Source organism: Triticum aestivum, chromosome 4A, assembly GCF_018294505.1.
Source record: "Triticum aestivum cultivar Chinese Spring chromosome 4A, IWGSC CS RefSeq v2.1, whole genome shotgun sequence".
In the NCBI taxonomy this organism is placed as follows: Eukaryota; Viridiplantae; Streptophyta; class Magnoliopsida; order Poales; family Poaceae; genus Triticum; species Triticum aestivum.
Window position 1 is genome coordinate 507,526,679 of NC_057803.1, and position 72,089 is coordinate 507,598,767.

A 72,089-nucleotide genomic window follows, 5' to 3' on the forward strand; every position below is an offset into this window, starting at 1 on the left:
CAAGTCAGGATGAGACTCCGGACGAAAAAATGAAAAATAAATAAAAAAAGAGAAAGGCCAAAAAAAGAGAAGGCCCAAAAAAATGAGAGAAAAAGAGAGAAGGGGCAATGTTACTATCCTTTTACCACACTTGTGCTTCAAAGTAGCACCATGTTCTTCATATAGAGTGTCTCTTGAGTTATCACTTTCATATACTAGTGGGAATTTTCATTATAGAACTTGGCTTGTATATTCCAACGATGGGCTTCCTCAAATGCCCTAGGTCTTCATGAGCAAGCAAGTTGGATGCACACCCACTTAGTTTCAGTTTGAGATTTCATATACTTATAGCTCTAATGCATCCGTTGCATGGCAATCCCTACTCCTCACATTGACATCAATTGATGGGCATCTCCATAGCCCGTTGATTAGCCGCGTCGATGTGAGACTTTATCCTTTTTTGTCTCCTCCGCACAACCTCCACCATCATATTCTATTCCACCTATAGTGTTATGTCCATGGCTCACGCTCATGTATTGCGTGAAAGTTGAAAAGGTTTGAGAAACATCAAAAGTATGAAACAATTGCTTGGCTTGTCATCGGGGTTGTGCATGATGTGAATATTTTGTGTGGTGAAGATGGAGCATAGCCAAACTATATGATTTTTTAGGGATGAGCTTTCTTTGGCTATGTTATTTCAATAAGACATAATTGCTTGGTTGGTATGCTTGAAGTATTATTGTTTTTATGTCAAAGGATAGACTATTGCTTTGAATCACTCGTGTCTTAATATTCATTCCACATCAAAAATTATATTTTTTATCATTTACCTACTTGAGGACGAGCAGGAATTAAGCTTGGGGATGCTGATACGTCTTCGCCGTATCTATAATTTTTGATTGTTCCATGCCAAATATTATACAACTTCCACATACTTTTGGTAACTTTTTATACTATTTTTGGGACTAACATATTGATCCAGTGCCCAGTGCCAGTTCCTGTTTGTTGCATGTTTTTTGTTTCACAGAAAACCCATACCTAACAGAGTCCAAACGGAATAAAAACTGACGGAGATTTATTTTGGAATATTTATGAATTTTGGGAAGTGGAATCATCGCGAGAAAATGCCCGAGGGGGGCACGAGGCAGGGGGCGCGCCCCAGGGTGTCAGGCGCGCCCCTGACCCTTGTGGCCACCCCGTAAGGTGGTTGGTTCCCTTCTTTCGCCGCAAGAAAGATAATTTCTGGATAGAGATCGTGTCCAAAATTCAGCCCAATCGGAGTTACGAATCTCCGGGTATAAAAGAAACGGTGAAAGGCCAGATATGAGAACGCAGAAACAGAGAGAGACATAGAGACGAATCCAATCTTGGAGGGCTCTCACCCCTCCCACGCCATGGAGGCCATGTACCAGAGGGGAAACCCTTCTCCCATCTAGGGAGAAGGTCAAGGAAGAAGAAGAAGGAGGGGGCTCTCTCCCCCTTGCTTCCGGTGGCGCCGGAGTGCCACCGAGGGCCATCATCATCACCGCGATCTACACCAACACCTCCGCCATCTTCACTAACATCTCCATCACCTTCCCCCCTCTATCTACAGAGGTCCACTCTCCCGCAACCCTCTGTACCCTCTACTTGAACATGGTGCTTTATGATTCATATTATTATCCAATGATGTGTTGCCATCCTATGATGCCTGAGTAGATTTTCGTTGTCCTATCGATGGTTGATGAATTGCTATGATTGATTTAATATGCTTGTGGTTATGTTGTTGTCCTTTGGTGCCCATCATATGAGCACGCATGTGGATCACACCATAGGGTTAGTTGTATGTTGATAGGACTATGTATTGGAGGGCAAGGGTGACAGAAGCTTCAGCCTAGCATAGAAATTGATGCATACGGGATTGAAGGGGGACCAATATATCTTAATGCTATGGTTGGGTTTTACCTTAATGAATGTTAGTAGTTGCGGACGCTTGCTAATAGTTCCTATCATAAGTGCATAGAATTTCAAGTAAGGGATGACATGCTAGCAGTGGCCTCTCCCACATGAAACTTGCTATCGGTCTAGTAAAGTAGTCAATTGCTTAAGGGACAATTTCGCAACTCCTACCACCACTTTTCCACACTAGCTATATTTACTTTAGTTGCTTCTTTACTTACAACTACCCCTAGCTTTTATTTATGCTCTCTTTATTTTCTTGCAAGCCTATCCAAAGACACCTACAAAGTACTTCTAGTTTCATACTTGTTTCCGGTAAAGCGAACGTCAAGTGTGCGTAGAGTTGTATTGGTGGTCGATAGAACTTGAGGGAATATTTGTTCTACCTTTAGCTCCTCGTCGGGTTTGACACTCTTACTTATCGAAAGAGGCTACAATTGATCCCCTATACTTGTGGGTTATCAACGCATTCTTGGATTTGCCAAAGAATGTCTCCGAGGCGGCGCAGTTTTATCAAGCGCAAGAAGGACATGCAACGGAGAAGTTTTTCTGGTCGTAATTTGCTACCTCTTGAGATTGAGTTGGTTTTCCCTTGAAGAGGAAAGGGTGATGCAGCAAAGTAGCGTAAGTATTTCCCTCAGTTTTTGAGAACCAAGGTATCAATACAATAGGAGACTACACATAAGTCGCCTCGTACCTACACAAACAAATAAGAACCTTGCAACCAACGCGATAAAGGGGCTGTCAATCCCTTCAGGGCCACTTGCAAAAGTGAGATCTGGTAGAGATAATAAGATAAATATTTTTGGTATTTTTATGATATAGATTGAAATTAAATATTGCAAAGTAAAAATAGATTGGAAACTCATATGATAGAAAATAGACCCGGGGGCCATAGGTTTGACTAGTGGCTTCTCTCAAGATAGCATAAGTATTATGGTGGGTGAACAAATTACTATCGAGCAATTGATAGAAAAGTGCATAGTTCTGAGAATATCTAGGCATGATCATGTATATAGGCATCACGTCCGCGACAAGTAGACCGAAACAATTCTGCATCTACTACTATTACTCCACACATCAACAACTATCCAGCATGCATCTAGAGTATTAAGTTCATAAGAACAAAGTAACACATTAGGCAAGATGACATGCTGTAGAGGGATAAACTCAAGCAATATGATATAAACCCCATCTTTTTATCCTCGATGGCAACAATACAATATGTGCCTTGCTGCCCCTACTGTCACTTGGAAAGGACACCGCAAGATTGAACCCAAAGCTAAACAGAACTGCCCCATTGCAAGAAAGATCAACCTAGTAGGCCAAACAGAACTGATAATTTGAAGAGACTTGCAAAGATAACAAATCATACATAAAAGAATTCAGAGAAGATTCAAATATTGTTCATAGATAATCTTGATCATAAACCCACAATTCATCGGATCTCGACAAACACACCGCAAAAAGAATTACATCAAATAGTTCTCCAAGAAGATCGAGGAGAACTTTATATTGAGATCCAAAGAGAGAGAAGCCATCTAGCTAATAACAATGGACCTGAAGGTCTGTGGTAAACTACTCACATATCATCGGAGAGGCTATGGAACTGATGTAGAAGCCCTCCGTGATCGATTCCCCCTCCGGCGGAGCACCGGAAAAGGCCCCAAGATGGGATCTCACGGGTACAGAAGGTTGCAGCGGTGGAAATTGGGTTTCGTGGTGCTCCTCGATGTTTTTGGGGTATATGGGTATATATATGAGGAGCTGCGAGGGGCCTACGAGGGTGGGAGCGCGCCTCCCTACCTCGTGGCCTCCTTGCTTATTTCTTGACGTCCACTCCAAGTCTCCTGGATCACGTTCATTCTGAAAATCATGTTCCCGAAGCTTTCATTCCGTTTGGACTCCGTTTGATATTCTTTTTCTGCGAAACTCTGAAATAGGCAAAAAACAGGAATTCTGTGCTGGGCCTCCGGTTAATAGGTTAGTCCCAAAAATAGTATAAAAGTGTATAATAAAGCCCATTAATGTCCAAACAGAATATAATATAGCATGGAACAATAAAAAATTATAGATACGTTGGAGACGTATCAAGCATCCCAAGCTTAATTCTTGCTAGTCCTCGAGTAGGTAAATGATAAAAACAAAATTTTTGATGTGGAATGCTACCTAACATAATTTTCTAAGTAATTCTCTTATTGTGGCATGAATGTTCAGATCCGAGAGATTCAAGATAAAAGTTTAATATTGACATAAAAATAATAATACTTCAAGCATACTAACTAAGCAATTATGTCTTCTCAAAATAACATGGCCAAAGAAAGTTCATCCCTACAAAATCATATAGTTTGGTCATGCTCCATTTTCATCACACAAGAATGCTCTCATCATGCACAACCCCGATGACAAGCCAATCAATTGTTTCATACTTTAGTAATCTCAAACTTTTTTCAACTTTCACGCAATACATGAGCGTGAGCCATGGATATAGCACTATGGGTGGAATAGAGTATGATGATGGGGGTTATGTGGAGAAGACAAAAAAGGAGAAAGTCTCACATTGACGCGGCTAATCAACGGGCTAGGGAGATGCCCATCAATTGATGTCAATGCAAGGAGTAGGGATTGCCATGCAACATATGCACTAGAGCTATAAATATATGAAAGCTCAACAAAAGAACTAAGTGGGTGTGCATCCAACTTGCTTGCTCATGAAGACCTAGGGCATTTGAGGAAGCCCATTGTTATAATATACAAGCCAAGTTCTATAATGAAAAATTCCCACTAGTATATGAAAGTGACAAAACAAGAGACTCTCTATCATAAAGATCATGGTGCTACTTTGAAGCACAAGTGTGGAAAAAAAGGATAGTAGCATTGTCCCTTTTTATTTCTTTTTTGGCCTTTCTTATCCTTTTTTGGGACAATGCCCTATTAATGATGATCAGCACACTTCTATTTATTTACAACTCAATGATTACAACTCAATACTAGAACAAAATATGAATCTGTCTAAATGCCTCCGGTGGTGTACCGGGATGGGCAATGAATCAAGAGTGACATGTATGATAAATTATGCATGGTGGCTTTGCCACAAATACGATGTCAACTACATGATCATGAAAGGCAATATGACAATGATGAAGCATGTCATAATAAATGAAATGGTGGAAAGTTGCACGCCAATATATCTCAGAATGGCTATGGAAATGCCATAATAGGTAGGTATGGTGGCTGTTTTGAGGAAGATATAAGGAGGTTTATGTGTGATAGAGCGTATCATATCACGGAGTTTGGATGCACCGGTGAAGTTTGCACCAACTCTCAAGGTGAGAAAGGACAATGCACGATACCGAAGAGGATAGCAATGATGGAAAGGTGAGAGTGCGTATAATCCATGGGCTCAACATTAGTCATAAAGAACATACTTATTGCAAAAATCTACAAGTCATCAAAAACCAAGCATTACACGCATGATCCTAGGGGGATAGATTGGTAGGAAAAGACCATCGCTCGTCCCCGACCGCCGCTCATAAGGATGACAATCAAAGAACACCTCATGCTTCAAATTTGTTACACGACGTTTACCATACGTGCATGCTATGGGACTTGCAAACTTCAACACAAGTATTTCTCAAATTCACAACTACTCAACTAGCACGACTCTAATATTACCATCTTCATATCTCAAAACAATCATCAAGTATCAAAGTTCTCATAATATTCAATGTACTTTTTATGAAAGTTTTTATTATACCTACCTTGGATGCCTATCATATTAGGACTAATTTTATAGCCATGTTAAAAAAAACTAATTTTATAGCCAAAGTAAATTACCATGCTGTTATAAAGGACTCTCAAAATGATATAAGTGAAGCATGAGAGATCAATAATTTCTATAAAATAAAACCACCACCGTGCTCTAAAAGATATAAGTGAAGCACTAGAGAAAAATTATCTAGCACAAAAGATATAAGTGAAGCACATAGAGTATTCTAATAAATTCCGATTCATGTGTGTCTCTCCCAAAAGTTGTGTACAGGACGCTCAAAGCAAAACACATATCATCTGGTGAATAAAAATATAGCCTCAAGTAAAGTTACCGATAGACGAAGACGAAAGAGGGGATGCCTTCCGGGGCATCCCCAAGCTTAGGCTCTTGCCACTCCTTATTCCATAATCCATCAAATGTTTACCCAAAACTTGAAAACTTCACAACACAAAACTCAAAAGAAAAATCTCATGAGCTTCGTTAGCGAAAGAAAACAAACCACCACTTCAAGGTACTGTAATTAACTCATTATTTATTTATATTGGTGTTAAACCTACTGTATTCCAACTTCTCTATGGTTTATACCCTCCGATACTAGCCATAGATTCATCAAAATAAGCAAACAACACACGAAAAACAGAATATGTCAAAAACAGAATAGTCTGTAGTAATCTGTATCAATCGTATACTTATGGAACTCCAAAAAATTCTGAAATAAATTTATAGGCGTGAGGAATTTGTCTATTAATTATCTGAGAAAAGAATCAACCTAAAATCACTCTGCAGTAAAAAATGGCAGCTAATCTCGTGAGCGCTAATGTTTTTTCTTTTTTACAGCAAGATCGCAAAGACTTCACCCAAGTCTTCCCAAAGGTTCTACTTGGCACAAACACTAAATAAAACATAAAACCACATCTAAACAGAGTCTAGATGAATTATTTATTACTAAGCAGAACCAAAAAGCAAGAAACTAAAATAAAATTGGGTTGCCTCCCAACAAGCGCTATCGTTTAACGCCCCTAGCTAGGCAAAATGGCAAGGATAGATCTTGGTATTGCCATCTTTGGTATGCAATCCATAAGTGGCTCTCATAATAGATTCATAAGGTAATTTTATTTTATTTCTAGGAAATTTTTCCATGTCTTTCCTTAACGGAAATTGGAATCTAATATTTGCTTCTTTCATATCAATAATTGCATCAATCGTTCTAAGGAAAGGTCTACCAAGAATAATAGGACATGTAGGATTGCAATCCATATCAAGACCAATGAAATCTACAGGCACATAATTTCTATTTGCAACAATAACAACATCATTAATTCTCCCCATAGGTTTCTTAATGGTGGAATCCACAAGGTGCAAATTTAAAGAACAATCATCAAATTCACGAAAACCTAATACATCACACAAAGTTTTTGGAATCGTGGAAACACTAGCACCCAAATCACATAAAGCATAGCATTCATGATCTTTAATTTTAATTTTAATAGTAGGTTCCCACTCATCATAAAGGTTTCTAGGGATAGAAACTTCTAATTCAAGCTTTTCTTCATAAGATTTCATTAAAGCATCAACGATATGTTTGGAAAAGCTTTATTTTGACTATAAGCATGAGGAGAATTTAACACGAATTGCAACAAGGAAATACAATCTATTAAAGAACAGTTATCATAATTAAATTCCTCGAAATCCAAAATAGTGGGTTCATTGCTATGTAAAGTTTTGACCTCTTCAATCCCACTTTTACCAATTTTTGCATCAAGATCTAAAAACTCTGAATCATTGGGATGCCTTTTAACTAAAGTTGACTCATCTCCAGTCCCATCATTATCAAGATTAATATTTAAAAACAAAGATTTAATAGGGGACACCTAAATCACTTTTAGATCTTCATCCCTATTATCATGAAAACTAGAAGATCATGCTTTTACAAAGCAATCTTTCTTAGCACGCATCCTAGCGGTTATTTCTTTGCAATCATCAATGGAAATTCTCATGGCTTTGAGAGACTCATTGATATAATGCTTAGGAGGAATATATCTAAGTTTCAAAGAATCAATATCAAGTGAAATTCTATCCACGTTCCTAGCCAACTCGTCAATCTTAGGCAATTTTTCTTCAAGCACAGCATTGAAATTCTTTTGAGAAATCATAAATTCTTTAACACTAGTCTCAAAATCAGAGGGCATCTTATTAAAATTTCCATAAGACTTGTTGTAGGAATTACCATAATTATTACAGGAATTACTAGGATACGGCCTAGGATTAAAGTTTCCTCTACAAGCGTTGTTACCAAAATTGTTCTTACCAACAAAATTCACATCCATAGATTCATTATTATTCCCAATCAAAATAGACAGAGGCATATCATTTGGATCAATTGGGGCACTGATGTCTACTACACAACCTTCTTCTTGTAGACGTTGTTGGGCCTCCAAGTGCAGAGGCTTGTAGGACAGTAGCAAATTTCCCCCAAGTGGATGACCTAAGGTTTATCAATCCGTGGGAGGCGTAGGATAAAGATGGTCTCTCTCAAGCAACCCTGCAACCAAATAACAAAGAGTCTCTTGTGTTCCCAACACACCCAATACAATGGTAAATTGTATAGGTGCACTAGTTCGGCGAAGACATGGTGATACAAGTGCAATATGGATGGTAGATATAGGTTTTTGTAAACTGAAAATATAAAAACAGCAAGGTACCTTACGGTAAAAGTGAGCGTAAACGGTATTGCAATGATAGGAAACAAGGCCTAGGGTTCATACTTTCACTAGTGCAAGTCCTCTCAACAATAATAACATAACTGGATCATATAACTATCCCTCAACATGCAACAAAGAGTCACTCCAAAGACACTAATAGCGGAGAACAAACAAAGAGATTATGGTAGGGTACGAAACCACCTCAAAGTTATTCTTTCCAATCAATCCATTGGGCTATTCCTATAAGTGTCACAAACAGCCCCAGAGTTCATACTAGAATAACACCTTAAGACACAAATCAACCAAAACCCTAATGTCACCTAGATACTCCAATGTCACCTCAAGTATCCGTGGGTATGATTATACGATATGCATCACACAATCTCAATTCATCTACTCAAACCAATAAATAGAACCTCAAAGAGTGCCCCAAAGTCTCTACTCAAATCTTTAAAGACTCAATCCGATAACATAACTTCAAAGGGGAAACTCAATCCATTACAAGAGAGTAGAGGGGGAAGAAGCAACATAAGATCCAACTATAATAGCAAAGCTCGCGATACATCAAGATCATGTCGAATCAAGAACACGAGAGAGAGAGAGATCAAACACATAACTACTGGTACATACCCTCAGCCCCGAGGGTGAACTACTCCCTCCTCGTCATGGAGAGCGCAGGGATGATGAAGATGGCCACCGATGAGGGTTCCCCCCCTCCGGCAGGGTGCCAGAACAGGGTCCCAAGAGGTTTTTGGTGGCTACAGAGGCCTGCAGCGGCGGAACTCCCGATCTAATCTTTGTTCTAGAAGTTTTAGGGTATGTGAGTACATATGGGTTCAGGAAGTACGTCGGTGGAGCTTCGGGGGCCACACGAGGCAGGGGGCGCGCCCCCACCCTCATGGCCAGCTCCCTCCTTTCCTGACATGGGGTCCAAGTCTATCCTGTAGCTCTCCTTCCAAAAATAACTTCTCCGGTTGATTTCGTTCTGTTTCGACTCCGTTTAATATTCCTTTTCTTTGAAACACTGAAATAGGCAAAAGCAACAAATCTTGGCTGGGCCTCCGGTTAATAGGTTAGTCCCAAAAATAATATAAAAGTGGATAATAAAGCACAATATTACCCAAAACAGTAGATAATATAGCATGGAGCAATCAAAAATTATAGATACGTTGGAGACGTATCAAGCACTCTTATTAGCAAACAACTTCATGAGTTCATCCATCTTTCCACTCAAAATGTTAATCTCTTCTATCGCATGAACCTTTTTACTAGTAGATCTTTCGGTGTGCCATTGAGAATAATTAACCATAATATTATCTAGGAGTTTAGTAGCTTCTCCTAAAGTGATATCCATAAAAGTGCCTCCCGCAGCCGAATCTAAAAGATTTCTAGAAGCAAAATTCAATCCGGCATAAATTTTTTGTATAATCATCCATAAATTTAAACCATGTGTAGGGCGATTACGTATCATCAATTTTATCCTCTCCCAAGATTGTGCAACATGCTCATGATCAAGTTGCTTAAATTTATAATATCGGTTCTAAGAGAGATGATCTTAGCGGGGGGCAAATACTTAGAGATAAAAGCATCTTTGCACTTATTCCAAGAATCAATACTATTTTTAGGCAGAGACGAAAATCAAGTTTTAGCACGATCTCTAGGAGAAAATGGAAATAGCTTCAATTTCACAATATCATTATCCACATATTTCTTCTTTTGCATATCACACAAATCAACAAAGTTGTTTAGATGTGTAGCGGCATCTTCACTAGGAAGGCCAGCGAATTGATCTTTCATGAAAAGATTCAGCAAGGCAGCCGATGACCCACAAGTATAGGGGATCTATCGTAGTTCTTTTGATAAGTAAGAGTGTCGAACCCAACGAGGAGCAGAAGGAAATGGTAAGCGGTTTTCAGCAAGGTATTCTCTACAAGCACTAAAATTATCGGTAACAAATAATTTTGTGATAAGGTAATTTGTAACGGGTAACAAGTAATGAAAGTAAACAAGGTGCAGCAAGATGGCCCAATCCTTTTTGTAGCAAGGGAATTATCGTCAAGCTAGTTTTCACAATGCTCATATGATTCGCGTTTGTTACTTTGATAATTTGGTATGTGGGTGGACCGGTGCTTGGGTGCTGTCCTTTGTTGGACAAGCATCCCACTTATGATTAACCCCTATTGCAAGCATCCGCAACTAAAAAAGAAGTATTAAGGTAAACCTAACCATAGCATGAAACATATGGATCCAAATCAGCCCTTACGAAGCAACTCATAAACTAGGGTTTAAGCTTCTGTCACTCTAGCAACCCATCATCAACTTATTACATCCCAATGCCTTCCTCTAGGCCCAAATAATGGTGAAGTGTCATGTAGTTGACGTTCATATAACATCACTAGAGGAGAGACAACATACATCTTATCAAAATATCGAACGAATACCAAATTCACATGACTACTTATAGCAAGACTTCTCCATGTCCTCAGGAACAAACGTAACTACTCACAAATCATATTCATGTTCATAATCAGAGGTGTATTAATATGCATAATGGATCTGAACATATGATCTTTCACCAAATAAACCAACAAGCATCAACTACAAGGAGTAATCAACACTACTAGCAACCCACAGGTACCAATCTGAGGCTTTGGGACAAAGATTGGATACAAGAGATGAACTAGGGTTTGAGAGGAGATGGTGCTGGTGAAGATGTTGATGGAGATTAACCCCCTCCCGATGAGAGGATCGTTGGTGATGACGATGGCGATGATTTCCCCCTCCCCGGGGAAGTTTCCCCGGCAGAACAACTCTGTCGGAGCCCTAGATTGGTTCCGCCAAGGTTCCGCCTCGTGGCGGCGGAGTTTCTTCCCGAAAGCTTGCTTATGATTTTTTCCAGGGTAAAAGACTTCATATAGCAGAAGATGGGCACCGGAGGCCTGCCAGGTGGCCCACGAGGTAGGGGGCGCGCCCAGGGGTGTAGGGCGCGCCCCCACCCTTGTGGCTAGGGTGTGGGCCCCCTATGGTATTTTCTTCGCTCGGTATTTTTTATTAATAGCAAAAATGACTTCTGTGAAGTTTCAGGACTTTTGGAGCTGTGCAGAATAGGTCTATAATATTTGCTCCTTTTTCAGCCCAGAATTCCAACTGCCGGCATTCTCCCTCTTCATGTAAACCTTGTAAAATAAGAGAGAATAGGCATAAGTATTGTGACATAACGTGTAATAACAGCCCATAATGCAATAAATATCGATATAAAAGCATGATGCAAAATGGATGTATCAACTCCCCAAGCTTAGACCTCGCTTGTCCTCAAGAGGAAGTCGATAATGATTAATTTATCCACATGTTTAGAGATAGAGGTGTCGATAAAATAAAATACAGACATGAGGGCATCATGATCATTCTTATAACAGCAACATATGATTATGTCTCCTTCCTCGGAAGTGGTGGTGATGGGGTTGTTGATGAAGTAGGCTTGTCGTCCATCTTCCAAGGCATAGGCTCATCATCATAGAAGGATGATCGAGTCTCCGAGATCCTTAAATCTGCAGCTAAACTCATCCTCTTGAATCTATATTCATACTCACAGTTTTGGTTTTGCAGGTCATAGATCCGGGCTTGGAGGTGCTCGATTTTCTCGTGAAGCTTGGCCTCCCCAATTTCCTTGGCATCCAGCTTGTGGTTGTTGGTGAACTCTGTGATCATTATGTGATTGGAGTCAAGTCCGCGCTCCACCATCTCCTAACACTTGAAAAGTTGTTGCTCCATTGCCTCAAGCCTTGTCTCCATGCTTCTGGTCCTCCTTGGTCCCTCAACATCGCGGATGTGCAGCAACCCCTCACGCATCTCAATGGTTTGAGGATGTTGCAGCACTTCCGCGAGGTAGGGGTTGATGACCTTCTCGAAGAACTTGTCCTTGGGGGCACTTGGAGACATCATGGTGATCTAGATCTGTCTGGAAAAACAGCTTGAAACAAGAACAGAGGATAATTGCGTGGTACGGTGGTAAAAACCTTCGGGGGATTATACAATGGATTTTTACTGACCAAAAGAAGTATCGTGCAAGAAAACGGAGTCCAGAGAGTGCACAAGGTGCCCACGAGGCAGGGCGCGCGCCCAGGGGGTAGGCACGCCCTCCACCCTCGTGGAAACCTCGTGTCCTTCCCGGACTACTTCTTCTTTTCCTATTTTCTTAAATATTCCAAAATAGGGAAAAATTGCCATTGGAACTGTTTTGGAGTCGGTTTACTTACCGTACCACATACCTATTCCTTTTCGGAGTCTGAAACATTTTGTAAAGTGTCTCTTATGTATTCCTGCGGGGTTACGGTTTCAATAACATTGGTTTCAACATTTATAGGATTACCTGAGATATAATGTTTGATTCTTTGACCGTTCACCACTTTTGGATTTGTGCCTTCGAAATTGTTGATTTTTATGGCACCGGAATGATAGACCTCCTCGATAACGTAAGGACCTTCCCACTCAGAGAGAAGTTTTCCTGCAAAAAATCCTAAACAAGAGTTGAATAGTAACACATAATCACCTACATTAAACTCACGCTTTTGTATCATTTTGTCATGCCATCTTTTAACTTTTCTTTAAACAGTATGGCATTCTCATAGGCCCGAGTTCTCCATTCATCAAGTGAGCTAATGTCAAAAAGCATCTTCTCACCGTCAAGCTTGAAATCATAATTGAGCTCTTTAATGGCCCAATATGCCTTATGTTCTAGTTCGAGAGGTAAGTGACATGCTTTTCCATAAACCATTTTATACGGAGACATACCAATAGGATTTTTGTATGCGGTTCTATATGCCCATAATGCATCATCAAGTTTCTTGGACCAATTTTTTCTAGATCTATTAACAGTCTTTTGCAAAATTAATTTGAGCTCCCTATTACTCAATTCTACTTGACGACTAGACTGTGGGTGATACGAAGATGCAATTCTATGATTAAGATCATACTTAGCAAGCATTTTATGAAAAGCACCATGAATAAAATGTGAACCACCATCAGTCATTAAATATCCAGAGACTCCAAAGTCGGAAAAATAACTTCTTTAAGCATCTCAATAGAGGTGTTATGATCAACACTACTAGTTGGAATAGATTCTACCCACTTAGTAACATAATCAACATCAACTAAAATATGTGTATACCCATTAGAGGAAGGAAACGGTCCCCTATAATCAAATCCCGAGACATCAAATGGTTCAATAACAAGTGAATAATTCATCAGCATTTCTCGACGTCTACTAATATTACAAATTCTTTGACATTCATCACAAGACAAGACAAAGTTACGGGCATCCCTGAAGAGAGTGGGCCAATAAAAACCGGATTGCAAAACCTTATGTGTAGTTCTACCTCCAACATGGTGTCCGCCATAAGCTTCAGAGTGACACTTGCGTAGGATCTATTCCTGTTCATGCTCAGGTATACAATGCCTAATAACACCATCTACTCCTTCTTTATAAAGATGTGGGTCATCCCAGAAGTAATGTGTCAAATCATAGAAAAACTTTTTATTTTGCTGGTATGTGAAACTAGGTGGTATAAATTTAACAACAATGTAATTAGCATAATCAGCATACCATGGAGCCGTACGAAAAGCATTTATGACAGCTAATTGTTCATCAGGAAAACTATCATCAATAGGTAGTGGGTCATCAAGAACATTCTCTAACCTAGACCAGTTGTCTACAACGGGGTTCTGAGCTCCCTTTCTATCAATAATATGCAAATCAAATTTAGCAAGAGAACCCATCTAATAAGTCTAGGTTTAACATCTTTCTTTTCCATAAGATATTTAATAGCATCGTGATCAGTGTGAATAGTTACTTTAGAATCAAGAATATAAGGTCTGAACTTATCACAAGCAAATACAACTGCTAAGAATTCTTTTTCAGTAGTAGCATAATTTTTCTGGGCACTGTCTAGAGTTTTACTAGCATATTGAATAACATTTAATTTTTATCAACTCTTTGTCCTAGAACAGCACCTACAGCATAATCACTAGCATCACACATGATTTCAAATGGTAAATTCCAATCAAGTGGCTGAACAATAGGTGCAGAAATTAATGCTTTCTCAAGTATTTCAAATGCTTCCACACAATCATCATCAAAGACAAAAGGTATATCTTTTTGTAATAGGTTAGTCAGAGGCCGAGAAATTTTTCAGAATTCCTTAATGAACCTCCTATAAAAATTGGCATGACCAAGGAAACTTCTTATACCTTTGATGTCCTTGGGACACGAAATCTTTTTAATGGTATCAACCTTAGCTTTATCAACTTCAATACCTCTTTCCGAAATTTTATGCCCCAAGACAATGCCTTCATTAACCATAAAGTGTAGCGAACCGACCTCAGACGGTCAAGCCTCTGTGCTTCAGTGTCATCCCTGTATTGAGAATGCTGGCACACACAGTACTCGAAGGATTTATAACAGAGTAGCAATCACACACTTATTACATCGATAGTCTCCAAAGAGAACTTATTACAATAAATATGGCTTAAGGCCATCTAAAAACGATAACAGTAGAAGGCTTGGAAGATAAAGTGAGTACATCAACTCCAACGGCATGGCTGAGTGCACGACAACGGCCTAGCGAACCTTACTCTTCGTCTAAAAAGTCTGCAACATGATACATTGCAACCCAAAAACGGGTCAGCACATGGAATATGCTGGCAATATAACAGAGTAGAGAAATGAACAGATAAAGGCTATCACTATATGCATATATGGCTGGTGGAGGCAGTAAGTTTAATATGTTTTGCGAAAAGCCAGTTTTTCCCTACAACAAAGGAATATACTTTATTTAACTATCATGGTAGTTGAACAACATTGAGAAGGTTCCTCCAACTCAATCCCAATTAAAATTAATTATCAGCCCAACAAAATTAATTTAGAGTGATAAGATTCATATGATAATCCAAGAGCCAGATACTCGAGATATCCATAACCGGGGACACGGCTAACCATGATTAGTTTATACACTCTGCAGAGGTTTGCGCACTTTTCCCCACAAGACTCGATCTCCTCCGTTGGATTTCTAGCACTACATGGTGTTTGAGAAACAGATGACCAAGACACAGTCTTTCGGAAGCATTAACTCTAACCCTGGGTAGACAGTACCAACCTACATCCCCTACATCTGCTAACCTACCACTGGAAGAGGTCATGCGACATACTCAACTATGCTAGAGCCGATAATAGCTTGTGGCTGCACGCGTAAGTTTCTAGCATGAATAACCTTATGATCCCTTTGAGACTGGGTGGCGGACCGTAGGATGATCACAAGGGTACTCCGGGATATCCTAGGACAACACTGGATTCTCCAGGTGCCCACAAGCAATCCACCCAGATGTGTATTAAAGTAGCCACCTTAAGTTAACCATTAATTAACAATCTCACATCTGTCATGGATTCACTCACCCAAACCATGTCTACGAGCATAGCATAGCAATATAAGCATAACGTAGAAGTAACTCCCAAGGGTTTGATGTAAACAGGGAATAGGTTCTACCTCATCATCTACTTCCCAATACCCACAAGTTAATCACATCGTAATAATGCAATGTTTGAGGATTGGTACTAATACATAAAAACAGGGTATGAAGAGGGTATGATCAATGTGTTACTTGCCTTGCTGATGATCCGCAAAACCTAGTGACTCATAGTAGCATGCTTCGCACTCCGGGAATTCTATCGCAAACAAACAATAACATACATAATCAATCAAGCAAATATGCACGGGTAAAACTCAAACAATAAGATCTAACCAGAAAGTTCAACTGAAGAACTCCGGTTTGCAAAAAGAATCAAATCAAACGGAGCAACGAAACTCAAACTGCAAAAGAAACAAGATCCGATTACTAATCTGGACTAAAGTCAAATTTTACAGTACCAAAATCTTGTTCAAGTTGGTTAAACAGAAATAGAACTTCAAGACAAAGATCTAGGCGCTTGAATCGCCTGATTCCGATAAACGAGCGAAAAGATCAACTAAAACGAAGATCAAGGCAGAAATCGCGATCGAGAATAATCGCGGAAAAGCCCTGGAAAAAGAAAAACTGATGAACAGGCTAACGAACGAACGTTCGCTGTCTGTGACTAACAGATGAACGTCGTTCGTTAAAATGAACGTACGGACAAACGTCCGCTATTTAACCGAACCATAGAAAACCGGAAAAAAACTGATCTACAAAAAAACTAGATCTAGGGTTTTAAAAAACCAAACGGTTTTTCCGAGAAAACCGACGAACGGCGAGGCGGCGGCGGGCGGCTCCGGCGGGCGGCATCGCGGTGAGGTGGCGGGAGGCGGCGGCGGCGCGGCGCGAGGTGGCGCGAGGCACTAGGGTTCGGGCGGCGGGGCTGGCGATTTGGAGCGGGGCCTTGGGCCTCCCGGCTTATAAAGGCCGGCCGGGCTCAGTGTCCAGGTCGGACACGGCCCGGTTAGGTCGGTTGCGTTTTTTTAAATAAAACCAGACACAGAAAAACAAAGAAAAGAAATACTAAACGGACTCCAAAAATCCTGAATTTTTTTCGCAGTCCTCTAATTATATTGCGGACAAAGTGAACATTTATATGGGCCTCTAATGCAATTTTGGAAAACGCATATTTTTCCTAAATCAAATAAAATAACGATAAAACCAAAATTAAAATGTTTATTTGATTTTAATGTTTTTCCTCCAATATTTCATTTATTTTGGAGAAGTCATATTATCTCCTCTATACTTTTTAATATGAAATATTTTCGGAGAGCAAAATAATAAAAACCAAAGTGATACTTGTTTCGATATTTGAGAAAATTCAAATATGAAACCGGTGAAATCCCCAACTCTCTCCGTGGGTCCTTGAGTTTCTTAGAATTTCGAGGATCGCGAAACGAAATGTAATAAAATATGATATGCATGAATGACCTATGTATAACATTCCAAATCGAAAATTTGGGATGTTACAAACTTACCCCCTTGAGATGAATCTCGCCCTCGAGATTCGGGTTGGCTAGAAAATAGGTGTGGGTGGTCTTTCCGTAGATCATTCTCTCTTGCCCAGGTGGCTTCATCCTCGGTATGGTTGCTCCACTAAACTTTGCAAAACTTGATAACCTTGCTGCGAGTAACTCGACTGGCAAACTCGAGACTCTTGACTGGTTTATCCTCATATGTCAAATCACTATCTAACTGAATTGCTTCCAGGGGCACTATATCTCTTAGAGGGATATCGGCCATCTCTGCATGACACTTCTTCAACTGGGAAACGTGAAACACATCATGAACTCTTGATAGTCCTTCAGGAAACTCCAACTTATAGGCAACCTCTACCATGCGTTCCAAAACTCGGTATGGTCCTACAAATCTCGGGGCTAACTTTCCCTTAACTCCGAAACACTTAACTCCACGCAGAGGCAACACTCGCAGATATGCTCTGTCTCCGATTTCATAGACTACCTCCTTGCATTTTGAATCGGCATAACTCTTCTGCCTGGATTGAGCTACCTTCAGTCTATCTCGAATCAGTTTAACCTTCTCTTTAGACTCTTTGATCGAATCCGGTCCAAACAACGGACGGTCTCCAACTTCATCCCACATTATGTTCTGCACCTTCTTCCATATAGGGCTTCGAAAGGTGCCATCTTCAAACTGGCCTGGTAGCTATTGTTGTATGACAACTCCACGTATGGGAAATTATCATCCCAACTAGACCCGTAGTCTAGCGCACAAGCTCTCAACATGTCCTCCAAAATCTAATTGACTCTCTCAGTCTATCCATCTGTCTGTGGATGAAAAGTTGTACTGAACTCTAGCCTGGTACCCAAAGTCTGGTGCAACTGGTGCCAAAATTTTGAAGTAAACAGCGTTCCTATATCTGATACAATGGTCCTCGGAACTCCGTGCAGACATACGATCCTGGTCATGTATATCTTGGCCAACTTCGCACTTGTATATGCAGTTTTCACTGGGATAAAGTGAGCTACCTTGGTCAAGGGATCCACTACTACCCAGATAGAATCATATCCCGATCGGGTCCTGGGTAATCCGGTGATAAAATCCATGCCAAGCTTACCCCACTTCCATTTGGGTATCGGCATAGGCTGCAGTAATCCTGCTGGTTTCTGATGTTCTGCCTTCACTCTCTGACATACGTCACATATAGCTACATACTCAGCAATATCCTTCTTCATACTAGTCCACCAGAAACGTTCCTTCAAATCCAAATACATCTTGGTGTTTCCGGGGTGTATCGAGTATGGCGAGTCCTGAGCTTCTTGGAGTATCAGCTTCCTGATCTCTGCATTATTGGGCACATAAATGCGGTCCTCGAACCACAAGGTGTCATGCTCATCCTCACGAAATCCTTTGGCCTTTCTTTTGCTCGTCCTCTCTTTTGTCTCAGCAATTTCCTTGTCATCCTTCTGAGCTTCACGAATCTTTCCCAACAATGTCGACTGAACTTCCATTGCTGCAACAAAACCTCTAGGAACAATCTCCAAACGAAGTTCCCTGAGATCCTCGGCTAACTCCTTTGGCAATCCTCCATTTACTAGGGTATTGGCATAACCCTTCTGGCTCAAAGCGTCTGCTATGACATTGGCCTTGCCTGGATGATAGTGCAGCTTCATATCATAATCCTTTATAAGTTCCAACCATCTCCTCTGCCTGAGGTTTAGCTTCTTCTGTGTGAATATGTACTTAAAACTCTTATGATCCGTGTACACATCACAATGGCTTCCAATCAGAAAATGTCTCTAGGTCTTGATTGCATGCACTACGGCTGCTAGCTCCAAATCATGAGTGGCATAATTCAACTCATGCGGTCGAAGTTGACGTGAGGCGTATGAAACAACTCTTCCGTCCTGCATAAGCACTCCTCCAAGTCCTAAGCGAGATGCGTCACAATAAACATGGAAATCCTTGCGTATATCCGGCAGAATCAGCGCTGGCTGTAGTCAGACATTTCTTCAACTCCTGGAAACTAGCCTCACATTCTTCTGTCCATTTGAACTTAGTGTCCTTCTTCAGCAACTCCATCATGGGTTTCGCAATTTTAGATAAATTCTCAATAAATCTCCGGTAATATCCTGCTAGTCCAAGAAAACTGCGGATCTCTCCGACTGAGGTGGGTGATAACCAATCAGTGACTGATTTAACCTTGGTGGGGTCTACTGCTATACCTTATCCTGATATAACATGTCCAAGGAATCCAACTTCCTTCAACCAAAACTCACATTTGCTGAACTTGGCATACAACTGATGCTCCCTGAGCTTCTCGAGAACTAAATGCAAATGCTCCTTGTGTTCCTCTTCATTCTTTGAGTATACAAAGATATCATCAATGAACACCACAACAAACTTATCCAAGAACTCCATGAACACCTTGTTCATCATACTCATGAAATAGGCAGGGGCATTATTCAATCCGAATGACATAACCGTATACTCATATAACCCATACCTCATGGTAAAAGCTGTCTTAGGTATATCCTTTTCTCGAATCTTCAGCTGGTGATATCCTGATTGCAGATTGATCTTCGAAAACACTTTAGCTCCTTGCAGCTGGTCAAACAGATCATTGATCATTGGCAGCTTGATCATCGAAAACACTTCATTCAACGCACGATATTCTACAACTATTCTCAGTGATCCATCCTTCTTCTCAACCAAGAGCACTGGGCTCCCCATGGTGATGAACTTCGTCATGTAATCCTTCTCCAATAACTCCTTAATCTGCTTCGATCTCCTCTAGACCATTTGCGGGCATCCAGTAGGGTCTCTTTGATATAGGTCCGGTGCCTGGCAACAGTTCTATCAAGAACTCAATGTCTTGATCTTGCAGCATGCCTGGTAACTCCTCTGAAAAAACATCTGGGTAATCCTTCACAACAGGCACTTCCTCCTGGACAACTCCGGAGAGGGAATTTACTTGAGTCCTCCTAGGCGCATGCCTAGATACATACTTGATCCTTTTTCCCTCCGGGGTAGTGAGCAGAATTGACTTGCTAGCGCAATCAATGTTTCCTCCATACTTCGATAACCAATCCATTCCCAGTATCACATCCAATCCTTGTGACTCTAGAATTATTAGGTCTGAGGGGAAAACATGGCTTCCAATGGTCAAGGGTATCCGATGGGTATAGAGGGGAGAGAGTAGAATAGAAATGAGGTCTAGTGAGAAAGCACTACCCGTAGGCACATGAGACAAACACAATCATATCATATCACTCACTCAATCAATCAAGGGCATACAATCGATCTAACTATCGTTACAGTGCTCAGACTATACTATATACAGGGGGAATACTACTAGTCATGTGGTGGTCATCTAGAAGTATTGATCGGTGGAAGACTCCATGATATCTGATCCGGCTTCGTCTTCATAATCATCATAACTGCTGTCGGGATCAGAGGCAGTGTCGTCGATGATGATGTAGTTCTCCGGACAAGTGGAATTGTCATCTTCTCCTCCTGGCGCGGGGTCTCCCAGGAATACTCCTAGCTTCCTTGTCAGGTCGTCATTCTTCTCCACTAGTATGGTGATTTCCTCCTCGTATCCGTTGCGTGTAGACTTGAGTTCCTCTCCTAGCTCCGTGATCCTGGTCATTGCCTTCTTCAAATTTATCATGCCTGCGCACATCTGGTTCTCGTGGCGTCGAATGTGCTGGTTTAACTCCTAGATGAATGTTGCAATTGACTTGTCCTTCCTAGTGTTGATCATCTCCCATTGCTCATCTCGGCACCCACATATCTGGTAGATAGTGTCTTTTAACTCCTGTTTGTAGACTTCTCCAATATGTCCCATAGCAATGTGGGCTGCCATGCTTTTGCCTAAACTCCAGCTTGGTGCATCAAAGGAAAACTCTATGGGCTCATCGGCTGGCGTTAACGTCCTTCCTGGAACTTGAACTCGAATCATCCAACGCTCCTCTTCTGGTAATGTGGCGGTGTAGGTCCCGGTGAAGCTTGGTATTCCAATGTTCATGTACCTAGTAACTTCCTTCAAGTGTCGTCCAAAAGGTGTGTCTTCATCTGGTTGTGCAAACTTGTTCCTCGAGTCCGCCATCCTAAAGAGTACAAAATGGAGAGGAGTCAGAAATGAGTAGAGAAGAGTGACCTATGGCTCATCTTAGTGGTCGTTGATGTCTACTACACAACCTTCTTCTTGTAGACGTTGTTGGGCCTCCAAGTGTAGAGGTTTCTAGGACAGTAGCAAATTTCCCTCAAGTGGATGACCTAAGGTTTATCAATCCGTAGGAGGCGTAGGATGAAGATGCTCTCTCAAGCAACCCTACAACCAAATAGCAAAGAGTCTCTTGTGTCCCCAACACACCCAATACAATGGTAAATTGTATAGGTGCACTAGTTCGGCGAAGAGATGGTGATACAAGTGCAATATGGATGGTAGATATAGGTTTTTGTAAACTGAAAATATAAAAACAGCAAGGTAGCGAACTATAAAAGTGAGCGTAAACAGTATTGCAATGATAGGAAACAAGGCCTAGGTATCATACTTTCACTAGTGTAAGTCCTCTCAACAATAATAACATACTTGGATCATATAACTATCCCTCAACATGCAACAAAGAGTCACTCCAAAGTCACTAATAGCGGAGAACAAACGAATAGATTATGGTAGGGTACGAAACCACCTCAAAGTTATTCTTTCCAATCAATCCGTTGGGCTATTCCTATAAGTGTCACAAACAGCCCTAGAGTTCGTACTAGAATAACACCTTAAGACACAAATCAACCAAAACCCTAATGTCACCTAGATACTCCAATGTCACCTCAAGTATCCGTGGGCATGATTATACGATATGCATCACACAATCTCAATTCATCTACTCAAACCAACACATAGAACCTCAAAGAGTGCCCCAAAGTATCTACCGGAGAATCACGACGAAAACGTGTGCCAACCCTTATGCATAGGTTCATGGGGGGAACCCGCAAGTTGATCACCAAAACATACATCAAGTGAATCACGTGATATCCCATTGTCACCACAGATACGCACAGCAAGACATACATCAAGTGTTCTCAAATCTTTAAAGACTCAATCCTATAAGATTACTTCAAAGGGAAAACTCAATCCATTACAAGAGAGAAGAGGGGGAGAAGAAACATAAGATTCAACTATAATAGCAAAGCTCGCGATACATCAAGATCATGTCAAATCAAGAACACGAGAGAGAGAGAGAGAGATCAAACACGTAGCTACTTGTACATACCCTCAGCCCCGAGGGTGAACTACTCCCTCCTCGTCATGGAGGCGTCGGGATGATGAAGATGGCCACCAGTGAGGGTTCCCCCCTTCCGACAGGGTGCCGGAACAGGGTCCCGAGAGGTTTTTGGTGGCTATAGAGGCTTGAGGCGGCGGAACTCCCGATCTAATCTCCGTTTTGGAAGTTTTAGGGTACGTAGGTATATATGGGTGAAAGAGGTACGTGAGTGGAGCTTCGGGGGCCCCACGAGGCAGGGCGCGCCCTAGGGGGGTGGGCGCCCCCCTTGTAGCCAGCTCCCATATCTTCTGACGTAGAGTCCAAGTCTATCATGTGGCTTTGCTTCCAAAAATAACTTCTCCAGTTGATTTCGTTCCGTTTCGACTCCGTCTGATATTCCTTTTCTTCGAAACACTGAAATAGGCATAAAACAGCAAATCTGGGCTGGGCCTCCAGTTAATACGTAAGTCCCAAAAATAATATAAAAGTGGATAATAAAGCCCAATATTGCCTAGAATAGTAGATAATATAGCATGGAGCAATCAAAAATTATAGATATGTTGGAGACGTATCAAGCATCCCCAAGCTTAATTCCTGCTCGTCCTCGAGTAGGTAAATGATAAAAAAGAATTTTTTATGCGGAGTTCTACTTGGCATAATTTCAATGTAATTCTTCTTAATTGTGGCATGAATATTCAGATCCGAAAGATTCAAGACAAAAGTTCATATTGACATAAAAATAATAATACTTCAAGCATACTAACAAAGCAATTATGTCTTCTCAAAATAACATGGCCAAAGAAAGTTATCCCTACAAAATCATATAGTCTGGCTATGCTCCACTTCACCACACAAAGTATTTAAATCATGCACAACCCCGATGACAAGCCAAGCAATTGTTTCATACTTTAACATTTTCAAAACTTTTTCGATCTTCACGCAATACATGAGCGTGAGCCGTGGATATAGCACTATATGTGGAATAGAATGGTGGTTGTGGAGAAGACAAAAAGAGGGGAAGATAGTCTCACATCAACTAGGCGTATCAACGGGCTATGGAGATGCCCATTAATAGATATCAATGTGAGTGAGTAGGGATTGCCATGCAACGGATGCACTAGAGCTATAAGTATATGACAGCTCAACAAAATAAACTAAGTGGGTGTGCATCCAACTCGCTTTCTCACGAAGACCTAGGGCAATTTGAGGAAGCCCATCATTGGAATATACAAGCCAATTTCTATAATGAAAAATTCCCACTAGTATATGAAAGTGATATCATAGGAGACTCTCTATCATGAAGATCTTCGTGCTACTTTGAAGCACAAGTGTGGTCAAAGGATAGTAACATTGTCCCTTCTCTCTTTTTCTCTCATTTTTTTGGGCCATCTTTTTTTGGCCTTTCTCTTTTTTTATTGTTTTTTATTCCTCACTTGGGATAATGCTCTAGAAAATGATGATCATCACACTTCTATTTATTTACAACTCAATGATGACAACTCGATACTAGAACAAGGTATGACTCTATATGAATGCCTCCGGCGGTATACCGGGATATGCAATGAATCAAGAGTGACATGTATGAAAGAATTATGAATGGTGGCTTCGCCACAAATACGACGTCAACTACATGATCATGCTAGAAATATGACAATGATGGAGCTTGTCATAATAAACGGAACGGTGGAAAGTTGCATGGCAATATATCTCGGAATGGCTATGGAAATGCCATGATAGTTAGGTATGGTGGCTGTTTTGAGGAAGATATATGGTGGGTGTATGATACCGGCGAAAAGTGCGCGGTATTAGAGAGGCTAGCAATGGTGGAAGGATGGGAAAAAGTTTGTATAATCCATGGACTCAACATTAGTCATAAAGAACTCATATACTTATTGCAAAAATCTAGAAGTTATCAAAGCAAAGTATTATGCGCATGCTCCTAGGGGGATAGATTGGTAGGAAAAGACCATCGCTCGTCCCCGACCGCCACTCATAAGGAAGACAATCAATAAATAAATCATGCTCCGACTTCGTCACATAACGGTTCACCATACGTGCATGCTACGGGAGTCACAAACTTCAATGCAAGTATTCTTTAAATTCACAACTTCTCAACTAGCATGACTCTAGTATTATCACCTCCATATCTCAAAACAATTATCATGCTTCAATATTTTCTTAGTATTCAACACACTCATAAGAATTTTTCTTCTATTAGTCTTGTATGCCTAGCATATTAGAATTAAGCACATTACCATGCTATTAAAGAATCTCAAAATAATCTAAGTGTAGCATGAGAGTTCATCTATTTCTTCAAAATAAAACCACCACCGTGCTCGAAAAGATATAAGTGAAGCACTAGAGCAACAACAAACTACTCCGAATGATATAAGTGAAGATCAATGAGTAGTCGAATAATTATGTAACTATGTGAAGACTCTCTAACATTTAATAATTTCATATCTTGGTACTTTATTCAAACATCTAGCAAAGCTAAAGAAAATAAAATGACGCTCTAAGCAAAACACATATCATGTGGTGAATAAAAATATAGCTCCAAGTAAAGTTACCGATGAACGAAGACGAAAGAGGGGATGCCTTCCGGGGTATCCCCAAGATTAGACGCTTGGTTATCCTTGAATATTACCTTGGGGTGCCTTGGACATCCCCAAGCTTAGCTCTTGCCACTCCTTATTCCATAGTCCATCGAATCTTTACCCAAAACTTGAAAACTTCACAACACAAAACTTAACAGAAAACTCGTGAGCTCCGTTAGTGAAAGAAAACAAAACACCACTTCATGGTACTATAATGAACTCATTATTTATTTATATTGGTGTTAAACATACGGTATTCCAACTTATCTATGGTTTATAAACTCTTTTACTAGCCATAGAGTCATCAAAATAAGCAAACAACACATAGAAAACAGAATCTGTCAAAAACAGAACAGTCTGTAGTAATCTGTAACTAACACAAACTTCTGGAACTCCAAAAATTCTAAAATAAATTGGTGGACCTGAGGAATTTGTCTAGTAATCATCTGCAAAAATAATCAACTAAATAGATCTCTCCAGTAAAAAGTTGAAGCTAATCTCGTGAGCATTAAAGTTTCTGTTTTTACAGCATGATCATAAACACTTCACCCAAGTCTTCCCAAAGGTTCTACTTGGCACAAACACTAATTAAAACATAAAACCACATCTAAACAGAAGATAGATGGATTATTTATTCCTAAACAGAACCAAAAGGCAAGAAACTAAAATAAAATTGGGTTGCCTCCCAACAAGCGCTATCGTTTAATGCCCCTTGCTAGGCATGATGATTTCAATGATGCTCACATAAAAGATAAGAATTGAAACATAAAGAGAGCATCATGAAGAATATGACTAGCACATTTAAGTCTAACCCACTTCCTATGCATAGGGATTTTGTGAGCAAACAACTTATGGGAACAATAATCAACTTGTATAGGAAGGTAAAACAAGCATAACTTCAAAACTTTAAGCACATCGAGAGGAAACTTGATATTATTGCAATTCCTACAAGCATATATTCCTCCCTCATAATAATTTTCAGTAGAATCATGAATTAATTCAACAATATAACCAGCACCTAAAGCATTCTTTTCATAATCTACAAGCATAGAAAATTTACTGCTCTCTACACAAGCAAATTTCTTCCTATGAATAGTAGTCGGAGCAAACTCAACAAAATGACTATCATGTGATTGAAAATTAAGATCAAGATGACAAGATTCATGGTTATCATTATTATTTAAAGCATACGTGTCATAGATAGGAGGCATGCTTTCATCATAGTAAATTTGCTCATCAAAGCTTGGGGAACAAAAAATATCATCTTCATCAAACATAGCTTCCCCAAGCTTGTGGCTTTGCATATCATTAGCATCATGGATATTCAAGGAATTCATACTAACAACATTGCAATCATTCTCATTATTCAAAGATTTAGTGACAAACATTTTAATGCATTCTTCTTCTAACACTTTGGCACAATTTTCCTTCCCATCATACTCACGAAAGATATTAAAAAGATGAAGCGTATGAGACAAACTCAATTCCATTTTTTATTTTCTTTTATAGACTAACTAGTGCTAAAACAAGAAACAAAAAGATTCGATTTCAAGACATAAAGATATACCTTCACTTACCTAGCCTCCCCGGCAATGGCGCCAGAAAAGAGCTTGATGTCTACTACACAACCTTCTTCTTGTAGACGTTGTTGGGCCTCCAAGTGCAGAGGTTTGTAGGACAGTAGCAAATTTCCCTCAAGTGGATGACCTAAGGTTTATCAATCCATAGGAGGCATAGGATGAAGATGGTCTCTCTCAAGCAACCCTGCAACCAAATAGCAAAGAGTCTCTTGTGTCCCCAACACATCCAATACAATGATAAATTGTATAGGTGCACTAGTTCGGCGAAGAGATGGTGATACAAGTGCAATATGGATGGTAGATATAGGTTTTTGTAAACTGAAAATATAAAAAAAGCAAGGTAGCGAACGGTAAAAGTGAGCGTAAACGGTATTGCAATGATAGGAAACAAGGCCTAGGGTTCATACTTTCACTAGTGCAAGTCCTCTCAACAATAATAACATACTTGGATCATATAACTATCCCTCAACATGCAACAAAGAGTCACTCCAAAGTCACTAATAGCGGAGAACAAAGGAAGAGATTATGGTAGGGTACGAAACCACCTCAAAGTTATTCTTTCCAATCAATCCGTTGGGCTATTCCTATAAGTGTCACAAACAGCCCTAGAGTTCATACTAGAATAACACCTTAAGACACAAATCAACCAAAACCCTAATGTCACCTAGATATTCCAATGTCACCTCAAGTATACATGGGCATGATTATACGATATGCATCACACAATCTCAATTCATCTACTCAAACCAACAAATAGAACCTCAAAGAGTGCCCCGAAGTCTCTACCGGAGAATCACGACGAAAACGTGTGCCAACCCCTATGCATAGGTTCATGGGCGGAACCCGCAAGTTGATCACCGAAACACACATCAAGTGAATCACGTGATATCCCATTGTCACCACAAATACGCACGGCAAGACATACATCGAGTGTTCTCAAATCTTTAAAGACTCAATCCGATAATATTACTTCAAAGGGAAAACTCAATCCATTACAAGAGAGAAGAGGGGGAGAAGAAACATAAGATCAAACAATAATAGCAAAGCATGCGATACATCAAGATCGTGTCAAATCAAGAACACGAGAGAGAGAGAGAGAGAGAGAGAGAGAGATCAGACACATAGCTACTGGCACATACCCTCAGCCCCGAGGGCGAACTACTCCCTCCTCGTCATGGAGAGCGCTGGGTGCCGGAATAGGGTCCCGAGAGGTTTTTGGTGGCTACAGAGGCTTGCAGCGGCAGAACTCCCGATCTAATCTCCGTTCTAGAAGTTTTAGGGTACGTAGGTATATATGGGTAAAAGATGTACGTCGGTGGAGCTTCGGGGGCCCCACGAGGTAGGGGGCTGCGCCATAGGGGGGTGGACGCGCCCCCACCCTCGTGGCCAGCTCTCGTATCTTCTGACATAGACTCCATATCTATCCAGTGGCTTTCCTTCGAAAAATAACTTCTCCAGTTGATTTCGTTCCGTTTCGACTCCGTCTGATATTCCTTTTCTTCGAAACACTGGAATAGGCATAAAACAGCAAATCTGGGCCGGGCCTCCAGTTAATAGGTAAGTCCCAAAAATAATATAAAAGTGGATAATAAACCCCAATATTGCCTAAAACAGTAGATAATATATCATGGAGCAATCAAAATTATAGATACGTTGGAGACGTATCAGTCGTGTCCTACATTCAGCATGTGCTCTGATACCATCTTGTAGCGACCCAACCTCAGACGGTCAAGTCTCTGTGCTTCAGTGTCATCCCTGGATCGGTAATGCTGACACACACAGTACTCGAAGGATTTATAACAAAGTAGCAATCACACACTTATTACATCGATAGTCTCCAAAGATAACTTATTACAATAAATATGGCTTAAGGCCATCTAAAAACGATAACAGTGAAAGGCTTGGAAGATAAAGCGAGTCCATCAACTCCAACGGCATGGCTGAGTGCACGACAACGGCCTAGCGAACCTTACTCTTCGTTTGAAAAGTCTGCAACATGATATGTTGCAGCCCAAAAACGGGTCAGCACATGGAATATGTTGGCAATATAACAGAGTAGAGAAATGAACAGATAAAGGCTATCACTATATGCATATATGGCTGGTGGAGGCAGTAAGTTTAATATGTTTTGCAAAAAGCTAGTTTTTTCCTACAACAAAGGAATATATTTTATTTAACTATCATGGTAGTTTAACAACAATGAGAAGGTTCCTCCAACTCAATCCCAATTAAAAGTAATTATCAGCCCAGTGATGAGATCCATATGATAATCCAAGAACCAGATACTCAAGATGTCCATAACGGGGGACACAGCTAACCATGATTAGTTTATACACTCTGCAGAGGTTTGCGCACTTTTCCCCACAAGACTCGATCTCCTCCGTTGGATTTCTCGCACTACATGGTGTTTGAGAAACGGATGACCGAGACACAGTCTTTCAGAAGCATTAACTCCAACCCTGGGTAGACAATACCAACCTGCATCCCCTACATCTGCTAGCCTACCACTGGAAGAGGTCATGCGACATAATTAACTATGCTAGAGCCCATAATAGCTTGTGGTTGCACACGGAAGTTTCTAGCATGAATAACCTTATGATCCCTTTGAGCATGTGTGGCGGACCGTAGGATGATCACACGGGTACTCCGGGATATCCTAGGACAACACTGGATTCTCCCGGTGCCCACAAGCAATCCATCCAGATGTGTATTAAAGTTGCCACCTTAAGTTAACAATTAATTAAAAATCTCAAATCTGTCATGGATTCACTCATCCAAACCATGTCTACGAGCATAGCATAGCAATATAAGCATAACATAGAAGTAACTCCCAAGGTTTTGATGTAAACAGGGCAATAGGTTCTACCTCATCATCTACTTCCCAATACCCACAAGTTAATCACATCCTAATCATGCAATGTTTGAGGATTGGTACTAATGCATAAAAACTGGGTATGAAGAGGGTATGATCAATGTGTTACTTCCCTTGCTGACTATCCGCAAAACCTTGTGACTCGTAGTAGCATGCTTCGCACTCCAGGAATTTTATCGCAAAAAACAATAAGATACATAAGCAATCAAGCAAATATGCACAGGTAAGACTCAAACAAGAAGATCTAACCAGAAAGTTCAACTGAAGAACCCCGGTTTGCAAAAAGAATCAAATCAAACGGAGCAATGAAACTCAAACTGCAAAAGAAACTAGATCCGATTACTAATCTGGACCAAAGTCAAATTTTACAGTACCAAAATCTTGTTCAAGTTATCTAAACAGAAAGAGAACTTCGAGACGAAGATCTAGGCGCTTGAATCGCCTGATTCCGATAAACGAGCAAAAAGATAAACTAAAACGAAGATCATGGCAGAAATCGCGATCGAGAATAATCGCGGAAAAACCCTGGAAAAAGAGAAACTGACGAACAGGCTAATGAACGAATGTTCGCCGTCTGTGACTAACGGATGAATGGTGTTCGTTAAAACGAACGTACGGACGAAGGTCCGCTATTTAACCGAACCATAGAAAACCGAAACAAAACCGATCTATAAAAAAAACTAGATCTAGGGTTTAAAAAAACCGAATGGTTTTTCTGAGGAAACCGACGAACGGCGAGGCGGCAGCGGCTACCTCCGGCGGGGTTCTGGCGGCTGCGCGAGGCGGCGGTGGGTGGCTCCGGCGTCGGGCGGCGGCGCGGCAAGGTGAGGCGGCGGCAGCGCAGCGTGAGGCACTAGGGTTCGGGGGGCGGGGCTGGCGATTTGGAGCGGGGCCTCGGGCCTCCCAGCTTATAAAGGCCGGCCGGGCTCAGTGTCCAGATTGGACACGGCCCGGTTAGGTCGGTTGCGTTTTTTAATAAAACCAGACGCAGAAAAACAAAGAAAGGAAATACTAAACAAACTCTAAAAATCCTGAAATAAATTTTCACGGTCCTCTAATAATATTGCGGACAAAGTGAACATTTATATGGGCCTCTAATGCAATTTTGAAAAACACATATTTTCCCTAATTCAAATAAAATAACAATAAAACCAAAATAAAAATGTTTATTTGATTTTAATATTTTTCCTCCAATATTTTATTTATTTTGGAGAAGTCATATTATCTCCTCTCATACTTTTTAATATGAAATATTTTCAGAGAGAAAAATAATAAAAACCAAAGTGAACCTTGTTTCGATATTTGAGAAAATTCAAATATGAAACCTGTGAAATCCCCAACTCTCTCCATGGGTCCTTGAGTTTCTTAGAATTTTGAGGATCGCAAAACAAAATGCAATAAAATATGATATGCATGAATGACCTGTGTTTAACATTCCAAATTGAAAATTTGGAATGTTACATAAAGTGGCCTTTCTCCCAATCTAGACAAGATTAGTTTCCACACATCTATGCAAAACTCGATCAAGGTTGCTCAAGCAAACATCAAAAGAGGATCCATAAACAGAGAAATCATCCATGAAAACCTCACAAAAGTTAGAGAATATAGCCATCATGCATCTTTGAAAGGTAGCAGGTGCATTACATAAAACAAAAGGCATACGTCTATAAGCAAAGGTACCGAAAGGGCAAGTAAAAGTGGCCTTTTCTTGATCCTCAGCTGACACGGGTATTTGAGAGAAACCAGAGTAACCATCTAGAAAGTAAAAATGTGTATGTTTGGATAATCTTTCTAGCATTTGATCAATGAAAGGCAAAGGGTAATGATCTTTTTAGTAGATTTATTTAGTTTGCGGAAATCAATTACCATCCTATAACCTATAATAATTCTTTGCGGAATCAATTCATCTTTATCATTAGGAACGACAGTAATACCTCCCTTCTTAGGGACACAATGGACATGACTTACCCACTGACTATCAGCAACGGGATAAATTATACCTGCTTCAAGGAGCTTTAATATTTCCTTTCTTACCACTTCTTTCATCTTAGCATTTAGCCGTCGTTGGTGATCAATAACTGGGTTGGCGTCTTTCTCCAAATTTATTTTGTGTTGACATAGAGTGGGACTAATGCCCTTAAGATCATCAAGAGTATATCCAATAGAAGCACGATGCTTCTTCAGAGTTTTCAATAATTTCTCTTCTTCATGCTCTGAAAGGTTAGCACTAATAATAACATGATATATCTTATTTTCATAAAGATAAGCATATTTAAGAGTATCAGGTAACGGTTTAAGCTCAAACACTAGATCACCCTTGGGTGGAGGAGGATCCCCTAGGATTTCAACAGGCAAGTTGTGTTTCATAATAGGTCCCTGTTTAAAGAATACTTCATCTATTTCCCTTCTTTCATTCATGAACATATCATTTTCATGGTCTAGCAAATATTGTTCTAAAGGATCACTAGGAGGCACAACAATAGAAGCAAGACCAATAATTTCATCTTTACTAGGAAATTCCTCATCATGGGTTTGTCTACTAAATTTAGTAAAATTAAACTCATGAGACATATCACCCAAACCAATAGTAACAACATCCTTTTCGCAGTCTATCCTAGCATTAACAGTGTTCAAGAAGGGTCTACCAAATATAATGGGACAAAAGTTATCTTGTGGGGAACCAAGAACAATAAAATCAACAGGGTATTTAACCTTCCCACACAAGACTTCAACGTCTCTAACAATCTGAATTGGTGATATAGTATCTCTATTGGCAAACTTAATGGTAACATCGATATCTTCTATCTCAGCAGGTGCAATATCATGCATAATTTCTTCGTATAAAGAATGAGGTATTGCACTAGCACTAGAACCCATATCACACAAGCCATGATAATAATGATCTCCTATTTTAACAGAAATAACATGCATGCCTACCACAGGTCTATGTTTATCTTTAGCACCAGGTTTAGCAATTCTAGCAGTCTCATCACAGAAGTAAATAACATGCCCATCGATATTATCAGCCAAGAGATCTTTAACCATAGCAATTTTAGGTTCAACTTTAACTTGCTCAGGGGGTTTGTGTGTCCTAATATTACTTTTTTTTACTACAGTTGAAGCTTTAGCATGATCCTTTATTCTAATAGGGAAAGGTGGTTTCTCAATATAAGCAGTGGGAACGACAGGATCATTATAAGTGATAGTCTTTTCTTGAACTTTAATAGGTGCAACTACTTTTACTTCAATGGGAGGATTATATTTAAATGACTTCTCCTTAGGGAGATCAACATGAGTAGCAAAGGATTCACAGAAAGAAGCTACTATCTTAGAGTCATGTCCATATTTGGTGCTAAATTCACGGAAAACATTGGTATCCATAAAAGATTTAACACAGTCATGCTTAGGTGTTATACCTGACTCCTTACCTTCGTCGAGATCCCAATCTTTAGAGTTGCGTTTAATTCTTTCCAATAAATCCCATTTGAATTCAATAGTCTTCATCATAAAAAAGCCAATACAAGAAGTATCGAGCATGGAGCGATTATTGAGAGAAAGCCAAGCATAAATTTTTTGAATAATCATTTCTCTTGAGAGATCATGATTGGGACATGAATATAACATTGACTTAAGCCCCCCCAAGCTTGATCAATCCTTTCTCCTTCACAAGGCCAAAAAATTATATATATATATATATATATATATATATAATTACGATCACGATGAACAAGATGCATAGGATAAAACTTCTGATGAAATTCCAATTTCAATCGTTTGTAGTTCCATGATCCCATATAATCACATAGCCTATACCATGTCAATGCCTCTCCCTTCAAAGATAAAGGGAAGACCTTCTTCTTGATAACATCATCGGGCATACCTGCAAGCTTAAATAATCCACAAACTTCATCCACATATATTAGGTGTAAATCGTGATGCAATGTTCCATCTCCTGCAAAAGGATTAGCTAGCAGTTTCTCTATCATACCCGAAGGAATTTCAAAGTAAACATTTTCAGTAGCTTCAGTAGGTTGAGGAGCAACTCTTTGCTCTACTGGTCGGGGTGAAGATACCCAGAACAAGCCCCTCAAAGGATTACTTTCCATAGTAACAAGTGACAGTAAATTTCAGCACACTATATAAATTTTCCCTTACCAAATTCCACCTACCAAAGGCGCTTCACTCCCCAGCAACGGCGCCAGAAAAGAGTCTTCATGACCCACAAGTATAGGGGATCTATCGTAGTCCTTTCGATAAGTAAGAGTGTCGAACCCAACGAGGAGCAGAAGGAAATGATGCGGTTTTCAGCAAGGTATTCTCTGCAAGCACTGAAATTATCGGTAACAGATAGTTTTGTGATAAGGTAATTTGTAATGGGTATCAAGTAATGAAAGTAAACAAGGTGCAGCAATATGGCCCAATCCTTTTTTTAGCAAAGGACAAGCCTGGACAAACTCTTATATAGAGAAAAGCGCTCCCGAGGACACATGGAAATTATCGTCAAGCTAGTTTTCATCATGCTCATATGATTCGCGTTCGTTACTTTGATAATTTGGTATGTGGGTGGACTGGTGCTTGGGTGTTGTCCTTCCTTGGACAAGCATCCCACTTATGATTAACCCCTATTGCAAGCATCCGCAACTACAAAAGAAGTATTAAGGTAAACCTAACCATAGCATGAAGCATATGGATCGAAATCAGCCCCTTACGAAGCAACTCATAAACTAGGGTTGAAGATTCTGTCACTCTAGCAACCCATCATCTACTTATTACTTCCCAATGCCTTCCTCTAGGCCCAAATAATGGTGAAGTGTCATGTAGTCGACGTTCACATAACACCACTAGAGGAGAGACAACATACATCTTATCAAAATATCGAATGAATACCAAATTCACATGACTACTTATAGCAAGACTTCTCCCATGTCCTCAGGAACAAACGTAACTACTCACAAATCATATTCATGATCATAATCAGAGGGGTATTAATATGCATAATGGATCTGAACATATGATCTTCCACAAAATAAACCAACTACCATCGACTACAAGGAGTAATCAACACTACTAGCAACACACAGGTACCAATCTGAGGCTTTGGGACAAAGATTGGATACAAGAGATGAACTAGGGTTTGGGAGGAGAAGGTGCTGGTGAACATGTTGATGGAGTTCATCCGAAGGACCACGTACCCTTCAACACTTCCTTGGCATGACGCACAGAGGAATGTGGAAGTTATTCTTCCAGACACGAAAACAGTGGCCGGATACCACCAAAGACATCGGCCTTGACTGCAACCATCCGGATACCATGGTAAGCACTCGACTCCCGGACATGGCTTAGTTAAATATCCCGTAATAATAATATACTGAGAAAACAATCTTTGAACAGGGCTGGATAAAGAAGGCAGAATGAATTAGGTGTTCAGCCCCTCTTCCCGAAGACTCAGCTGATCCTGTGTTAACAAGGATGCTGGCTCCAGCGCCATATCAAGTGCCGGCGAAGGAGGACAAGGAGGAGAGAAAGAAGGCCAAAGGTGGCCTCCATTCCAAAGGCACACCTGACACTATGTCCGGGGAGATTGGAACTCCCTCTTCCGAAGACAAAAGAGAAGGAGAAGCTGACATCCCTTCCCCCTATGGGAAAAAAGGATCGCCTCCGAGGATTTGGAGGTAAAGGCTCCTAAGCGAGGGAAAATGTCCCTGTCAGGTGGTTCAGGCTCGGAAGACGTCATTGTCACATAGTTCCTCCGTAAGGACAAGCCCTTAGCCGAATCGTAAGTGAACAAGGGTGTCTAACACATATCGCGTTCCTTTCCAGTTACAAGGGTAACATCTAAAATATATGTTTGCAGTTCGGCATGCAGTCTTCCTCAACAGTCTTCCTCCTCGGGGGATCTTCTGCCGGAGACGGTGGAAAGCAAGACACCCCATAGACCTTCTCGCCCAATAGGGCGGACGACTTCGAGGTGTCATCCCGGAGGATCTCTTCCAATCAACAAGTGGTGCGATGGACGATGAAGACCATGCCCGAAGGTGATACTTTGGTAGTCCAGGGTCCGTGGCGTGCGGCCCCTTCGGGGACCAACAATAAAGGCCCCAGACTATCTGGTTTACAGCCAAAGACGACTCTAGGGTCGAGTGAACATATCCCTTCGAAGGGAGTTCGTACTCCCAGAGCCGCTTCCAGGAATCTGGAGGCGTCGGATACATTGATGGACATGTTGCAACATGCGTCCATCTCAGAGGAACAACGTACCTTAATGGGTACGGTAGTCAGGAGGATTCTATCCGCGAGAAGCGGGTTGAATGAAGCCTTCACAGGCCTGCTAAGAGGCTTCGAGGTATGCAATGTAATATCTTCAATTGCACTGTACGTGCAAAAATGCACCTGTGTATAGATAGTAGCCTTTGAGACTCTGTTTGGCGTCCAAAGGGAGGCGATCAGAGGATCAAAAAAGAGATGTCCAGGAAATAATCTAATTAACTGGAACACAGGTTGTTACATCCATAGCGACTGCCCATGCTACAGAGGTTGCAGGTCTGAAGCAGAAACTTGATGTGGCAGATGTTGACATCACGCTAATTAACAGGTGGCCGACGAGGCGCAAGGTACGTTTTGGGGCAGTCAGTATATGTATGTATAATAACATGAGCACGAAGCTGAGAATTATATACTAAGATATGCATAACTGCAGATAGTGCTACCACGGTTGAGACCCTTCGGGCTGAGCTTGCCCGGGCCAAGGAGCAAGCCAGGATGAGTAGTGCGGCTGCCGAGAAGGCAGCTGTTGAGTTAAAGGCCGAGCAGGCTGCTCGGCGCCAGTGCGAGGAGAGAATAACTACCATGGCGCGCGAGCTAAAGGATGCCACTGTCCGATGTGAATTCCTTGATAAGGATAACAAAGCCAAAACGGCCGATCTCAACAAGGCCTTACAAGAGGCAAGAGAAGCACGGTCCGAGTCTAGAGCGGATCGGGAGGAGATCCGGCAAGCTGGGGAGATAGCGGCTGGTAAGCCCTTCTTATTACAGACTAAATTAGGTGATCCGAAGTATGCCCCACTTAATCAAATGTGGAGTTCTCCAGACGCATGAAACGTCTCCGTCGTATCTATAATTTTTTATTGTTCCATGCCAATATTATACAACTTCCATATACTTTTGGCAACTTTTTATACTATTTTTGGGACTAACATATTGATCCAGTGCCCAGTGCCAGTTTCTGTTTGTTGCATGTTTTTTGTTTCACAGAAAACCCATACCAAACGGAGTCCAAACAGAATAAAAACTTACGGAGATTTATTTTGGAATATTTATGAATTTTGCGAAGTGGAATCATCGCGAGACGATGCCTGAGGGGGGCACGAGGCAGGGGGGCGCCCCCCAGGGTGTCAGGCGCGCCCCTGACTCTCGTGGACACCCCGTAAGGTGGTTGGTGCCCTTCTTTCGCCGCAAGAAAGCTAATTTCCGGATAGAGATCGTGTCCAAAATTCAGCCCAATCGGAGTTACGGATCTCCGGTTATAAAAGAAACCGTGAAAGGCCAGATCTAAGAACACAGAAACAGAGAGAGACAGAGAGACAGATCCAATCTCGGAGGGGCTCTCTCCCTGCCCACGCTATGGAGGCCATGGACCAGAGGGGAAACCCTTCTCCCATCTAGGGAGAAGGCCAAGGAAGAAGAAGAAGGAGGGGGGCTCTCTCCCCTTGCTTCCGGTGGCGCCGGAGTGCCACCGGGGGCCATCATCATCACCGCGATCTACACCAACATCTCCGCCATATTCACCAACATCTCCATCACCTTCCCCCCTCTAGCTACAACGGTCCACTCTCCCGCAACCCGCTGTACCCTCTACTTGAACATGGTGCTTTATGCTTCATATTATTATCCAATGATGTGTTGCCATCCTATGATGTTTGAGTAGATTTTCGTTGTCCTATCGGTGGTTGATGAATTGCTATGATTGATTTAATTTGCTTGTGGTTATGTTGCTGTCCTTTGGTGCCCATCATACGAGCGCGCGCGTGGATCACACCATAGGGTTAGTTGTCTGTTGATAGGACTATGTATTGGAGGGCAAGGGTGACAGAAGCTTCAGCCTAGCATAGAAATTGATGCATACGGGATTGAAGGGGGACCAATATATCTTAATGCTATGGTTGGGTTTTACCTTAATGAACGTTAGTATTTGCGGACGCTTGCTAATAGTTCCAATCACAAGTGAATAGAATTCCAAGTAAGGGATAACATGCTAGCAGTGGCCTCTCCCACATGAAACTTGCTATCGGTCTAGTAAAGTAGTCAATTGCTTAAGGGACAATTTCGCAACTCCTACCACCACTTTTCCACACTCTCTATATTTACTTTAGTTGTGTCGGTGTACTAGAATCGGGGTACCCTAGTACCCCGAACTTGTGCACGGGCAGTTGCAGCACCCCGCGGCAAAGGCTTGTCGGGCGAATGCCAAGATCCCCCAAGGTTCCCTTGGAGCCATCCAAGAACAAAGTATTTAAGCTAAGGAGACAAGACCCCGGCAAGAGGAGCTTGTCGGGAAGGCCAACCAAGGCGCTCCAAGGAACTTGCCACGACGCGCCACGCACTCCGGCAAGGCAACAAGGCCCCGGCAAGAGGAGCTTGCCGGGAAGACTAAATAAGGTACCCCGAGGCCCGGTGAGCGACGAGCTTCTGGACCCGGCGAGATACAACAGCGGCAAGGCGCTTGCCGCGGCAGGCGGCCACTCTGCGCCCACGCTCCAGCGCATCCACCAACATGTTGCTCTGGGGGCCTCTATGGGCGTGCGTGGCGGGAGGCTGTGCAGCCAGCGGTGCGCAGTGGCATGCGAAGCTGACAAGATCGCCATCGTGGCGAACGGTGGCGCCCCTAACGGTCCTTTTCTGCACTGTTCGGGTGACACAGATGGGCATTTAATGCCCTTGTCCCCTGCCGTCAGGGTTAGGTAGGGTGCACTGTACAAGTAACTGTATCAACTACCTCGCTTTTTACGTTTTTACCCTCCTCTGCGTTGCCACCTGTCGGTGACCCCTTTAGCGTATAAAAGGAGGCCCATGCGCAACGTAGAGGAGGTTCGGAGGTTCGAAGGCTCGGACATTTTGCTTTGATTCATTCGTAGCCCAGAAAACATCACACTCTCTCGCTCGAGAGCAAGAACACCAGATAATACAACCAGACAAGCAGCAGTAGGAGTGTTATCTCTCCGGAGAGCTCCGAAGCTGGGTAAACTGCTCGTGTGCCTCGCCTCGATCTGCTCTTCATGCGACCTCCACCCCCCGCCGAACCGAAAGGGGCCCGGTCCGCCGGCCCCATAGGTGTTCGTGGATCAGTTTCCCCGACATCTTTGGCGCGCCAGGTCTTGTGACTCGTCTCACCCGATAAGGGCCTTCCCACTTCGGCGTCAACTTGTTGGAATTCTTGGCGGACTGAATGCGCCGAAGAACAAGGTCGCCTTCCTCGAAGCTTCTGGCTTTAACTTTGTGGCTATGATAGCGGCGCAAAGCTTGCTGGTATCGAGCAGCTCGTACAGTAGCCTGAAGACGATCTTCCTCAAGGAGCAGCGTGTTGTCTTGCCGCAGCTGTTCTTGCTCAAGCTCATCATAAGCGAGCACTCGAGGTGATCCATATACGAGTTCCGTGGGGAGAACTGCCTCTGCTCCATAGACTAGAGCAAAAGGTGTCTGGCCAGTGGCTCGATTTGGCGTCGTTCTGATCGACCAAAGAACCACCGGCAGCTCCTCGATCCAGTTCCTTCCGCACCTGTGCAGCCTGTCGAAAGTTCTGGTCTTGAGCCCGCGCAGCACTTCAGCATTTGCCCTCTCTGCTTGACCGTTGCTTCTCGGGTGAGAAACAGAAGCGAAGCAGACCTTGGCGCCAAGGTCTTGGACGTACTGCATGAAGGTGCGGCTCGTGAATTGCGTGTCGTTGTCGGTGATGATCCTGTTAGGGATCCCGAAACGGCAAACAATCGACCTGAAGAACTTGACTGCTGACTGTGCTATCACCTTCCTCACTGGCTGCACTTCCGGCCACTTTGTGAACTTGTCGAAGTACTCAAAGCCCCCGACAGCTCGGGCGAAGGGGCCGAGGATATCGAGCCCCCAGACCGAAAATGGCCAGGATAAAGGGATCGTCTGGAGAGCTTGAGCTGGCTGGTGTATCTGTTTGGAGTGGAACTGGCACGCTTCACACTTGGTTACTTGTGCAGTTGCATCCTGGAGGGCTGTCGGCCAAAAGAAACCTTGCCGGAAAGCTTTGCCGGCAAGTGCTCTTGTGCCAATGTGGTGGCCACATATGCCTCCATGTATCTCTGCCAACAGCTTTTGTCCATCTTCCCGGCGAATACACTTCAATTTCACACCGTTGAGTCTTCTTCTGTACAGTATGCTATCGACAAACTGGTACATACTTGACTGCCGGGCTACTCTTTCCGCTTCTTCTTGTTCTTCGGGAAGTTCTCCTGTCTGAAGAAAATGGACAATCTGCTGTGACCATGCTGGAGCTTGTGGCTCGACAACAAGGACTAAAGGCACATCTGCTACTGCGGGAACATCCGCTTCTATGGCAAGGATTTGCGGCCTTGCCGGAGCTTGATGTTCCCCGGCAAGCTTGCCGGAGCAAAACTCGTCGGGAGCGTCTGCTTCAACGGTACAAACCATAAGGCTTGCCGGAGCAGACTGCCCCTTAGCATCCTTGGTGTTGATCTTGGGGACTTTCTTGGCGGCGGCTTCGGGGAGCTCTGCCGGAAAGTAGTCGCCGGAAACCAACTTCCTCTTCTTGCTTTGTCCAGTTGAGGGCGTTGCGGATGGTTGAGTCAACTTAAGCACAAAGATCCCTGGTTCCACAGGTAACTTTAGTGCGGCGCACTTTGACAGGCCATCAGCAATATCATTCTGAGCTCTTGGGATATGCTCCATTTGTAGGCCGTCAAAGTGCTCTTCTTGCTTCCTCACTTCATCAACATACGCTTCCATCAACGGACTCTGGTAATTCTTGTTCACTTGTCGGACGACAAGCTGCGAGTCACCCCTGACAATGAGCTTCTTAATCCCAAGGTCTGCTGCGATTCTGAGACCGGCAAGTAATCCTTCATACTCTACAGTATTGTTGGTTGCTTGCTCTTTGGGAAAGTGCATCTGGACTACGTACTTGAGGTGCTCTCCGGTGGGTGCGACAAGCAGCACGCCTGCACCGGCGCCTTGCAGTGAGAAGGCACCATCAAAGTACATCAGCCACTCTTTGCTTGCCTCTTTGACGGGGATGCTTGTTTCTGGAATTTCTTCATCTGGGGTTGGCGTCCACTCTTCTATGAACTCTGCCAATGCTCTGCTTTGGATAGTTGAAGTGCTCTCAAACTTGAGGCCAAAGCTTGACAGTTCCAGTGCCCACTCGACAATCCTGCCCATTGCTTCTGGATTTTGCAGTATCCTCTTTAGCGGAAAGCGAGTGACGACTGTGATCTCATGTGCTTGGAAGTAATGGCGCAGCTTTCTCGAGGCCATGAGGAGGCCGAAAAGCAACTTCTGCACACCAGAGTACCTTGATCTAGCCCCTGCAGAAGGGAAGTGACAAAGTAAACTGGCCGCTGCACCATTCTCCTTGGCATCTTATCATGCTCCTGCGCAAACCCATGTTCGTCGGGACCAGAGCTTGCCGGCGAAGCCTCCTGCTTGTTGCTGGATGGATCTGCCATGGTTGCTGGCTCATCATCCGCCTCCCTCTCCGCCACTAACGCAGCACTAACCACTTGATTGGTTGCCGCTATATACAGCAGCAACTTCTCTTGCGGCTTAGGTGTGACAAGCGTTGGAGTGGAGGACAGGTATCTCTTCAAGTCCTGCAGTGCAGCCTCCGCTTCCGGAGTCCATTTCATTGGACCTGCCTTTTTCAAAATTTTGAAAAATGGCAGGGCGCGCTCAGCAGATCTAGAGATAAACCTGCTGAGAGCAGCCACGCAACCGGCAAGCCTTCGTACATCCTTGACGCGCTTTGGTGCATCGATCTGCTCAATGGCTTTGATCTTGTCGGGATTGGCTTCAATTCCCTGCTGAGACACGAAGAACCCGAGAAGCTTGCCGGAAGGAACTCCAAACACGCACTTCTTGGGATTAAGCTTGAGGTTGATCTTGCGCAGGTTTGCAAATGTTTCGTCTAAATCTTGAATCAGGGTCGCCTTGTTCTTGCTCTTGACCACTATGTCATCCATGTAAGCTTCCACATTTCTGTGCATTTGCGGCTCAAAAGCATGGTGGACTACCCTTGCGAATGTTGAACCAGCATTCTTCAAACCGAAAGGCATCCGTACGAAGCAGTATGTGCCACACGAGGTGATAAATGCGGTTTTCTCTTCATCTTCTTCTGCCATGAAGATCTGATGGTATCCTGAGTATGCATCAAGAAATGAAAGCAAATCACATCCGGCTGTGGAGTCAACAATCTGGTCAATACGCGGCAAGGGAAATGGGTCTTTGGGACAAGCTTTATTAACATCAGTGAAGTCAATACAAAGTCTCCATTTCCCGTTAGCTTTGCGCACAACAACAGGATTGGCCAACCACGTGGGATGGAGTACTCCTCTGACAAGGCCTGCTGCTTCCAACTTCTTGATTTCTTCTGCGATGAATTGTTGGCGCTCTACTGCCTGCTTCCTGACTCTCTGCTTGACGGGCCGCGCATGAGGACAGACGGCAAGGTGGTGCTCAATCACTTTCCTGGGAACACCGGGGATATCAGACGGTTGCCGCGCAAACACGTCGACATTCGCCTGCAGGAAAGCAATGAGCGCGCTTTCCTATTTGGGGTCAAGAGTGGCGCTGATGGTGAAGGTACCACCAGTGCCATCCTCCTTGGCGGACACCTTCTTGGTCTCAGGTGGAGCTGCCATTGCCTTCTTACACTTGCCGGTGGAGCTCGATGGTGCGTCCTCGACGGTAGCGCAGCACTCCGAAGAGGTGCGCTTGCCGGAGTAGGCATCAGAGCTCTTGCCGGACTTGGTCTTCTTCTTCCCCCCGGGAGCTTTAGCGGCAAGTGTCCTGCGTTCTGCTGCGGCTGCTGCTTCCCGGTAGATCTTGTTGGCACAGATAAGAGCATCCTTCTTGTCGCCAGGGACAGAGATGACACTTATTGGGCCTGGCATTTTCAGTATGTTGGACGCATAGTGAGAGGCTGCCATGAACTTGGCGAGTGCCGGACGGCCAAGGATTCCATTGTAAGGTAATGAAAGTCGGCAACGTCAAACGTGACCCTCTCAGTCCTGAAGTTCAGCTCACTGCCAAATGTTACCGGCAACGTGATCTTTCCCTTTGGCTTGCTCCTTCCCAGGTTAATTCCTTGAAATGTGCCGGTTTCTTCGAGCTCGCTGTCAGGGATCTGGAGCTTCTGGAGCACCGCGGAGGAGATCAGGTTCAAGCCGGCCCCGCCATCAATTAGCATCTTAGTGACCTTGAGGTTGCGGATTGTTGGTGAAACCAACATCGGCAAGCACCCGACCGCAGTTATGCGATCCGGGTGGTCCTCAATATCAAAGATGATAGGCGTGCCGGACCATTTCAGAGGCTTGCGTGACTCGACGGGTGGTTCTGCTGCATTAACTTCCCGCACCCACTGCTGAGCTGGCGGTGCGAGGCATGCAGAGAAGCACCACCGTCAACGCACAAGACCTCTGTGGCTTTCTGGAACTCCTGCTCATCAGTCTCCTCATCATCAATATCTTCATCTTCGTTATCATCTTCATCCTTGTCGCGGCCACGGGGAGGTCTGTCTCCTTGCCGCTGCTTGGCCTTGCCGCGGTGTCCTCCTCGGCGGGGACGTTTCTTTCCGGATCCACCAGCTCCTTCCTGGGCCTTCTCTTTGTCGCGTCGCTCGTATTCAGCTTTCTGTTCCTCAACAAGCTGTTCGACTTTCTTACAGTTCTGGAGATCATGGCCCTTGGTGCGGTGGATCTTGCAATATTGCTTGTTGGGGCCGTCCTGCTTGTCGGTGACCACCACCTCCGCGGCAACCTCCTTGCCGGAGTCACCAGCTTTGGCTTCCTTGGCGCTACCACCGTTGCCGGACTGCTCGACAACTAGCACTTCTTTGCCTTTCCTCCTTCTGTTGTTCCGCCGCCAGTTTTTCCTTGTCGGGGCAGCATCTTCACTGTCAGATCCTCCCGCTCCTGTATTTTCTCCGGGGAGTCTCCTCCCTTCCTCAGCACGCGCACACTTGTCGGCCAGTGCATATAATTCACTGACGTCCCTGATCTTGCACATCGCCATTTCCTCCCGCATCCTGCGGTTCCGCACGTTCTGATGGAACGCGCTGATCACCGCGGCAGGGTGGACGTCTGGGATGTTGTGCTGCACGCTACTGAATCTCTGAATGTACTTGCGCAGGGGATCTCCTTCCTTCTGGGCGAGCAGATGAAGATCACTCTCCAGGCCATGAGGCTTGTGTCCGCCGGTAAAGGCGCCGACAAACTGATGGCACAGATCAGCCCAAGAGGATATGGAGTTGTCCGGCAAGTGCATGAGCCAGGATCTGACATTGGGCTTGAGTACCAGCGGGAAGTAGTTGGCAAGGATCTTGTCATCTCGTCCCCCGGCAGCTTGTACCGCAATGGTGTAGATGCTGAGGAACTCTGACGGATGCGTCTTGCCGTCGTACTTCTCCGGTACGTCTGGCTTGAAGTTCTTTGTACTGGGCCACTGGACTTGCCGCAGCTCACGAGTGAACGCAGGACAACCTACTGCGTACGGCAGATTGCCTGGTTCCCCTGGCGCATGCATGTCAACAGAGGGCCCAGCGCGCTTGTCAGATTGACGTCGCGCTTCTCTTCGGCGCTCGATGCGTGTTCGAGCGTCTTCTTGTTGTCGATCATGAAGAACTTGGCGCTGATCACGACGAGCTCGTGGATCCGACGATGCAGTGGAGTCGCTGTCGAGGTGGATCCGGCGAGTCGGCGATCTTGGCCTTCGGGGCGGTGATTGCATGGTAGTTGCACCTCCGCCTGTTTCATCGCCACTGGCTCGCGTCCGGCGGTCCTGCCGCGGCGGCGACGCGCTCGGCCGCCGTGGAGTGTCGCCGTTGGCGTAGCCGATGAGACTCTGAATGGTGGCCCTCCATTCGTCGATCTTGTCCGACGTCGGAGGGTAATCCAGGAGAAGCTGAGCTCGCGCCAAAGCTTCTGCTGGAGTGGCGGGTGGCAGTGGCGGACGGCGCGAGGAGCGGGACGTGCTCGAACTTCTAACTATGTTAGAAGGAGAAGTATCCCGTCCAGGCGACCGTGCCCCGCTCGTGCCAGCACGCTGGCGTGCATGCTGGTCTTGAGCGCTCCGAGATCCACCAGCTTGGTCTTGGGCTATCATGCGTATGGCACTGCTAGTGCCATGACGCTGTTGATCTTGCGCCTCCTGAGAGTGGCGTGGAACATGTACAGTCGCTGAGGTTTGTGCAGCCTTGTTCTTGGACCTGGCGGCATCATGAGCTTCCTCGTCGACGTCCTTTCTTCCGCCGGCGTCCATCCCACCACTCGTTTGCTCCAACGGTGGCGGAAGTGATGTCGATGGAGCGGTTGCCGCCGAAGTCTTCTTCTTCGGTGGCATGTTGATGAAGGGAATAAAGATCTAGCTCGTGTGAACGCCGGATCTGGTTCACACAATCTCAACACCCCTTCCTGGCGCCTCCTTGGCGGGGCCGGGGGCTCCGCCTGCGGCAAGTTCTCTAAAGGCTCAGCCTCCTCCTCGCCGGCCTAGCTCGACTCGGCTTCGGAACCGGCAGGCTCCTCCTCGCCCATGAACTCCGCGCGTTCGGCAAGGTTTGCCGTCTCTGCAGCCTCCGCCTCCTCCACACTAAACCCAAACACACCCGCAGCAGCTGCGGCCATAGCCTCTTCCGCCCTAGTAGCGATGAGCTGCAGCTCCTCGTCGGTGGTGTCACGGGTGAGGCTCTTCTGCTCGTCAGCGCGGACCGGCACTTCCTCCAAGGTGTCGAAGAACGCTCGCACAACGTCATCCGCAGGCTCTTGCCAAGTTGGGACGATGCCGTGTGAATTGCACAACGGCATCATGGCGCGGATCCGGTCAAGCGAAGAGTTATTGCACAAAGGAACTACGCCCCTCGGCAGTGTGAATGGGTGCTGGGGGTCGCGTTTGAATAACTCCAAGAGCATTGCGTCCAACTCCAAGACGGTGAAGTTGTAATTGAGGCCCGGCCGCAGCCTCATGATGTCCGCTGAATTCTTGAATTCCCAGGCGGGCCTCCCCCTCTCCTGCAGGGGGGCAATGCAGCGGCGGAGGAAATCTGCCCCGACAGCACCTACGGTGAGCCCGGCAAGCCTGAGGCGAAGAATCCTAGTGATGGCGATCTTCAGCCTCTCGTCTTCCGGGGCCACGTTGCTCCAGTCATTGCCGCGCACTATTGGAGTTTGGCGCACGGCGGTGAAGGGCTGCGGATTCTCCTCAACGATCCAGCACCACTCCGCTCTCCACTCCTCCCACTTGCTGTGGAGCTCACCCTCCAAGTACGCCTCTTTCTTGCCGACTCTCGAGACCCAGGCAATCCCTCCGGCAAGCGGCTCTCCTCTCTCTACCCGAGGTATGAAGAAGTGGCGGAAAAGGGCAACACTAGGGTGGACTCCGACAAAGTTTTCGCACAAATGTGCAAAAACTGCCATGGTTAGGACAGCGTTGGGGGTGAAGTCAAGGAGGCGGAAGCCATAAGTGTTCATAATATCACAGAAGAACTCCGAGAAGGGCGGGCAGAGCCCGCAATATAAGAATAGCGGGAAGAACGGGTACCCATTTGGAGCCAACTCCGAGGCAGCGGCCGGGAGTACCCTCGTGCGCGGATGCGCACGCGTCTCCGTCGCCCAAAAGAGGTAGAAGTACTCCCTCAGCTCCTGCACGCCGAGCTGGGGGGTGAAGATTGCCCGCTCCTTCCGCAGCGCCGCGAGCCGCTGCGCCTCGGCCGACTTCACACCCTTTCCCTTGTCGGCTTTCGGGGCCATGGCGGAGGTGGTGGGGAAGGTCGACGGCGTGGTGATGCTGGTGGCAATGGGGGGGGCGGAGCGCTTCTCTCTCGGCTTCGAGAAGAAGGGGGGAGCGACGGAGTTTGTGAAGAAGGAGTAGCAGCAACCAGCGAGGGGGAACGAACTGCCTCTGTTTCCTCTGCTTATAAAGAGGGACGGGGCGGACGTTTCGGCCTTCCGCTTAAACAACCACCCACGATCTCTCCCACGATGCCGCATTCAATGCGTGTTGTTATGGGAGAGCGCGGTGGATACGGAACAAGATTTGGCGTGGCCCAGCCCGCGTGTGCCCGTGCCCTGTCTTGGGCCTGGCCCAACAGCGCTCGGCACCGTGTCTGGCCCAGGCCCGGGGGCTCCTGTCGGTGTACTAGAATAGGGGTACCCTAGTACCCCGAACTTGTGCACGGGCAGTTGCAGCACCCCGCGGCAAAGGCTTGCCGGGCAAACGCCAAGATCCCCCAAGGTTCCCTTGGAGCCATCCAAGAACAAAGTATTTAAGCTAAGGAGACAAGACCCCGGCAAGAGGAGCTTGCCGGGAAGGCCAACCAAGGCGCTCCAAGGAACTTGCCGCGATGCGCCACGCGCTCCGGCAAGGCAACAAGGCCCCGGCAAGAGGAGCTTGCCGGGAAGACTAAATAAGGTACCCTGAGGCCCGGTGAGCGACGAGCTTCTGGACCCGGCGAGATACAACAGCGGCAAGGCGCTTGCCGCGGCAGGCGGCCACTCTGCACCCACGCTCCAGCACATCCACCAACGTGTCGCTCTGGGGGCCTCTCCGGGCGCGCGTGGTGGGAGGCTGTGCAGCCAGCGGTGCGCAGTGGCATGCGAAGCTGACAAGATCGCCATCATGGCGAACGGTGGCGCCCCTAACGGTCCTTTTCTACACTGTTCGGGCGACTCAGACGGGCATTTAATGCCCTTGTCCCCTGCCGTCAGGGTTAGGTAGGGTGCACTGTACAAGTAACTGTATCAACTACCTTGCTTTTTACATTTTTACCCTCCTCTGCGTTGCCACCTGTCGGTGACCCCTTTAGCGTATAAAAGGAGGCCCATGCGCAACGTAGAGGAGGTTCGGAGGTTCGAAGGCTCGGACAGTTTGCTTCGATTCATTCGTAGCCCAGAAAACATCACACTCTCTCGCTGGAGAGCAAGAACACCAGATAATACAACCAGACAAGCAGCAGTAGGAGTATTATCTCTCCGGAGAGCTCTTTAGCTGGGTAAACTGCTCGTGTGCCTCGCCTCGATCTTCTCTTCGTGCGACCTCCGCCCCCCGCCGAACCGAAAGGGGCCCGGTCCGCCGGCCCCATAGGTGTTCGTGGATCAGTTTCCCCGACAAGTTGCTTCTTTACTTAAAACAGCCCCTAGCTTTTATTTACGCTCTCTTTATTTTCTTGCAAGCCTATCCAAAAACACCTACAAAGTACTTCTAGTTTCATACTTGTTTCCGGTAAAGCGAACGTCAAGTGTGCGTAGAGTTGTATTTGTGGTCGATAGAACTTGAGGGAATATTTGTTCTACCATTAGCTCTTCGTTGGGTTCGACGCTCTTACTTATCGAAAGAGGCTACAATTGATCCCCTATACTTGTGGGTTATCAAGACCTTTTTCTAGCGCCGTTGCCGGGGAGCAATAGCGTGGGGTGAATATTCTCGTGTGTGCTTGTTTGCTTTATCACTAAGTAATTTTTATTTGCTGTTCTTAGTTGTTTTCTATCTTTAGTTATGGGTAGGAAACGCAAAATACCAAAAAAATTAGTTGTACCTACTGAACCAATGGTTGAAGAACCACTCAAAATCTATCACACTGCTGAAGCTTATTACATGGATCATCTTCAATCCCTATGTGCTCATGCTGAAACCCCAACTAGCTTAGTTGAGTGCAAATCTTTAGATGAGCATGCTTGTTATGTGCGACACCGAATATCTGAAAAAGGGAAAATTCTATTGGGTCAAATTCATCATTTGCAATGCTATGCTTGGAATTTATGTGAAATATATGATTTTACTTGTTGTTCTGAAAACCCTAAGAAACACCTTCCCTACCAATGTGAGTTTAGTGATAATGGAATCGTATATTCGTATGCTAAGGGTGTTTATAATTACTATGATGTTCAACAAATTGAAGAATTTTTTGCTTTTAAGGGTGCTTATGAAATTGCTTCTTTGATTGAAAAGTATGGTGAATGTTCAGATTATTACAGACTGTTCTATTTTAGACAGATTCTGTTTTTGATGCATAGTTTGCTTGTTTTGATGAAACTATCAATTTATATTTGTGGATTAAGACATGAAAAAGTTATGTTACAGTAGACACAATGCAAAAACAAAACATGAATTGGTTTGCAAAAGTACTTAGAGTAGTGATTTGCTTTATTATACTAACGGATCTTACCGAGTTTTCTGTTGAAGTTTTGTGTGGATGAAGTGTACGGTGATGGAGAAGGTCTCGATGTGAGAAGAAGGAAGAGAGGCAAGAGCTCAAGCTCGGGGATGCCCGAGGCACCCCAAGTAAATATTCAAGGAGACTCAAGCGTCTAAGCTTGGGGATGCCCCGGAAGGCATCCCCTCTTTTTTCAACAAGTATCGGTATGTTTTTGGATTCGTTTCGTTCATACGATATGTGCAATCTTGGAGCGTCTTTGGTTGATTTATAGAATGCTTATTGCACTTTACTTATATTTTTTTAGTATGGCTTTATAGAATGCTTCATGTGCTTCACTTATATCATTTGAAGTTTGGATTGCCTGTTTCTCTTTACATTGATAACCGCCATTTGTAGAATGCTATTTTGCTTCACTTATACTTGTTAGAGCGTGGGTGAGGTAGTCCTGGATCAGGGGGTGTTCGGATAGCCGGACAATACCTTCAGCCGAACTCCAGGACTGTGAAGATACAAGATTGAAGACTTCGTCCCGTGTCTGGATGGGACTTTCCTTGGCATGGAAGGCAAGCTTGGCGATGCGGATATTCAAGATATCCTACCATTGTAACCGACTTTGTGTAACCCTAACCCTATTCGGTGTCTATATAAACCGGAGGGTTTTAGTCCGTAGGACAACTTCATCATACAACAATCATACCATAGGCTAGCTTCCAAGGTTTAGCCCCCTTGATCTCGTGGTAGATCTACTCATGTACTACCCATATCATCAATATTAATAAGGTAGGAAGTAGGGTTTTACCTCCATCGAGAGGGCCCGAACTTGGGTAAAACTTCGTGTCCCTTGTCTCCTGTTACCATCCGGCCTAGACGCACAGTTCAGGACCCCCTACCCGAGATCCGCCGGTTTTGACACCGACATTGGTGCTTTCATTGAGAGTTCCACTGTGCCATCGCAATCAGGAAGGATGCCTCCTCCTGTCTTTAAAGACGGTGCCGTCGCTAGGGGAGCCTTGGCTGTCGGCCAAACTCTCCAGCTAGGTGGTTTCCTCAAGACCACATGTTCGGCCGTTGTGCCGACGGTGACCTCTCGGGTCATCAAAAGCAACCTTCACGTCAGCTCGGATCTTGTCGAGATGCTAGATCCGATGGAGCTCTCTTTTGTAAACGAGCCCGTGGATCGCATCGCCGCCCTGGGGGTCGCCATGGATTACGACCAGGTTGGGCTTAAACCCGATCTAAGAGAAATTAACTCTCCCCAGGTCACCCACCACGTCGCCGTGGTAGAGGCGCAGTGCGGCGACCCTTCATCTATTTTAAGGACTAGCTACGTCCGAATTCTCGACCCCTCCAAGCCGGATACCCGTGGAGGGGAGGATGTAACTCAAGACCTGAGCATAGAATCAGGCAATGGGCTAGACTCATTGGACAACATCCAAGAATCCGAACTTCTCGGAAGCTCTGCGGCCTCTGAATCTTAGATTGGGTGAGGTTTCAGATTCAACGCCACCCGCCCACCCGAACATAAGCGATCTCTCCCAAATCAGGCAAAAGACCGAGGAAACAGTACATCATTACTGGGCCAGATTCCTCCTGGTTATGAACAGGATAAAGGACTGCCGCGAGGGAGACGCAATCTCAATCTTCTGCAGTAATTGCACGGACGAGGGAATCCTTAACGCCATAAGTCGTCGTGATATTACACGCTTCGGTGACTTGGCGTCCATAGTACAAAAGTAATGTGCGATGGAAAGTGCCTGGAAAACCGAAATAAAATTTTGGGATAATCCGGCCCTGAATAGCAATCTCGTCCGAACTAAGAGGGTGCATCATCGTAAGACACCCGGGTTAAACACCAAAAACCAAGATCCTATACAGAGCATGGAACCGTACTGGAAAGATGGCTTGATGGACCCTGTAAAATTCATAGTACAAAGGACGCCACACCAACTCACAGCCTTAGAGCATGTTGGATACTCCGGCAGGTGGCCAAAATTGGCGAGGACCTGTTAATTTCGGAGGCCGCAGAAAGCCATCCCGGGGACACCAGTACCGTTCTCACAGTCTTTGAGACTTTCGCATCAAACAATATGCGAAAAAGAACACTTCGCAGCCTTGCTGAAGTCTATCAGGTAGCAACAATTAACCCATGGAGCGACACAGCTATTACCTTCAACGCAAGCGATGAACCTAAATTCCGAACAGCCCGAGCACCAGCCGCATTGGTCCTCAGTCCAAATGTGGACGGCTTTCGCCTCACCAAGGTACTCATGGATGGAGGCAGCGGATTGAACCTCATTTATGAGGAAACCCTTCAAAAAATGGGATTAGACTGGAACCGCGTTGAGCGAAGCAGCACAACCTTTAGAGGAATAATCCCCAGTCGGGAAGCGCGCTGCACAGGAAAAATCACACTAGATGTGGTGTTCGGCACACCGGATAATTACAGGTCCGAAGAGGTCACGTTTCAGGTGGCCCCGTTCAGTAGCGGATATCACGCCCAACTAGGGTGAGAAGCATTTACAATCTTCCAAGCAATACCCCATTACGGGTACATGAAGCTCAAGATGCCCGGGCCGAACAGAATTATCACTCTCGCTAGTGATCCAGACATAGCACTCCGCGCCGAAAACAAGACAGCCGCATTGGCCCTGGAGGCACTATCCGAAGCCTTAGCGGTTGAGGAACTGACTGCGCTGCGCTCCACAGTTAACAGGGATGATGTGATACTCGACAAGAGATCCAAGTCCACATCCTTTAAGCCAGCAGATGAAATAGTCAAATTCCAGGTCCATCCAACAGACCCCAATAAAACAGCTTCCATCGGGGCACGATTAAACCCTAATATGGACGCCGCACTGCGAGAATTTCTACTTGAAAATTGGGACATCTTCTCCTGGCACCCTTCAGACATGCTAGGAATCCCACGCAGGCTGGCCGAACACAGCTTAAATATCCTAAAAGGATTCAAACCTATCAAACAAGCCCTTCGGCGTTTTTCCGAACCCAAGAGACATGCTATGGGAGAGGAGCTAGCCAAGCTATTGGAGGCCGGATTCATTAGAGACATTAAACATCCGGACTGGCTAGCAAACCTAGTGATGGTACCAAAGAAGGACAAATCCTGGCGCCTGTGTGTTGATTTTAAAGACCTTAACAAGGCTTGCCCAAAGGATACCTTCCCTCTCCCCCGTATCGTTCAAATTATTGATGCCACCGCAGGACACGATTCGTTGTGTTTCCTCGACGCATAGTCCGGTTACCATCAAATCAAGATGGCAGAATCAGACCAAGCCGCAACGGCGTTCATCACACCATACGGCCCATTCTGCTTCAACACAATGCCCTTCGGGCTGAAAAACGCAGGCGCAACATATCAGCGCATGATTCAGACATGCCTGGCAAACCAGATCGGCAAGACAGTGGAGGCGTACGTGGATGATGTGGTCGTCAAAACAAGACATGTAGAATCTCTAGTAGACGACTTGAGGCTAACATTCGATAACCTCCGAAAATATGACATCAAGCTCAACCCGGAAAAATGCGTTTTCGGCGTTCCAGCCAGAAAGCTCTTGGGCTTCATTGTATCCGGTAGAGGAATTGAAGCAAATCCAGCCAAGATCCGAGCCTTGTCGCAACTAGATGTCCCAAAGGACCTCAAACAAATACAAAAATTAACCGGATGTGTGGCGTCTCTAAGCCGCTTTATCTCCCGCTTGGGAGAAAAGGCACTGCCCCTTTATCGCCTCCTTCGGCGCACCGAACACTTCGAGTGGACGGATGCTGCCACGGCCAGACTCAATGAAATAAAAGCCATATTGGCAATGGCAACAAACCCAGTCCTGGCCACGCCAAACACCGGCGAACCAATGCTATTGTACATTGCAGCAACCCATCAAGTTGTCAGCGCAGTGCTCGTCGTTGAGCGGGAAACGAACGGACACAAATTCCCCCTTCAAAGGCCGGTCTACTACGTGTCCACTATCCTCAGTGCATGCAAATCACGATACCCTCATTATCAAAAGATTGCATATGCAGTATTCATGGCATCCCGGAAGCTACGACACTACTTTCAAGAGTGTTCTATAACAGTAGCCTCGGAAGTACCACTCAACGATATTATCAACAACCGCGATGCAACAGGCCGGATCGCAAAATGGGCCATCGAGCTCCTCCCGTTCGATATAACCTATAAGCCACGGCAAGCTATTAAATCGCAAGTTTTGGCCGACTTCGTCGCAGAATGGACGGAGGCCGAGCTCCCTAAAGAGTACGGCACATATTCCAACTGGATCATGCATTTTGATGGCTCCAAAATGTTGGCTGGACTAGGGGCTGGCGTCGTCTTGACGTCCCCCACAGGAGACACAATTCAATATGTGCTCCAGATCATGTACACGGACTCCAACAATGCAGGCGAATATGAGGCCCTCCTTCACGGTCTCCGGATGGCAGTATCCATGGGCATTCAGCGCCTAGAGGTATGCGGGGATTTGAACCTCACGATATCCCAAATAAATGGAGACTTCGACACCAAGGATCCAAAAATGGCGGCTTACCGCAACGCCGTCCTAAAAATGTCAGCTCGGTTCGAAGGGCTGGAGTTTCATCATATATCCCGAGAAAACAATCAGGCAGCGGATGTCCTCGCACGCATTGGAGCAAAACGCGATGCAGTCCCCCCCAACATCTTTTTAGAAAGACTGTTCAAGCCATCCGTAACATGGGAGGGGGAACCCGCAGATAACAGCCCGAACCTACCCGCATCACTCGACGCCAAACAATCTGACATAATTGGAGGCTCTGCCACTGAGATTACACCTTCAACCCACATAATAATGGCGGTCATCTCCCCGTGGACAGAACCATTCCTAGCCTACCTTACTAGGCAGGAACTCCCAGAGGACCAAAACGAGGCACGCTGCATAGCGCGGCGATCTAAAGCCTATAAAGTCCACGAGGGAGAGCTTTATAAGAAAAGCACTACCGGAGTCCTTCAAAGGTGCATCTCCAAAGAGGAAGGGCGGAACCTGCTGGCTGAAATTCATGCCAGACTCGATGGCCACCACGCTGCAGCTCGGTCCCTTGTAAGCAAGGCTTTCCGTACAAGCTTTTACTGGCCGACGGCCCGGGCAGATGCTCAGGACTTGGTCCAACGATGCGTCGGTTGCCAGCTTTTTGCAAACCAAAGCCATATGCCACCCACCGCCCTCCGAACTATCCCCATCAGTTGGCCGTTCGCGGTCTGGGGGCTTGACATGGTTGGACCCCTTAAAGGTGGAACCCACAAGAAAAAATACTTACTGGTCATGGTGGATAAATTCACCAAATGGATAGAAGCCAAGCCTGTTAAGACGGCCAAATCCAGACCTGTGATAGACTTCATATCCGGGGTTGTACACCGTTACGGCGTCCCCCACAGCATCATCACTGACAGCGGCACAAATTTTACTGCCGACGAGGTAAAACTCTAGTGCAAAAACATGGGCATCAAGCTCGATTATGCTTCTGTGCCCACAAACTAACGGCCAGGTCGAATGTGCAAATGGTCTTATCATGAGTGGCATTAAAACCAGAGTAGTGCGGTCCCTCAAGGAATCTAACACGCAGAGGAGCTCGACTCCGTACTCTGGGGGCTACGGACCACGCCGAACCGCACCACCGGATACACACCATTCTTTATGGTGTACGGTGCAGAGGCAGTTCTTCCTCGCGACATAATTCATGACTCACCTCGAGTGCGCATGTATGAAGAAAGAGAAGCCGAGCTCGATCGGTAGGACAACTTGGATGCCTTGGAGGAGGAGCGTGACGTGGCAAAAACCCGTTCCGCATTTTATCAACAGCAGGCTTGAAGATATCAAAGCAGAGAAGTACGGGCCAAAAATTACAATGTTGGCGAACTAGTTCTACGCCTGCCGGATAAGAAAAAGGACAAACTCAAGCCCAAGTGGGAAGGTCCCTTCATAATCGACCAAGTCCTGACTGGTGGAGCGTACCGCCTGCGAGATGCGTCGGATAACTGACTCGAGCCGAACCCATGGAACGCCGCACGTCTCCAAAGATTCTATGCTTAGCGCCGGACTCTGCGTTTGTCTCCTTCCTCTGTCCATTTTTTACATTTCCGGTCTTACATTTCTCTCCTTCCCCTCTTTTCTCTTATAGCCCTTAAAGACTCATCAAGTAACGCGCTACCCGCGCTCATTAAACCTGGGGGCTTCTTTAAACAGAAGCTTATTTATATGGGCTTCACGCCCAACACATGTGTCAAACTTCCGCATGTACCTTTTCTTCACCATTATATGCATCGATCTGACTTAAGTTTTGGCCAAGCTGGGTTGCCTGGCTCCTGTGCTTACCCCTACGTTCCTGATTGTTCGGCTAGGCGGTAAAGGGAGCACCTCTGCGATTGTTACTACCGGATCAGCCGGATGTGTACCTCAGACTGGGTGAAGCCGAAAGCTAGCGTTCTTAAGGGAATATTCGATCGGTGAACTAAAAGACGACCTTTTTTTACTTATTTATATACATGCCCCCAGATGATTTTCCTGCATTTGCAGTCCGGACATGCACTTTAGGGCATGCCTCCCAGAGAAAGGAACCCTTAACGGAACTATTCTCTCTGGAAGATGTTTCTTACTAACCATGTAATATAACATAACTAGTTGGGCACTTGTCTGATAAAGCACTAATGACCCCTACGCCTGGTCATGCATACCCCGGTTCGTACATAACCGGTAGGGTATTCGGACACACTCCGGACCGTCAGGTCCCGAGGTAGAAGCGAAAAGGTCGGCAATGACAAACGGTCTACAATCCGGCTAGAAGGCATTACACATGTCAATTAAAAATTACATAGTCACTCTGACTGATTGTATTCCTCTTCTATACCATCTAACAGGCTGTCTAATTTACAGTCCTGCTGGGAATACTTTGCATCCAATTCTACTTGGCCATATACTAATCTTACAGGGATCTCCTTCCCATCAGGCCCCACAGGTCCGACCTCGGCCATGTGGTTTGGGTCAGACTTCGTAAACCGGGTCTTCACCATGGCCCAGGCCTCCCTAGCGCCTTGTCGGCAGGCCGATATCTTCCACAACCGGAAGCACCGCCGAGCTCCCTTAAGCTTCTCCGCAAGCTCTCCAAGGCCCTCGGGCATGGAGTGGGAAGGCCATAAGGCTTGGGCAACGCCTCGCATCGCCTGCCGAACTCGCTCGTGCAGTTGCGAGAGCTCGGGAAGAAGGTCACCCGTAGCACCGGGCATCTCCTCTGTAGGATGACCTGTTAGCATTCCTACAGACATTACTCTGTTAGTCGACTTCCTCGCCGAACTCTTTTTTCAAAGTTCGTTTAAGCACTTACTAAATATGCCGCATCGATGCCGCTGATTCTCCTTAGTGGAGTCCGACAGCTGGCCACGAACATCTTTAAGTTCAACGTCCAGCTTGGTGTTGGCATCCTGAAGATCATTCTTCTCCTGCCTCACCCTTGTCAGCATACTCTCACCGGCCTTTAGCCGGCGTAAGAGTTGTTGCCTCTCCGGATCAATTCCGGCGCCATCTGCAATATGATTTGTCAGATTTACACCCACGCCGCACTTTGCAACATATTTATCTTTCGAAGCATGGATTATGTGACGCCCCCGATTCAATCGTACACTAATCATGCACGCAAATGTGTACGATCAAGATCAGGGACTCACGGGAAGATATCACAACACAACTCTACAAATAAAATAAGTCATACAAGCATCATAATACAAGCCAGGGGCCTCGAGGGCTCGAATACAAGTGCTCGATCATAGACGAGTCAGCGGAAGCAACAATATCTGAGTACAGACAGAAGTTAAACAAGTTTCCATAAGATGGCTAGCACAAACTGGGATACAGATCGAAAGAGGCGCATGCCTCCTGCCTGGGATCCTCCTAACTACTCTTGGTCGTCGTCAGTGGCCTGCACGTAGTAGTAGGCACCTCCAGTGTAGTAGGAATCATCATCGACGGTGGCGTCTGGCTCCAGGGCTCCAGCATCTGGTTGCGACAACCAGGTAGAAGGGAAAGGGGAAAAGAGGGAGAAAAGCAACCGTGAGTACTCATCCAAAGTACTCGCAAGCAAGGAGCTACACTACTTATGCATGGGTATATGTGTAAAGGGCCATATCGGTGGACTGAACTGCAGAATGCCAGAATAAGAGGGGGATAGCTAATCCTGTCGAAGACTACGCTTCTGGCAGCCTCCGTCTTGCAGCATGTAGAAGAGAGTAGATTGAAGTCCTCCAAGTAGCATCTCCAAGTAGCATCTCCAGGTAGCATCTCCAGTCGCATCGCATAGCATAATCCTACCCGGCGATCCTCTCCTCGTCGCCCTGTAGAAAAGCGATCACCGGGTTATCTGTGGAACTTGGAAGGGTGTGTTTTATTAAGTATCCGGTTCTAGTTGTCATAAGGTCAAGGTACAACTCCAAGTCGTCCTGTTACCGAAGATCACGGCTATTCGAATAGATTAACTTCCCTGCAGGGGTGCACCAACTTACCCAACACGCTCGATCCCATTTGGCCGGACACACTTTCCTGGGTCATGCCCGGCCTCGGAAGATCAACACGTCGCAGCCCCACCTAGGCAAAACAGAGAGGCCAGCACGCCGGTCTAAACCTAAGCGCGCAGGGTCTGGGCCCATCGCCCTGAGCACACCTGCACGTTGCGTGGGAGGCCGAAAGCAGACCTAGCCTAGTGGCGTTCCAGTCCAATTCGGCGCGCGCCGCTCCGTCGCTGACGTCTGAAGTGCTTCGGATGATACCACGACGTCGGGATACCCATAACTACTCCCGCGTAGATGGTTAGTGCGTATAGGCTCGTAGCCAACTCAGATCAAATACCAAGATCTCGTTAAGCTTGTTAAGTATCCGCGAATGCCGAACAGGGCCAGGCCCACCTGTCTCCTAGGTGGTCTCAACCTGCCCTGCCGCTCCGCCACAAAGTAACAGTCGGGGGCCGTCGGGAACCCAGGCCCACCTCTACCGGGATGGAGCCACCTGCCCCTTCAGCCCCCAACTTCGAACAGTATCACAGGTAATGTAACAGTGTAAAGTATATAGTATATGCCCGTGATCACCTCCCAAAGTGATCACAGCCCAGTAGTATAGCATGGCAGACGGACAAGAGTGTAGGGCCACTGATGGAACACTAGCATCCTATACTAAGCATTTAGGATTGCGGGTAAGGTATCAATGACTGTAGCAGCAATGACAGGCTATGCATCAGAATCGGATTAACGGAAAGCAGTAACATGCTACACTACTCTAATGCAAGCAGTATAGAGAAGAGTAGGCGATATCTGGTGATCAAAGGGGGGGGCTTGCCTGGTTGCTCTGGCAAGAGAGAGGGGTCGTCAACTCCGTAGCCGAACTGGTCAGCAGCAGCGTCGGTCTCGTAGTCTACCGGAGAGAAGAGGGGAAAGACATAATGAATACAGAGCAAACAAAGCATCACAAAATATAACAAGGCAATACGTGGTGTCCGATGTGCCCTAACGCGGTAGTAGGTGATACCGATGAAGGGGGGAAAACATCCGGGAAAGTATTCCCGGTGTTTCGTGTTTTCGGGCAGAGGAGCCGGAGGGGGAAAGTTGCGAGTTCAATAGGTTAGGGGTGTGTGGCGGACGAACGGACTGCGTATCCGGATTCGTCTCGTCGTTCTGAGCAACTTTCATGTACAAAGTTTTTCGATCCGAGCTACGGTTTACCTTATATTAATTTTAAAAGATTTAAATCATTTTTAGGATTTATTTAATTAATTTAATCAACATTATCTAGAATAGTGTCTGCTGACGTCATCATGATGTCAGCATGACGTCAGCAGTTGACTTGGTCAACCTGACAGGTGGGTCCCGTTCGTCGTACTCTGATTTAATTAACTAACAATTAATTATGTTAATTAGTGATTAGGTTAATTTAATTATAATTAATTAACTTAATTAATTCCTTAATTAATTAATTAATTTAATTATTATTGTTTATTTAATTATTTTTGTATATTTTTTTTAAAATTCTTTTTTTTTATTAAAACATTCTGGGGGCTGGGCCCCACATGTTGTGACCCAGGGAAGGCCTACCGGGCACCGCTTAGCGGGCGCGGGTGCAGGACGCGGCCCGAGCGGGCGTTCCCAGCAGGGCGCCGGAGCAGGGGGGTCCGGTGGCCATGGGGAGGCCATGGCCGGACCAGGGTGCACCGGCCGTGGCCGGTGGAGAGGCGGCCGCAGTAAGGAACGAGGGGCAAGGGGCAGCAGCCGGTGGACGGGGGCGTGCGCGCTCGGGCGGGAGGGCGTCGCGGCGGTGCGGTGAGGTGGGGCGCGGGCACACGCGCGAAGGAAGGGGGAGCACGGCCGGAGGCGGGGACCGAACTGGGCGACGGCGTCGAGCAGGCTAATGTGGGGCCGCAGTCGACGGCGTTGGCCGGCGAGCAGCAGCAGCAGCGTTGCGGTGCGTGGCTAGCAGCGCTGCTCGGGAGTTGTCGGAGCTCGCGCGGGAGCAAAGGGGCCGCGGTGGAGGGCGCTATGCACGGCGGGGCGACGGGCGAGCCGGCGTGGTGGTTCTCGTCGGGGACCGAGGGGAGAGGGAGCCGGCGCGGTGAAAGGGGCGATGACGCGGGGCACGACGAGCGCGGCACCTTGATGAGCACAAGGCGCGATCGCGAGAGGGCTACGGTGGCGCGGTGAGGAGGATAGAGAGGAGGGCGAGGTGTGAGCTCACTGGGCCGGTAGGGCAAGGGCAGCGGGGGTGGGGTGGATGACGAGGACGAGGCGGCGTAGAGGATGCAGGCCGGCGGGGAAGTCTGGCGACGTGGCCTCCGGCGAGGTCTAGGCGGCGTCGGCCATCGAGCGAGGGCGAAGGGGATCGAGCTCCTCCCGATCCAGATCCAGAGCGAGGAGGGAGCGTCGTGGAGGAAGTGGGGAGTGGGCTAGGGTTTGACGGGTGGAGTGGGGGGTTATGGGGAGTGGGGGGTGGCCGGTTGGGCCGGCCCGTTCGGGCGGCGGAGGCCAGCTGGGCCGTTTGGCCCGGGGGGGGGGCTCTTTCAATCTTTTTTTGTTTACTGTTTTGTCTTATTATTTCTTTCTTTTCTTTATTTTTCTTTTCTACTTTATTCTCTTAATTGTTGTTTTAGAAAATATAAATACAACTCCTAAATTAATGTTATAATCTATTCTACTACCCCAATAAGTTTGACACCTAATTAAAATAGTTTGCATTATTATTAGTTTTAAAAGGGCATTTAATTAATTGTCATAGCTACGTTTTAATTACCTTAGAGCCTTTAAACAATTTTATAAAAGTGTGGTTTCTCCACTATAATTACATATGAATTATTTGGCTCCACTCGAACATTTAGTTTTTATATTAGAAAACTTTTATTGTTTGCCTTTATTTTAAATTTGAAATTTGAACTGGTTTCGAACTAACTTGAGATTAGCAACTATAAACGAGGTGACGTGGCATCATTAGCTGAGGATCACTGTAGCTTAATTACCCGGGCGTCACAATTCTCCTCCACTACAAGAAATCTCGTCCCGAGATTTAAGAGGGGAACCAGGGAAAGATGTGGCTACGAAATTCTATCGAGACTTCTCGGTCTTGGTTTCCCTTTCGAAGAGGTTGATCCCTTTCGTTGATGTCTTCATTTCACTGCTTCAAGTCACCATGATCAATTTGTCATCCTTTCTTCGGGGTCTCCATCGTACTTACGAATAGGTGAGGGGCAGCTCTACAATGATAGGATGTTATAAGGGAAATTCATCTGGGGGTATCCCAAGAATGAACTTATGAGTATCTCTCGAGTTGAACAAATGACACACATCGAGAGCAAAGTAAGACAGTGCGATAAGAAGTTTCAAGCGGATAGGCAATCGTTCATTGCCTGAAGCAGAGTGCAAAAGGGGTTCAGAGCAACGGGAATAAGTATTGTGTCCGATACCAAAATAGATCACTTGGGACGGTGGCCCGTGAATTACATACGAGGCCGCACGCGAGGAACAACCTTGGGAAGAGGGGGTGCAGGATAGTCAGGTTTCGATCATGTGGAACTGTGGGTTATGGGCCCACCATGTGGTTTTTTTTTAATAGGAGCAGTGACATTTTTCACGGTCATGATAGCAAGGCATGTCAGAGAGTACCAAGTCAGTTATGTCGGCATCAACGTTGGTACCAAGGGCGAGGGACAAAGAGAACCACTTTCCTGCTCGTTGAACGAGGCGGACCAATAGGCAAGGTTCTCGTCCATCGGTGGCTACCGGAATGTCATCAACAATAGTAACAGGGTCTTACTGACAGAATTGCACACCGAGGAGTTTACATAAGCAGTAGAATATTGCTGCTTAGATCATATAGATCACAAGAAAGGTTCAAACAACCAATGGAAAGTAAAATATGATTATCATATTAAACAGAACAATGGAAAGGAAAATGTGTCTAAACACATATTTCAGGGACATATCCTTCCCAAGGACAAGCAGAGCATGATATCCGTGGCAGGATATAATGTAGACAACTCTTTAGGTAAGGGGGGAGGAATCTCATGATATTACCCATACAACGGTGTTAGGATAAATGATAAATAAAATTTAGCATCGTGCTTCAAATGTTCCTGTTGAAAATCGGAGTACCATTGACATGCTTCGAGATAGCATTGACATGGTCTTCAGGTGAAGATCAGACTTTGGGTAACACGAAGGATCCATCAGGAATAACTTGTAGAATAAGTCTTACAATTTCCTCCATGAAGAATGGTTGTCCTTGCAAAAGAAATTATAACGATAGGTCCTCCACCCAGGGGGGGGGGTGCTAGGCATGACATCATGTTACCGGGTCACGTAGAGATCAATGTTACAACTCTTGGAGATATGTCCCAACCATCATATCTGACCGAGATTCAGATCCGGTTGGTGTCAGGATACCTCAGACTTAGGATACCTGAGAAGAAAAGGTGCAACGCAAATTGACGAGATGACATTGTAGGATTCTCGGGGAAATGAACTATGAAGTGATTTCCGTTATCAAGAGTCCATCATTAACCCAAGGAGAGGACAAGGAGGTGTCTGGTGAACTCAACGGCAATTCACCGAGATTCCTAAAAGATGGATGTCCACAATTAAGTGAACAAGGAGATAACATTTGTCAGATCAAATGATATAAGGAAGTATGCTCGAGGAAAACATACACAATTAAACATTGGTTGAAAGGTGCGCCCGAAATATGGGTTGGGTTGCACGACCAATGTCAGAATGGTGATGCAATAATCAATAGCCTAAGAATGAACTTTCGACCATTAACTTCAAAGAGATAGGGTTGCTAGAAGGAAAGAATCCAAACAACACCGTTCACTTGTTGGAATTAACACAGGGACCAAGAAAGAATGGTGATGGTGAGAAGTATTTCTATGTCAAGAATTCTCAAGAGGTGGAACAAATCTCAGAACATTCTTGACATAAAGGACGGTAATACTCCAAGGTAAAGAAGAACAATTGCTGGATAGCAAGGAAACCAAGGTACAACACAAATTGTGAACAAGTTTGTGTTGGGGGGGGGGAGGCAAGAATGTTGCCGATGATAACTCAAATCATCGAGAGACAAGGATGGTATTTCTCATCATGAATTCAATTGATATCCTGGAAGAACTCATAAGGTTGATGAGGATCACGACACATTTGTCGACAGATTTCATGAAGAAGTAATCAATCAGCGACGACATCAAGTCAAAGGAATGATGAAGCCAAAAGTCATTGGAACCATGGGTACGACACAAACTCGAACTCAAGCTTGTTGTTTAAGGTGAAAGGGTATGACAAGGAAAATCGACATAAGGTTAGTTCATCGTCGAAAATTGGTGCTCCGAGAATAAGGACCAGGTAGCACCGTTAGAATCGTCACGACAATGATATAGCCAAACAGGCTAGGAATGGCGTGATCGGGTACAAACTCGTACTTATAGAAGCTTACTGAAGAGTTGCTGAACCGTAGAGCGGACTCGGTTCAGTTATCGGTGTCTTTGAGTGTTTAATAACTCAGAGCCCATGAAAAATTGTAATCAGTGGGAACGTAGCACTTGATGAAGAACTCATAAGAAGTTATGCAGTTCCATGATAATCTCGAGATACCAGGGGGTAATACTCGACGACAGATCAAAATAGAGGTTGGACTGGGGTATTGCTCTGCAGAAGACAAGTTCTTAAACTTGCATGAGAATTGGTATTTAAAGGAGAGCATGGTCGAAACCACGATTGAAAAAGGCCAGATCCCAGATATAAGATGAACCTATACCAAGGGAATAATTAATTTTAAAAGAAGCTTCGATGAGAAGATCTACATCGTGTCTATGGGCATGAACACAAAGTTCAAGGTCGACTCCCACTTCTTCAATGTATAATCTTCCATTCACTTCTCGCTTTGATAAAGGCATTAGTGTTGAAAGTTTTACCTGGTGAAATACCAGATGAGTATGACTCGTGAAATCTTCCGAGTTCACACATAATAAGGAAGGCATAGGTTCAACCCATCCGGGCATCTTACGAACATATACCACAAACTTCGGGGTAATTAATACAAGCTCGAAAGTAGAGCATTGTTGGTCAAGTAGAGGATACAATGTACCAAAGGCATTATGTATCAGGGGAAAGAGCTCTCAAGGTGATTAATTATGAAGGGCATAAAATCCAACAAAGGAACCGATGGTCCACAACGGAGCTGGTGTGGGTATCGGTACTCTATCAAAGGAAGAAGGAATGCAAGTGCACTGGATTATAGAAACAACTGACTAACTCAATTGTCAAATGCAAAGGAATTATGATTCCCAAATCAAGGGATCAGAAGCAATGCTCTGATTAGGGGTGGATAAGTTGAATAGCCTTAGGGTACAATCAAAGACAATTCGATTGGTCGAGAACCAATTCTAGTTAAAAGAATGGCAGCTCAGCCGGAAAAGTAATTTATAAGGATCAATGATGATTGCGTGTATTCGCAAACATATTGAGTCAATAGACCCAAAATGATAAAGACATGGAATGTCAATAAGACTACGAGACTTATGGGATTAACCATAATGCGAGCAGGCAAGAATTTCAAGAGCCAAAGGCTCCAAGGATTTTCGGAAGATCGAATAGTATTTTGAAGACTTTTGTGAAACTCATGAACAACTGGGGATGAGCGGATACTCAATAATTGCAATAATTAACCGTAGGGGTATTCAGGTGACAAAGAACAGCAAGGCAGTAAGCTCAAAGGATTATCGAAACAATGATGAGTTCTCAGGTTATCTTGTAATAACAAGACCAACTGGGGATGAATGTAAGAATAACAACTGCAAGTAGTTATCCATAAGGGTTTGCGGTGGAAGGAAATTGCAAACGCGATGAACACAAGTTCTCGGGTTAACAGCGGAGAGTATCTTCAGGGTCTTCTGGTGCAGCAGACGATCATCAGTAACAAGGGGCTCTCCGGGGGAAGTGATAACGAGATCCTATTGTTAGATTTAGTAAACTTCATTTAACCCGAATAGAGGAGAGATCAGAGTCCCAGAGTAAAGGTCGAGGAGTAAAAGATCCTAGTACCACCCAATGGCGACGTGGGCCCGTAAGGCACACAGCCAAGTTAGTAAAAGTTTTTGTAATGTCTAGACTCGACTTCGGCCAAGGAGTGTGGAAGGGGGATTCCTACAGGCAGTCGGCTCTGATACCAACTTGTGACGCCCCCGATTCAATGGTACACTAATCATGCACGCAAATGTGTACGATCAAGATCAGGGACTCACGGGAAGATATCACAACACAACTCTACAAATAAAATAAGTCATACAAGCATCATAATACAAGCCAGGGGGCTCGAGGGCTCGAATACAAGTGCTCGATCATAGACGAGTCAGCGGAAGCAACAATATCTGAGTACAGACATAAGTTAAACAAGTTTGCCTTAAGAAGGCTAGCACAAACTGGGATACAGATCGAAAGAGGCGCAGGCCTCCTGCCTGGGATCCTCCTAACTACTCCTGGTCGTCGTCAGCGGGCCTGCACGTAGTAGTAGGCACCTCCAGTGTAGTAGGATCATCGTCGACGGTGGCGTCTGGCTCCAGGGCTCCAGCATCTAGTTGCGACAACCAGGTAGAAGGGAAAGGGGAAAAGAGGGAGAAAAGCAACCGTGAGTACTCATCCAAAGTACTCGCAAGCAAGGAGCTACACTACATATGCATGGGTATATGTGTAAAGGGCCATATCGGTGGACTGAACTACAGAATGCCAGAATAAGAGGGGGATAGCTAATCCTGTCGAAGACTACGCTTCTGGCAGCCTCCGTCTTGCAGCATGTAGAAGAGAGTAGATTGAAGTCCTCCAAGTAGCATCTCCAAGTAGCATCTCCAGGTAGCATCTCCAGTCGCATCGCATAGCATAATCCTACCCGGCGATCCTCTCCTCGTCGCCCTGTAGAAAAGCGATCACCAGGTTGTCTGTGGAACTTGGAAGGGTGTGTTTTATTAAGTATCCGGTTCTAGTTGTCATAAGGTCAAGGTACAACTCCAAGTCGTCCTGTTACCGAAGATCACGGCTATTCGAATAGATTAACTTCCCTGCAGGGGTGCACCAACTTACCCAACACGCTCGATCCCATTTGGCCGGACACACTTTCCTGGGTCATGCCCGGCCTCGGAAGATCAACACGTCGCAGCCCCACCTAGGCAAAACAGAGAGGCCAGCACGCCGGTCTAAACCTAAGCGCGCAGGGGTCTGGGCCCATCGCCCTGAGCACACCTGCACGTTGCGTGGGCGGCCGAAAGCAGACCTAGCCTAGTGGCGTTCCAGTCCAATTCGGCGCGCGCCGCTCCGTCGCTGACGTCTGAAGTGCTTCGGCTGATACCACGACGTCGGGATACCCATAACTACTCCCGCGTAGATGGTTAGTGCGTATAGGCTCGTAGCCAACTCAGATCAAATACCAAGATCTCGTTAAGCGTGTTAAGTATCCGCGAACGCCGAACAGGGCCAGGCCCACCTGTCTCCTAGGTGGTCTCAACCTCCTTATACCTCCCGAAGTGATCACAGCCCAGTAGTATAGCATGGCAGACGGACAAGAGTGTAGGGCCACTGATGGAACACTAGCATCCTATACTAAGCATTTAGGATTGCGGGTAAGGTATCAATGACTGTAGCAGCAATGACAGGCTATGCATCAGAATAGGATTAACGGAAAGCAGTATAGAGAAGAGTAGGCGATATCTGGTGATCAAAGGGGGGGGCTTGCCTGGTTGCTCTGGCAAGAGAGAGGGGTCGTCAACTCCGTAGCCGAACTTGTCAGCAGCAGCGTCGGTCTCGTAGTCTACCGGAGAGAAGAGGGGAAAGACATAATGAATACAGAGCAAACAAAGCATCACAAAATATAACAAGGCAATACGCGGTGTCCGGTGTGCCCTAACGCGGTAGTAGGTGATACCGATGAAGGGGGGAAAACATCCGGGAAAGTATTCCCGGTGTTTCGTGTTTTCGGGCAGAGGAGCCGGAGGGGGAAAGTTGCGAGTTCGATAGGTTAGGGGTGTGTGGCGGACGAACGGACTGCGTATCCGGATTTGTCTCGTCGTTCTGAGCAACTTTCATGTACAAAGTTTTTCGATCCGAGCTACGGTTTACCTTATATTAATTTTAAAAGATTTAAATCATTTTGAGGATTTATTTAATTAATTTAATCAACATTATCCAGAATAGTGTCTGCTGACGTCATCATGATGTCAGCATGACGTCAGCAGTTGACTTGGTCAACCTGACAGGTGGGTCCCGTTCGTCGTACTCTGATTTAATTAACTAACAATTAATTATGTTAATTAGTGATTAGGTTAATTTAATTATAATTAATTAACTTAATTAATTCCTTAATTAATTTAATTATTATTGTTTATTTAATTATTTTTGTATATTTTTTTTAATTCTTTTTTTATTAAAACATTCTGGGGGCTGGGCCCCACATGTCTGTGACCCAGGGAAGGCCTACCGGGCACCGCTTAGCGGGCGCGGGTGCAGGACGCGGCCCGAGCGGGCGTTCCCAGCAGGGCGCCAGAGCAGGGGGGTCCGGTGGCCATGGGGAGGCCATGGCCGGACCAGGGTGCACTGGCCGTGGCCGGTGGAGAGGCGGCCGCAGTGAGGAACGAGGGGCAAGGGGCAGCAGCCGGTGGACGGGGGCGTGCGCGCTCGGGCGGGAGGGCGTCGCGGCGGTGCGGTGAGGTGGGGCGCGGGCACACGCGCGAAGGAAGGGGGAGCACGGCCGGAGGCGGGGACCGAACTGGGCGACGGCGTCGAGCAGGCTAATGTGGGGCCGCAGTCGACGGCGTTGGCCGGCGAGCAGCAGCAGCAGCGTTGCGGTGCGCGGCTAGCAGCGCTGCTCGGGAGTTGTCGGAGCTCACGCGGGAGCAAAGGGGCCACGGTGGAGGGCGCTATGCACGGTGGGGCGACGGGCGAGCCGGCGTGGTGGTTCTCGTCGGGGACCGAGGGGAGAGGGAGCCGGCGCGGTGAAAGGGGCGACGACGCGGGGCACGACGAGCGCGGCACCTTGATGAGCACAAGGCGCGATCGCGAGAGGGCTACGGTGGCGCGGTGAGGAGGATAGAGAGGAGGGCGAGGTGTGAGCTCACTGGGCCGGTAGGGCAAGGGCAGCGGGGGTGGGGTGGATGACGAGGACGAGGCGACGTAGAGGATGCAGGCCGGCGGGGAAGTCTGGCGACGTGGCCTCCGGCGAGGTCTAGGCGGCGTCGGCCATCGAGCGAGGGCGAAGGGGATCGAGCTCCTCCCGATCCAGATCCAGAGCGAGGGGGGAGCGTCGTGGAGGAAGTGGGGAGTGGGCTAGGGTTTGACGGGTGGAGTGGGGGGTTATGAGGAGTGGGGGGTGGCCGGTTGGGCCGGCCCGTTCGGGCGGCGGAGGCCAGCTGGGCCGTTTGGCCCGGGGGGGGGGGCTCTTTCAATCTTTTTTTTGTTTACTGTTTTGTCTTATTATTTCTTTCTTTTCTTTATTTTTCTTTTCTACTTTATTCTCTTAATTGTTGTTTTAGAAAATATAAATACAACTCCTAAATTAATGTTATAATCTATTCTACTACCCTAATAAGTTTGACACCTAATTAAAATAGTTTGCATTATTATTAGTTTTAAAAGGGCATTTAATTAATTGTCATAGCTACGTTTTAATTACCTTAGAGCCTTTAAACAATTTTATAAAAGTGTGGTTTCTCCACTATAATTACCTATGAATTATTTGGCTCCACTCAAACATTTAGTTTTTATATTAGAAAACTTTTATTGTTTGCCTTTATTTTAAATTTGAAATTTGAACTGGTTTCGAACTAACTTGAGATTAGCAACTATAAACGAGGTGACGTGGCATCATTAGCAGAGGATCACTCTAGCTTAATTACCCGGGCGTCACAGATTACCAGAGGGGGTCTCTTTAGGCTCTCCTGCCGCGGCTAGTGCGGCCTCAAGTTGGGCTTTGCACTCTTCCAGCTCCTGGGATAGTAGGGTATTCTTTTCTGTAAGAACCTACATAACAAATGATCCTTAAATCAGTTGTTCTAACTGTTTCAAGTCTCGGGGGCTACTGGTATATACATATATTTACCAAAATTTTCTTACCCGCATGTCTTTTACATATTGCTCCATGGCTCTGGCTAAACCATTTTGAGCGGCACAGAGATACACATCTCCCGAATTGAAGGCATTCAATGCCTCTTGGGAGAAACAAGCGTCGCGGAGAACTGTCCGGCGACGCCTGTGGTTCATGGCACTCTCCACTTCGGAATTGTGGCAGACAGCCTGTCCGCATCCTCTGTTGGAGGAGCGTCCGGTGCGCGCCTTGTGTTCCCCGCCGCTTCCGGGCCAGGCATTGGAGCCTGGCTGGTGGAGGCGCGATTGGCATCCTCCCCGGATATAGTCCGGTGAGGTCTCTTCATCCTAAAGAGAGCACGAGCGTTAGTATGCCCTGAAGGGATAACACCAGAGAAATAGATGGTGCGCTATACCTTTGCGCCGGTGTCTCAGTCCGGACTACATTTCTTTTTACCCCACGGGGCCCCGCGGCCCCTTGTTGGCTATTCGCCGCAGGTTTGGCCTCCCGCCTCGGAAACCTTCCCTACAAAACACGGTTGTCGTCAGAAAAGCTGAAATGCGTGACAATGGAATCCTTCTCAAGGGAATGAGGCTTCGGTCTCTGTCACCTGGGAGGCCAGGATTAACCCTGGGTAATCGGCCGTAATGGCCACCAAGGTATTATCCTTGATTAGCTGATGAAACACCCCGTCAATTAGCTCCACCGATATGTCCGGATCCTCTTCGGAGTCCAGATCGAGGGATCGTTCTGGATCCTCGGGCTGTGGAGGACGGCTGCTTATATCCTTTACTTCCTGACACAGTTCCTGCATCAAAGTCGTTAGACTACATATTTAATCATGGGAGTATAAAAGAGGATGGGCGAGCAAAATCGTCCACTTACCCAACTCGGAGGGTTATACATAGTAAATCCGCCCTGCGGGTCGACGCGGAGGAATTCCTCCTCTTCTCCCTTGTACAAAGAGGATAAGATCTTCACTAGAGGGGCAGCCGAGGCCGGCCCCTTACGACCGTAACGGGTGGCATCGCCCTCCCCGTTAAAATCCCACAAGGGGTGGCTTCTATATTGAAGCGGCTGCACCCCCCGCATAATGCATGCGGCCATGACTCCAATCAAGGTTAGTCCGGAATGAGCCAATAGTCTTATCCAGCCCATCAGGTAAAGGACATCCCTGTCGCTTTCCCTTTGAGAGCTCCGCGGACGCCAGCTTAGGCGTTTCTTTAATGGGGCACTGTTGAACTCTGGGAGACCGACCCGCATAGGGTCCGGTAGCGGGACATCATCTATATAAAACCATTCTGAAGGCCAGTCCTCGGACGCCTTCTGTGGGGTTCCGGATAGGTATCCGGTCCCGGCGATGCACCACACTTCGGCTCCGCCCACTTTATATATAGACCCCTCTTGAGGACGTGGCACCAGGCAGAATATCCTCTTCCACAGCGCGAAATGAGCCTCAACACCCAAAAATAACTCGCAAAGGGCGACGAAGCCCGCGATATGCAATATAGAGGCGGGCGTGAGATTGTGCAGCTGGAGGCCGTAGAACTCCAGAAGCCCACAGAGAAATGGATGAATTGGAAATCCCAGTCCCCTTATTAGATAGGGGACGAGGCACACCCGCTCTCCTTTGGAGGGATTGGGGGTGCTCTCCGCTTGTTTTCCGCCATTATAGGTGGCGAGTCCGGCTCAGACCGGGACCATATAGGCCTGACGGAGAAATCCCTTGGCCTGAAGCGACACTAACTCGCTGTGCGGGATGGAGCAACTCTCCCAGTCTCCAGGTTTAGGACTAGAAGGGCGAGAGGAGGAGCTGTGACGGCTGGCCATGTTGGAATGCACCTTTGCTGGAGGCGCACTGATGATTACTCGCGAAGAGTGGAAGGTGTGGTTTGGATCTGAATCCCCATCCCATTAAATAGGCGGCTCGTTTATGCGGCTAGGGGTGTGAATGTAAAAACGCCCCGGCTTTTCGGATTCGTTTGACGCGTGGAAGACGGCCATTATTAGGCGTAGAAGCCAAGGAGCGCTACATTACAAGAATCGGACATTATTCGGTACACAGAATTCGGAGAAGAACCCGCCTTGCAATGCCGAAGACAATCTGCGCGCCGGACTCATCGTCATTGAAGCCTGGTTCGGGGGCTACTGAGGGAGTCCTGGATTAGGGGGTTTTCGGATAGCCGGACAATACCTTCAGCCGAACTCCGGGACTATGAAGATACAAGATTGAAGACTTCGTCCCGTGTCCGGATGGGACTTTCCTTGGCGTGGAAGGCAAGCTTGGCGATGCGGATATTCAAGATCTCCTACCATTGTATCCGACTTTGTGAAACCCTAACCCTATCCGGTGTCTATATAAACCGGAGAGTTTTAGTCCGTAGGACAACTTCATCATACAACAATCATACCATAGGCTAGCTTCCAAGGTTTAGCCCCCTTGATCTCGTGGTAGATCTACTCATGTACTACCCATATCATCAATATTAATCAAGCAGGAAGTAGGGTTTTACCTCCATCGAGAGGGCCCGAACCTGGGTAAAACTTCGTGTCCCTTGTCTCCTGTTACCATCCGTCCTAGACGCATAGTTCGGGACCCCCTACCCGAGATCCGCCGGTTTTGACACCGACAGTGGGCATACCTTTTGTAGAAAGAATTAAACTCTCTTGCTTCACTTATATCTATTTAGAGAGATGACATGAATTGGTCATTCACATGGTTAGTCATAAAACCCTACATAAAACTTGTAGATCACTGAATATGATATGTTTGATTCCTTGCAATAGTTTTGCGATATAAAAATAGTGATATTAGAGTCATGCTAGTGGGTAGTTGTGGATTGTAGAAATACTTGTGTTGAGGTTTGTGATTCCCGTAGCATGCATGTATGGTGAACCGTTATGTAACAAAGTCGGAGCATGAGGTATTTGTTGATTGTCTTCCTTATGAGTGGCGGTCGGGGAAGAGCGATGGTCTTTTCCTACCAATCTATCCCCGTAGGGGCATGCATAGTAGTACTTTGCTTCGAGGGCTAATAAACTTTTGCAATAAGTATATGAGTTCTTTATGACTAATGTGAGTCCATGGATTATACGCACTCTCACCCTTCCATCATTGCTAGCCTCTTCGGTACCGTGCATTGCCCTTTCTCATCTCGAGAGTTGGTGCAAACTTCCCCGGTGCATCCAAACCCCGTGATACGATACGCTCTATCACACATAAACCTCCTTATATCTTCCTCAAAACAGCCACCATACCTACCTATTATGGCATTTCCATAGCCATTCCAAGATATATTGCCATGCAACTTTGATCATCATCATATACATGACTTGAGCATTTATTGTCATATTGCTTTGCATGATCGTAAGATAGCTAGCAGGATGTTTTGAG